Source organism: Symphodus melops (assembly GCF_947650265.1).
Source record: "Symphodus melops genome assembly, chromosome: 5".
Taxonomy (NCBI): domain Eukaryota; kingdom Metazoa; phylum Chordata; class Actinopteri; order Labriformes; family Labridae; genus Symphodus; species Symphodus melops.
In genome coordinates this window covers 11411597-11482185 of record NC_136695.1, presented here as the reverse complement: position 1 = coordinate 11482185, position 70589 = coordinate 11411597, and the positions used below count along the sequence as shown (strand labels likewise).

Here is a 70589-nt window from a genome sequence, read left to right as displayed (position 1 = left end):
CACACACACACATTCACTCACTGACACAGTTGTAATGTGTTCCAACGGGAGAGCTTTCGAGAGCCCCAATGATGCAAAAATGGGGAAATCTCATTCATTCGGAGGTCTCATTGCCTGGCATGGCTTTTTTGGAAGTGCGGGAAGCTGAAGTATTGAGTCATTCTAGTCTGCGGGTCAGCATGGTTTCAGACTGCTGGAAAAGAATTATGTCGGAAGGGGCCAGTGTATTCTCAGCTGGGGGAGCAGGGATTCCCTCTGACAAGACCTGAGACTTATTTTCATTTGAGGGAAAGGGGGGTTGTGTGAAGGTGACGATGTGTGAGATTATATTGTCCAGATGTATTTACACATATAGCAACAATTGAAAGAATTGAATGAGCCATTATATTTGGCAACAAACCTTTCTTGACATATGTGCACACATGTGTGTAACCATAGCCGTCTATGTTTGTTTGTGCACATGTGTGCATTTCTCGGAATGCCCGTGTGTTTGTCTTTGGCAGCGTCGCGGTTCCTGATCTTCTTTTTACTGGACGATGATTACCAGCACAGATTGTTTCCCAGAAGCTAAAGCAGCTACGTAGATAGCGTTGAGGCTGTGACACAAGGGAGCAGCTGAGTAACACTGCCTCCTGCTGCCAGAGCTGACAAGCTAACAAACCATGAAGGCATGCAGGCTTAAAAAACCATCTATCTTTCCTTGTGGGGGAATGCGTCATAATCTCCAAACCTATCATGCATATGCGTTCACTAGAAAGTTAATTATTATTTTACACAATGCTCTGGTGATTATCAAACACGCTGTCAAATGTGGACGATCTTTCTCCAGCTTGTCTCAGTGCATGACATCTTGCACTTGTAATATGACAGCAGGATAAAAGAAGAAGAACTGACAGCGGGATAATAAAAAGAGAAAGTGGGTTCATTTTTGGTCAGTAGTGGAGACACGAAGCATGGTTGGTAAAAGTTGTAAATAAATACACTCAATCCTTCAAGCTTGGTGGTATTCCAAGGTAGATGTCAACATAGCTTCTGCTAAACATTGATGTCGTTTGACATCCGGGTGATTGCCCGGCTTGGAAACTGGAGGGCATGTGCAGAACGCTCAAGCTATTTTTTTTTTTCTGGTTGAAGTGTAAACATGTCAAAGTAAATCAATCCCCAACCCAATTATCTAGGTGTGTTAGTCAGATTTGATGGGATTTTAGTCCGTTTAACAATCAATCAATCAATCTTCATTGGTATAGCACAGTTCAAAACAAATTATTATGTTATCTCATGAAACTTTCCAAAAGAGCAGGTAAAATACCTCTACTTTTTGTTTTATTATTGTACTATTTATTTTAAAATACAGTTTTAGAGACACTTGTGGCCTAGTGGATAGTTTGCTGTCCACATATACAGATGTTGTAGTCCTCCAAGCTTTCAGCCAGGATCCAAATCCGACCTGTGTTTACTTTCCTTCATGTCATTTAACACCCTCTCACACCAGAGCCAACCCGGAAGTATCCAGTCAGTGGTTCCTATGAATTTTTGCATTGATTATGGATCATTGCAGAAAATAAGCTCTGTGGCAAACACGTTTCTGATGCATAGACATTTTGTTCAGCAGGACCATTTATATGAAGTTTGAAGCATTAGTGCAGCTGAGAGAAGAAAAACAATCATTAAGCTTCATCGATCTAATCAGTGGTTTATTAACCTAATATTTGCAAAAGCACTGAAAAACATGACTAGAGGCTGTAAAGTGGACTAGTGAGAGAGTTCCCGGCGTGTTGACGCTTAATGTCACAACCACAGTAGTCTCATTTAGCCACTTGTTAGAAACCACCCTTTTAAGTTCATGTAAAACTTTACAATTAACAAGTAGGGGTCTTAGCTAACGTAATTTATCTTGTCTAACAAAATGTCAACATGTCGTAAGCTTGTGGGGTCTAACCTCAAACCCATTCAAAATCCCCATTGACTTTTAGAGTTAGGAACCCATGGCGCTAAATGCTCACTCACTTCCTGGTTTTAGGACTCATTTCTTTGCCAATCTATAAACAACTGTGTCCACTGTCCTGTCCCTCCAATTAAGGCACATAATGCCCAAATATAAATCTTTAAAAAAGTCCAGTCGTAGTCGGTCAAAGACAATAAATTGACTTTTTATAACTGGTTTCATATGCACTAACAGTATGGAAAGGTCAATGACTTTTCTGCTATTGATCATAACATTTCATCCCGCCATTTTTCCTGTACTCTGCTAATACGTTGTACACAGCACTGCAGGAGCTATGTTCTAAACAGAGCTGGCCTTAATCGCACAGTATTTAAAATCCTCTGCTAAGGGGCTCTCAATCAAAACAATAATGAAAGATGACGTTGAAGCTTGCAAGGTATAAACCAACTCTGTCTTTAATAGACTTATACACATCTTGGAACATAAATGTAATTTCTCAAAAGAAACAGTGTATCCTTTGATAATGTCTTTCATCAATTGAACAAGCTACATGCTGTATAATCAGTGATCATTCTGTACACACATGACTTCAACTGCAACCATGCCCTTTAAGAAAACAACACTGTATAGGCACTGGTGCAAATTCTCGGAACACATTTCTCAAGTCTCGCTGTTGTGTCAATAAAAAACGCCCATCTCTAGATAGGTGGAAACCCCATCTTGTCTTTTGAAAGTCAATGCAGCCCAGGCTAATCCTGGATAATACTCACTTGCTTGCACAGGACAGGGAGAGAGTATCCTGCTTTTTTGTCTGAAAAGTGCACTGCTCATCCCTGAATGTTTTATTAATTACACAACATTCACACATGCAGTACAATCCACGTCAGAATCTTGATTTTCAGACACTGGTTTGGACAGATCTGGAGTTCCTGATTCATCACATTTTGAGTCACTCTGCAAGGAAATATGACAGTCTTTTAACTGAAAATGCTGATTTCTACTGTGGTTAGCGAATATGACTGTCAAATTGGCAGCTAGGACCAAGGAACAACTTTAAAAATTGAATCCCAGTACCCTGCAGTCACTGAAAACAAAGTGGTTATTTGTAAAGTGAGACTATTACTTACTGAAATTGTGTTTTTATTACAAACCATGCAAGTTATCAGCATGAGCATCAGCCAGTTTTCCTACTTCACTATGTTTCCTGGAGAGGGATCCCTCATTACATGATTATACTATTTGGTTTCAGTGTAGAGGGTAAAAAAAAACTGCAGCATCAGGGTATTCCTCGTGATTGGGATCACTTTCTGAGGTTGGGAACACCGCTGGAGGATTCAAGTGAAAACATACCACTAGATCAGGTTTCCAGAGACTGGGGATACGCTTAAGGCTGCATGCATGAAGGGTATGACTTCAGATGGATCCACAGCGGGACGTCAAGCTCTCTCCCAGAGGAGCTGCATTTTATTATGTCTACTTTCATCTCTATTGGGATTTAATGGCCGAAAATGGACTGGAATAAAGGGGTAAACTACTTCTCCTCCTGTGTTGATGTGTGACAATGCCGTTTGAATTGAGCCACTTTTGAAACATTCAGAAATTACGCCTTTTTCGTCCACATGTACACAATGTTCTTTTGTGATGTACTTTACACATGTTTTTACATACACGTGTGGTTGCAGTTTAACCTTTTAATGGCCTTAAGAAGCAGAACACAGCCAGCTGTAAACCTGACGTCTGCCACTCCCATCAGTGCACAGGTGATGTGAGGGAGGTGAAGGTCAAGCAGCGGCCTCCAACACTTGAGGGTGGCACTATGCGGCTTACTCAACATGTGATACATTCTTTGCCAAGTCTTATCACAGCCAGATGGGAGTGAGTTAAAGAAGAGGGCTAACTAATATTACAGAGTGAGTCACAGCATTCTAGTAATGCTGTTGTTGTGTGCCAGGTGTTAAACAGTGTTTCTAACAGAACATCTAGAGGGAGACATCTGAGGGAAAAAGAAAAAAAAACAACATTTACAGCTAAAAAAAGACTGAGTAGCTGAGTAGTTGCAACTACTGTAAAACACATACTGGCATGTCACAACAGCTAAAAAGAAAAACACACAATCTAACTTCTAATGGCAAGTGCCTCTGGAAGACACTTTGCTTGACATTACACACTGTGAATCTTCTGACGACATGTGTAAAACTCCTGCAGGAACTTCATTTTTTTTTCATTTGGTGGCCAACGAACTGCCGACGTTGGCTAAAGGCATTAAAAATAACTGTTTAGCAATAATTAGCCTTCTGCTGTCTCATTTGCTCTGGTTGTCACGACAGCAGCTGAAGCCAAATGCAGACCAGACTGATAGGTGTAAAAGATTTGTTTTCAAATATGCAGGGGCAGGTGTCCAGGGCTGGGGGGTGAGGCAGTGAGCAGGCTAGTTGGTGGCTGGCTTGGTAGTGTGCGGTCGATGATCCGTGAATGGTTCAATGATAGGGCAAAGACGGAGTGTTGGAGCAGGGTTCTTGTAGGTGAAGATGATTGCAGGCAGGTGTGTTGATTGACGGATCCAGTGCAGGTGAGCCGAGTGACAAAGACAGAGTGGAAGGGGGGGAAGGGAAAACAAAATGCACCAAGCACTCAGCACTCCCACAAACTTCTCAGAAATAAAATAAAAACACATCTCATGCAAACAAGGGTCAAGGAGCAGGTACTGTGACATCTTTAAAATACATGAGTTTACATTTTTCATTCTATTTCATAGTTCACAATAAAAAGGTTTATAAGTAGTGACATTATAGGTACTATAGAACTTGAATTGATTATCTACATTTTTAAAATATCAACCTAATATTATAGAAAAGGTAAACACAATTAAGGGGTAACAAGGCATTACCTTTGCCCATATATCTAAATGCCTGCAGAAAACTATCAGGTATCCCACCCACATATTGACCTTGTAACATTTAACCCCCCTCCCATAGTCACACCAATAAAAAAACAAAAAAAATCCCTTGCAACTGGACAGCTGCCATGGTTTCCAAGCAACAGACACAAAAACAGCAGGAAACAGAAGAAGGGATCCCATCACAAGGGCTTTGAAAAAGGAAGGCTTGAACCAAATAGGAAAAGGAAGAAAAAAGAAGGAAGAAGACATGTTTGGTCCTTCAGCGGCCCCCCCCCCACACACACACACACACACACACGCATACATAAATAACCAGCAGTGTTATACAGTATTTCAAACCCTCAGTCCAAGAGCATGTCGAACAATCTTGGACTACAGTGTGACTTCTGCAGCACTGTAAGCCAGGATCAAGCTATTATTAATCTTTTTATGAGATGTCAATACCAACACCAAGGTCAGGTCACAGAGTCAAAGTAATAACAGAGTGAGCGACCTGCATTCGACCATTGAAGCAGCAGCAGCATTACTTGGTACTACCTGATATCTTCAGTTAATTCAGATCCTTATGTTCAGTGTCATAAATTAAACACATCTATAGTTCATGTCAAACTTGTACTCAAGTGTTTTAGAGTGCAGAATGTTAAACTTATGGAGATGGTCTTGTTTAAACTTGCTCCGTTAACTCACTCTGACAGCCCTACTTGTCTGATGGGACGATTTAAGATGGGCTGCTAAAAGTTGCTATGTACATTGTGAAACAATGTGTAGACAGTTTATAAGTACTAATTAGACAGAAACAAAAAGTAGACACGCACAGCACAACAGAATAGGATGGCTGACCATGCAGATGGCAGAAAAAGAGATGCAAATACATTATTAATCAAAACTATACTATTTGTTTATTTACAATATTGCAAATTCATTCATTCTACATATTACACAAACCCTATCAATCAATCTTTATATGTATAGTCCTGTCCAAATGTCAGAGCATGTAAAAGACCTTACTCATTGCTATTATAAAGATCTACTGTTTATACCCTATGTATATTGCACATGAATCATGTTTTACAATTAGTGCTGTCAGCATTAGTTAACCACAATTAGTTAAGTTCTGAAATGAATGCGTTCATTAATTTTTTCATCTCGAATAATCGTTTGCTATTTTTTCCCTACAGGGGCACCATGGATAAACCCCTCCATAGTCACAGTGATTGAAAAGAACAATACCGCAGCATCTTTGAATGTCTAATTTTACTATATAAATAATTTCTTAACGACTTTTGACTTGATTAGTCAAAAGTAATTTGCACCTCGTGAAATCAAACATTTCACTTTTTTTTACTTTTCTTTATAGCTGGTTTTACTTTAGTTCCTAATCTGTTACAAATTCCTTTTGCCATGCTTAATATATTATTTTAACCCTTGATCTACCAAAAGATACAAAGTTCCTTTCGAAATAAAGGAAGGATTGAATTCAAATGGCAACTACAAACATTTTAAATAAATGAAACACATCTTAAGATTTTCAAGCATTTAAAAATGCAACTCATCACAATAAACTATTTAAATGTAGTGATTAATTGCAATTAAATGCTGTGAATGTTTAACAGCCCTATTTACAACACAAGGTGCGTGTAATCAAAAGGCCAGATGCAGTATGTAATTTTGAAGGTCAGTAACTACTCAGAAATTATTTTTTTCTTGCAGATTCAAAATTTTAAAAATCCCAACTTTGTTTCACGTAACAATAATAAAAGGACATAACTGACACATCTTCCTGGCTAGTGCTGACTTAGAAAGTGAACATTTTAATATTTACGTAATTAAGTGACTACTTTAGAGCAATATAAAAGCTCAGCATGTTGGGAGCAAACATATGAACGAAACTCAAGAGATACAGAGTTGTTTCAAAACTGAAAGGTTGGCTGGTTGCGTTACAGAAAAGTCAATGACTCATATAAACACCTTGTTTTCCCCCTCCTTGTGACATTGGCTCTTTTGCAAAAAGTTTCAAACTGTCTCACAGAAATATGTAAAATGGTCACTCATTACATACTGTATGTTCATCTGTTGAAGAAGTAGAAATCATTTTCCCAAATTTGGTTTATATAGTGAAACTGCTTCTGTTTGGAAAGGCTGACACATCTAACTGTCTGTTGTGTGGTTCAGAAAAAAATCTGGGTTTGGGTTGACTTGGTATAGTACTTACACCAGCAAAGTTTTGCATGCAATGATGATACAGTGTGTGAATTATATAAACTGGATATAATGTAATTTAACTTACACTTGGCTACCTGGTGTCAGTTACATGTTTCAAAATGTTTATGTTAATATGATGTGCAGGGGACTCAAACACCAGAGAGAAAGCAGTGTTTTTTTGTGATCGAGCATCTCCCCTCACCACAGAATGAAGGTGACCATAACATACTATCACGATTATTCTCTTTTAACACAAACATATGACGTTCTGAAGGACTTGTGTGTTAACCAAATGGACCCTAATGGACTTAACATTGCCATTGTTTGTGGTGCTCATCAATTTCTAGCTTGACTTCTCACAGGTTGAATTATACATATAAAAAAGGAGGAAATATAGTCTGTCATATATCGTGATGCCTATTGCAGACTGAAGGAAGCCACTTCTACCCTTCACTTTGTTTGCACACATTAATAAAGGTATAAAGTAACATGTTAAATGGAGAGCTGTGATTTAATACTTCACATGCAGGAAAGTGCTTTCTGTTTTCTTTAAAATCTAATAAACCTCACGAAAGCTTCTGTCATCTTCTAGTTAAATAAAGCAGAAATGGAAACAGTGACCGCCTGTGACAAATCACCTCTCACTAGTTATTCAACAAAATGATTCAAGACGCAGGGAGATTGAGCTCAGATTTGTGAGTGACCCTTTCGCAGAACCAGGACCCTGGCTGTGCTGGGCTGCAGAAATGTGTTTGAATGTAGAGCAGCCAAGCTGGAGAGCCCAGGCAGTAAAAATGGCCTTGGCATATATGCTTAGGTTTAAATCACTGTAATGGACAAGATGTGACAGTCATAGGCCAGAAAAATGAAACCATCCGCCCTCATAATCCCATAACCATTACTGGGATTGAAACAAAACTGACTGGATACACATTTGGATAGAGGGGGGAAAAAACAAAGCTTATATCAGACTGTTTAAAACTGACATTATGGCCCCTCTCAGATGTCTTGCCTGAGTAATTATCTGTGTTAGACTTGATGTGGGAAAATTGTCTCATAGGTCATATGTCTTTGACCTACAGAAACCATTATTGGCCACAGGTTTTGAATTAGCTACACATGTGGGTAAGATACAGTACCCATGGCGGAGCTCTTATCACATCTCACACTGTCAGCAAAACCAGTAGTAGGGGAAAAACAACACTGACAGGGAGCAGTAATAGGTCATTAGTTACAAAAACAATGTGCAGATTTTTCTACCCTGTGGAGCTGTTTTTAAACGAGACAAAAACACACTGAAGACAGCATGATTATATTCTTACGGTTTACTTTTCTCCAGGAGCTACTTCTGCCTTGTTTTTAGGTTTTAGTATTATGGCTGTAAGTTTTTCCCCATTTTTAAACCTATTTCTACCATCTTATTGTAATTTTTAATGTTTTTTAGAGCCAACCAATGAGACCTGAAACCTGATAAACAAATCAGAAAACTTAATGTACACAACTTTGACAAAGTACCATCCTCACACACTGTTCCTTTTTTTTTATTTTTCTAACAGCACAGAATCTTAGTCAATGGACGTGTGACGATGACAGTACGGCTCCTTTGGCTTACAATCCAGACATGAACGCCAGTTCCTGTTCGTTAGAGGAATCTCTGAAAAAACCCCCTTAGCTAAACTTACAGCGGGGTCCAGACATGCCTAAGATAGCTCCAAGCAGTTCTCCATTGTGAGCAGCGAAGTATGCACTTCCATGCGTCTGAACACTAACAAAGAAAAGGAGAAGTGGGGAAGTGTGTGTGTGTGTGTGTGTGTGTGTGTGTGTGTGTGTGTGTGTGTGTGTGTGTGTGTGTGTGTGTGTGTGTGTGTGTGTGTGTGTGTGTGTGTGTGTGCCACACTCATGCCAATGGACAGAACTGGCCACACATTTACGTTCATTAACCGCAGACTTCTTCATTCACTCATTTCAGGGTACAGTCCAAAACGATGACTAATAAACTTGTATCAACAGAGTGCTTACAAATGAGTGTTTACAGCTATTTTAAAGCTGTCTTATGGCTCACAGAAAAAAACATAGAAAATAGATAATAATAGTGTAGAGATCTCAAGATGCCAGTGTGCACATTTCCCCGGATATGTCAAACATGAATTATATGTTGTAAAAAGAGGGGATTAACCATGCAGCTTTGAGGGTTTGGAGCCTTAAATGTGATGTATTGCAGAGATTCTCCTGCAGTTAGCTACACTTCTTTTGGTTTACATGTCTTGTTAGTGTCCAAATAAATATCTGCCTCCAGCTCTTTTTTCCTACTGGTAGCATTCCCGATGTCTAGACAAACAAATATGACAGGACTAAGCCCACAGCTCAGAGAGCTTTAGATGTAATTACTAATACCTGTCAAAGTTTGATCGATATTTGATGTTTAAATCGTCTAAGGAGAGTTCCGCGCAAACGTTTCTGACCATGCAAAGATGTAGCCTAAATCCTTGGCCAAACCACTGGTAGTAAACATCATAGAAACTGGCAGCTTGACGACTGAAAAAACATTCTAGCCATTCATTATATCATCACCATAGTCAGGAAAGATTTCCAGTCCCTAGAAAGTAATGCATCACACTCTAGAGATTTCCACGAATAACAGAAAACAGGAGGAGAAGCTGAAGTAAACAAGTGAGTTAGCGCTTCGAAATTGAACCGCCTTTTGATATACATGTTTTTAATTAAGATTCATGTTTGTATTAGAAATAGCCTTTCTATTTGGACTGAAAACACAAAAATAAGAGGGAAAAACTACATCATCATCAAAATGTGTGTAATTGTAAAAGCAGCATGCCTCTGTTTACAAGACACACACTGCAAGTCGACGATCTTTTTTTCGTCTTCTGCAAAACACACGGGCAAGGAGCAGGCCGCCCATAAATCTGAGCACAAGACAAGAGTCTCTAATGCTCTCCGCAGACATGTTGTGGCTGCTCAGTACGTGCTGTGTCACAGGGCCAAATGTAGTAGCACTATAAATCTTTATCGAACATTTCCAAAAGAGGATGTAAAGTGAATGCATTTTTTTTTGTTCAGGATGCTACACTCAAAACCCATTCAGATGTTAATCTTTAATAACAATTTAAAGAAAGCCAATGTTTTGAACAAAGTGAGATTTGAGTCAAATGTCAGCTTTGGTGCTGTCAAAGAAGCTAACAGTTGATGGTGGCATGAGGACACAGAATGTTGGTCTGAAGAGGAACTTGGACATTTTGAAGAAATTTAAAATCACTGAAAGAAATACACAAAGCTCTACTAAATGACACGCACAGTGCTCTTGTGAGAGAGCTCTACTATGGTGATTTTCGAAGACCGAAAATAGATACAATTAACATACAGAAAATATTGTGAATCAAACATTAAGTGAGTTAATCTTTTCTCCTGCACTGCTGTTTAGGACCCACTGTGGATGTGGAATTCTTAAAGTCTTGCTTTGGCTTTTTCTACAGTCTCAAAATGTTTTTTTTTTCTTCTTTAAAACTGGATTTTACGTAAAGTTTAGACTTTTAATGAAAAAAAAAAGCACAGGTAGAGGAGGTAACATTACTTTAGATACCTCTTTGAAAGCATTTCAGGGTCAGGTTTTTCGATGACACATGCTCAATGACCTGATGGCTGTAATGTCTGTCACTCTAGAGGGTCTGACTCTTGTTGACTTACACTGTAGCTAATGATACTTTCCTCTGTAGCACAGAATCCATCAAAGATAAGCCGTTAGACTGCCAATGACACACACCACATAGTTTGAAAGTTGTGCTACGTCTAGTGAGAGCCCGTCCCACTTACAGCGCCAATCAGATGTTTGGCTACTTTTTTCCTACCGCTGGTTGGTATCATAATTCCTCTCCTAAAGTATGTGATGGTGCTTTTTCATCTCTGGGCTCACTCGTGCACATCAGCCAAGCCGCAGCTGACGCCACAGAGCTACCGTGGGCAAAGAAAACAGAGCGTACTGTTACTTTCCCCCCTGTGCTGTCTGCTTACGCCACAGCCGGTCTGCCCCCCCCCAAAAAAAAAGCAGTCTGCTTCTGATTATGTGTGATCATCCTCCAGCCTGCCAGCCACATTTCAGACTCACGGGAGTCCTCTTTTTCTCTCAAATCTGGCGCCTGTTCAAGAATTACACTGCTGTTTGTCTAGATGTAGTTAATTGCACTTGTGGCAGCTACTGACACGATTGTTGCCCTGCTTGTTGTTTGGAGATGTATTATTATTAATAATGTATGTGTCTTAATCATATTTGTCATATTTGCAAGAGCAAAAATATATTGAAGGGTTCTCCTCACATGACCCTTCTTTAACCTCATTAGGTATCTTAATGACATGAATAAATAAACACACTCACGGTGCTCTTCAATTTAAATGGTCCTGTTATCACTTTAGATGCAGGATACCAGCATGTAAAGGCCTACATTTGTAAATGGACTTGAGCTTATATCGCTTTTCTATTCTTCTGACTATGCAAAGTGCTTTTAAACCGCAGGTCCCACCTACCCATTCACACACTGATGGCAAAGGTTGATATGTAAAGTGACCATAAGATATAACTAATCCCATGCATACATATGCGCACACCCCTGACGAAACAGTGAGAGCAACTCGGGTTCAGTGTCTTGCCCAGGGACATGTTATTGCAGGAGCTGGGAACCTTCCAGTTGAAAGACAACTGACTACCAATTGAGCTACAGCTGCCCATATTCTATATGGCTCCAGCCATCTCTGCCTATCTGATATCAGCCAACAGCAGCATGTGTTTTCACCTCTCTGTGTCAGATTATGATTATGAATATCCCAATCTCAAATAATAGGAACTATTACTTTAATAAATGATAATAAGGAAACATCCTAAAAAGTAAACTCCCATCTTTTCCTTAAAAATTCAACAAAGTATACAGAATTTGCACCCGCAGATTCACTGGGGAGAGAATTAAAACAAAGATGAGGGAAAGGGAGATGAAGAACATGTGGTGTTTGTGACATCAGAGGTTCAGGATAGTTACTGTGGGGCAATCTGCAAAACCATATTTCCCTCAGAGATGAGGAAAACACATTTGGAAATGATATATGATAGCTTTGGAGTTTTGATTTCAATCATAGGGATATGCTGAATATTTGAATAATGGTACTGATTATATAATAACACAATTACCAACATTATCAGTAAATGTACTGCAACATGATACTTTGCTGTTTGCAGCAGACCCCAAACTTCAACCCCTTCAGCAAAGGAGAAGACAAGTCTCAGGGTTGTATGCATACTAATAGTAATCATACTAAAACACAATTTATTACAGAAAAAACGTGTTTTATTACACCAAGATCACCTTGCAGAACATGTGTGTAATTATTTACTGAGGAGAAGGTGAAAGTTAGATAGAATACTCTGCTAAAGCAAATATGGAATATGTTTTAACGTCATTTAGTCAGAAATGTTTCTGTTTAGTGATTCGAAGGTGGAGTCCATGTTCCATAAATTAAGAAATTGACCGGAACATAATATTTACAATAGCACAGGGTAGCCAGTAAAAATATCAATTTTCAAATTCATAACATTTGCTCATCTATTGTTTTTTTTTCATTCACTTAAATGTTTATTTTACCTGTATATCCAAACTGATAATATCAAAAAAATATATGGTTCAGTCCATACAGTTGTGATGAGCAGTATTAGTTGCAATATTTTGTTAATGATTTTAGGGTTATGTGACTGACTTATTTAGTGATATAAAAATACATTTAAATCATCCATTTGGCGCCCTCCCCATGCTCCTCTTTTTTCCTTTCGCTCTCTTACAAACACTCAGACACACACGCGCCTAAGCGCGCGCGCACGCATACTCCCCAATCACGCCTCCCTCCTCCATCGCTGGGATCCCAGGGTGGAAGACATCGCATCAGGCGGTCCAGGAGGTTGCAGGAGCCGGCCGCGTCATCCCTGGATGGGCGGCGCACCGACGAGAGTACGGAGGGTGTTTTCCTGATTTAAAAGCACGAGAGCCGGCCCCTCTGACACACCGCGCTGCGTCATCGACCTGGGGACACTCTAGAAAACCTTCAGTCGGCTGAGGAGAGCCAAACTCACCTCACCCACGGTCCCCTTCGCAGCACTTACTGCACCGGTCTCTTTAAATCATTGAGACACGAATTATCCCTGCTCACTTGAGTTGTACACTCGCTTTTCTACGAAGTATGCTTTTATTTGATGCTGTATGAAGTGATCTATCGCTTGCAAAACTATCATAGGCGCTTCTTACTACAGTCCCAGAGAAAGTTGCGCATCGCTTGTTGAATGCAGGATACCTACTGCCTCAGTGTCAATTCCAAGTTCAGCTTTGGAGCAACAGCCGGTAAGGAGCGGGGACTCCAGTGTGTCACCTCTCTCAGCGCCGATATGAAGTCTGCAGAGGAAGGTAAAACTATATATGTATATTATATTACCACCAGCGCTCCCTGTGCATATCCTGTCTTATTCTTTGACACGAAGACATGTTTTCACAGCTGCAAAGTGCAACGACCTTGTACCCTTCTTTATTTTAGCATTTACTACAGATTATTTGAAAGCAGAAATTCTGCCATTCTGAGGAACTACAGTGTTATTATGTATTTATTTACCTTAGCTTAAACACTAAATGATTGTGTCTACCTACAGATACAGACTTTTCAACCGATGATGTGGTGACGTTTTTTTTCTCATTTTGATTGGAAGTTGTTAAAAAGTTAAAACTATAAACTCAGAGGGAATAGCTCTAAATGTATATAGTTGTTACTGTTGCCACTATATGTCAGACTCCTTTTGTTTGATATTTGCCTTTCATAAGGATGACATTAGCACTCACACTGAGCATTATATGCACACACTACATCCACACTGTTAGGTGTCTCCAGTTGCCTTTGCATGTGCTTTGCATCATCATGTAAATACATTATTGCTGTCACTTGCACAAAGTTCAGACAAACCTTTATGAAGATACATGTATTTATACGTTTTACAAGCCAAGACATTGTCTATTCCTATCATGTAAAATGCACGTCTGATCAGCGGTCAGTGGTCAACCAAGTAAAAGCATGCTCAGGGGTTGCATGAGAACCTGTGACACATTTTGAGATGACTGCATGGATACATTGATTTGCAAGGATGACTGACTTAACCAGGCCTTGCTGAAAAGACAGTCAAGTTTATTTCGAAAGTTTGATTCAGCATTTTTTGGAAATAATTTGATCCATTTCAAACCATAGTTGGGTCTGTCTTGTCTTGAACCACTAGTGCTGATGTCACTGGCTTTTTTGTGGATTTGAGGTATTTCATTTTGTCTTTGAGGTTTCAGAAGGACGGGTGCAGACTGTATTATAATTCATTTCAGTCCCTCAGCTATAAGCCTTATAATTGGTAACAGATATGTATGTGTGTGAGAGGGATAAAGTTGTGTGCTCAGGGATGCCGGGTAGCTTGCTTGTCAAGGAGATGTGCTTAACCACACACAGCTTCAGCAGTATGCCAAGGGCTGCTTTATTTTCACACACACAAACATTATATATATATATATATATATATATATTAATTAATTAATTCAGAAGCATCACAAACTGATGTGAACAGACAGACAGACACACACACACACACACACACACACACACACACACTCTACTGGTGTTTTGCCACAGCCCACAGTCAGTCGTGTGTGATAAGTGGTCCCGGGGTTCTTAGTTCCAGAGGCTGCAGATACAGTAACTTCTGTGGGCGACCACCTATCTCTCCCTGAGGTCCTGTCTGTCTGAACCAAGCCTAGACCACAACTCTGTTCGTAATCCGTTCTTTAGTCACGCTGGTTTGATTGTGGAGAAAGCATGTTTTGATCGTGATAGCATTAAGGAGGAAAATAGGGGACAGCAGAAAGAGCAAGCTATAAACTGGGTGATAGTCAGTGTTTTTAAATTATCTTTGCTTACACCACATTTTGAAAGCTCTGCAAACAATTGTTGAGGTTTGGCTTTGAGTGCAAGAGTGAGTCATTTTATTTTTTCTTTCATTTGTTTCACCCCACAAATTGTCTACGATCTGGTATAATTGTGTTAGTTCAGCAGATGTGATGCATGCGACTCGAAAAAGCCAAGTTTGAAGATCGTGCAGCACACACGAGTGAAAGCCCCTTAGAGTTTGAGTGGGTGGCAGAAGAAGTCAAGTTCATCTGTGGCATGGTGTGCTAATCTTGCTCACAGTCAAAAGCTGGGGGGAAAAAAAAACAAAAAAACAGCTGCAACTCTAAGAAAAGTCAGCCAGGCCTGAAGTTTGGAGGTGTGTCACTGGGTGGAGTGGGCAGGAGATTATCATCTGTTCAGCACTTAAAGAGGATAAACCAGAAGAGAAAAGCATCAGAGGAGACTGAGCTGAAGGCGTACTCGTTTTTTTTTTTTTTCTGGTGAAAAATAGATAGAGATGAGTTTCCAGCAGGAAGAGCAAGAGTTTGATTTCAGCTATGTGTTTGAGTACAGCCAAGGCTTTCAGAATGAACCACAGAGAGGTGGGTACAGTGTTTTCTCGTTTATATTATCTGCATGTTGCACAGTTTGAAAGAAGTGATTGTCCTGGGAGATGAAAGAAGTTTTTATCCCTCTTTGAAGCAGCTGTTAATGAATATGACTAAAGCTATCTACTAACTTTAGTATTTATTCATTTATTTTTTTACAAGAATTTCTAAAAGTCCATGTTTGATTTTTTTTTTTTTTTTTTTTTTTTCTTGGATATGGTGATAAAATTATTGCACAGTGGGAGTGTCCAAGGCTTCAGTAGGTTGATGCATGTGGCATAATTTTAGAAAATAGACTCTCAGAGCTATTTTAAGACTTCCTACCCACATATTATGCATTGTGTGACAGATTAATCATTTCATGTGACGTTTATCATTGTGGTTGACAAGAATAGCGAAGCACATCCAGGGGAAGGCCTTCACTAGGTTTCAGTCTGAATGGTATTCGTCCTGTGAACACTCTAACCCTCGTAGACATTCACAACTCAACTCAGCCAGCCGCTTCTCCAAGGCTACGTGTGCCTCAGACTTCTTGAGTTCAAACAGTATTGCACTTGTCTGCTCGTGATTTCCTTCTTTGCTTGCCTGTGCTTGCCTTTTGTTGTGCACTGTGCTGCATCTGTGTGTACCGCTGCAACAAACTCTCTCTGACTTAATCACAAGCTCAGAGCAATGCGAGAGTGCTGTCAGTTTTCCACAGGGGAGGGCCTAATTCACTCAGTGAGTGATGCAATCAATCAAATAAAGCATCCATCAGCGCTGCTGGAGGAATTCCTGTAGAGTACATACGACAGCAGGGAGTGCCAAATAGAGCCTTAGATGAACTGATCAAACAAACACTGTGGCTTTGCAACTTGCAACGACACAGCTCCAACATACAGTAATTACTTGGAGATGATTGTGAATATTCTCCAGATGTTTATTGATTTATAACAAAATCAGGTCGATTTCTGCACGACATATTGGAAAGATTTGTGTCAGGATATTGAGAACGCAATGCAATTAATTTCCATCATGTAATGGTTCCGACCACTGTATTTTATCAAATACTACCATTTAATCAAAATGCACTTCTTCTTTTCAGATGCATACAGCTACACACCAAATGTCAGCTTGTCCCTGCCACTGGGCATGGTCAACCCCTGTCTAGCCACCCAGTACCACACCTTACAGTCCAGCCCGGTCATCTCAGTTTCCTCTTGCCATCAGACTGGCTACAGCCTGCAAAATGATAATCATGTAGCATCAGGTTATTACCTTCCTCATGGCTTGAGACCCAATGGGGCCCCAGCCTTGGAAAGCCCTCGCATAGAGATAACAGCCTACAGCCAATATCCCGAGGATGAGGTAGAAGAGAGCTGCAGTGAGGACCACATCATCAAACGAGGCGTTAACTCCATCGTGACGCTAACACTGCCTAATGCTGATGGTTACCGTGATCCCAGCTGCCTCAGCCCTGCCAGTAGCATCTCCTCCCGTAGCTGTAACTCAGAAGCGTCCTCTTACGAATCGGGTTTCTACAACTATGACAACTCCCCCCAGAACTCTCCTTGGCAATCTCCTTGTGTTTCTCCCAAAGGCTCGTCCTCACTCCTGTCCTGCCATCTTGCCAGTGGTCCAGCAGCTTCCCCTCACCATTCACCTTCCACCTCCCCTCAGATAGGGGCTTTAGCTGAGGAAGGATGGCCAGCACAACCTCGTGGCTCCAGGCCAAACTCCCCTTACTGCAGTGTAGGCAATGGCAGTGGCACCATGGGAAAGAGAAAGTACAGCTTCAACGGCACCCCATACCGTCAGACATCCTGCTCACCCAACCAATCGCCTACCCCATCCCCACATGGTTCCCCAAGGGTCAGCGTCACAGATGAGAACTGGCTCGCCAATACCAACCAGTACACCAATTCCGCCATCGTGGCTGCCATCAATGCTCTAACCACAGATGGAGTGGTTGAAATAGGGGAGGGAATCCCAATCAAGACAAGGAAGACCATGTTGGACCACTCACCATCCATGAGCTTGAAGATGGAGCCTGCTGGTGAGATGCTGAGTCCTGACGGGGAGCTCTGCCATGAGGACTACCCCTCCCGCATGGCCCTGAAGAAAGAAAACTACTGTGGAGGGTTCCTCGATGTGCCCCAGCACCCCTACTCCTGGTCTAAACCCAAGCCTTACCTCAGGTTGGTAAATCTAAAACAGCTATTCTGTAAAGCAATTATGCCAAAAATGATGCATGTTAAATACCTAAGGCTTCCAAGATGATCTAGTCCATCTAGTGTTAAACCAACCCTTTACAGTTGCAAATTATGAAGACAATAACACCTGAAACAATGAGACTGACCTAATATTTATGTTAGATTTATTGTTTCAATGGCCTTATCAGTAGAATTAAATCCAAGTTACATGCTCTGTACTTCCTACATAGTTCTCTTTAAAGATCAAAACTGTTTCACAAATCATATTTCACTGGAATGAGTTGCCCAACCTATGTTTGAATGTTTCTATAGTAACCAGCACACAAACATGACTGTGGATACAGTCACACGTACACAAATAAAGCAATTCACTCAACTATAAAATTGATTTCTGACTTTCAAGCGAGGTAAGCCGTTTTCAATTTCAATTGTGTCCCTCATGGCATTATTTTCCAAAGCCAATAACACACTTTCCTGTCGGAAATCAAGTGTTTGATTAAGATAGTGAGTTACAGGAAGTAACGGTGACAGGCCTGACTGAAGGGGAAGCCGTCTGTGGGTTAATCAGCCGGCTCGCTGCTCTGGCCTGTCGCGCCATCAGCCCATCTCTTTTTGTGAAGCTAGCCTGATGTCATGCACTGACTGGGCAGATAAAGCCCTTTGGGGGGAAATCAGTTCGTTTTGGGTCAACAAACAGCCCGCAAGCTCCACAAAGATGCCAGAGATTGGTTTCAGTTGAGCCACCCTTCAGGTCAGCGGTTTGCAGTGACCAGGCATCCGGTGTCGAGAAATATTGTCTTGCACATGTTTGTTTTGGTTTAGATATCTCCACGGTGTTCACGTGGGAAGCTCTGACTCTCCATCTCAAGAACAATGATGTGAGGGCAAGGCAGCTGGAGGTCTCCCACAAGAGAAATTGATCTCATGCTCTAAGACAGGGTGTGCTGCTGACCTTATTTGGTTGTATAACTCCATTGTACTTCATTCCATTGTGTCTGTCCTTTAGAATTGTACTGCTATCAATTTGAAATGGATAATTATTGTATCAAAGGACAGACTGATTGCCATTTTGTGTAATTTGCGCTTGCCCTAGAAATGTCTGTCTTCCTGCTGTCACTTTCTTTACTCCGTGTCTGTTTCCACCTGTCACACGATAATACAAAACACACTGGTTCCTGCCACATTCGTCTTTCATTTATTTATCGTAGGAAGGGCCGCCAATTATTGCACAGGATGAAGGAATTACACGTCAGTGTATGACTTCAATTGATTAGACTCAAGACGATGATGACATGAAGAAAGATCAGGCCAGTTGGATTACACTAAAGAGTCCTTGTTTGAAGTTGATGTAAAGCATGTCAAGAACTTTTGGATTCAGATGTCATTGACGGTGATGGAAACTGGAAACATTTAAACTTATTAGCTCTTACTTTAGACAATCACAAAGTTTAAGAATTATAAGAGGACACAGAGAAACATGAAACATTATAAAGCTTTTCAAGGTAACGTTTATTATAATTGGTTTTATAAATTTATTTCGGAAAGAATAAGCTGCCACGATATATCACAGAAAGAATGACCCATTCATGGAATGTATACAAAACGTATTGGTTATTCATAACTATGCCAAAACAGAAAGTGACAAACGTACATCTTGTGCTTTTTACTTTGACCGAACATAAATGTTGTGAATTGATATTGCAGCCCCTCTCTGCCATCTCTGGACTGGCAGCTTCCATCCTGCTCCGGCCCTTACAACCTTCAGATCGAGGTGCAGCCAAAGTCCCACCACAGAGCCCACTATGAGACTGAAGGCAGCCGAGGGGCGGTGAAGGCTCTGTCTGGAGGCCACCCTGTGGTACAGGTATGACGGCAACAGTTTGTTAGCTCGCGAAGGGTTTGTGTCTTGAGTCAGGTCTTATAGATTCACTGCACACGTCACGATTTACTACACACAACGAAGGCTTTGTGTGTTAAAACAGGATAATATTTAACTGTCATTACAGCATATGTGGTAACAAGCAGACAAGCACCTGCTGATTAATTGCACACTACCTTTTTTGTATTTTCTGTCCAACAACAAGCCAGTGCTCTGGACATGTGGCTGTTGATTTTATGACAGCATAAACTCACAAAGCAGAGTAGCATTACTTTACCATTCACCTTTACTTCATTTAATTTATCTTGACAGCCCTTTTCTTTCTTTTTTCATCAAAGCAATCTTCATGTCAATTCCTTTCAACCCATTCTCAATCTTCCTGCACAAGACAGTATGCTAAAAAAAGGAGTAATTAAACCTGTATTTAAAAATTTACATCAGTGGAAAAAAAAAAGAATAGCAAAAGCAAATTTCAAGTTAAATATTTAAAGTATACAGCTATTCTCTCAAGTTGACATCAAATGTCTTCAAGTTTTATGGTAACTTTTTCATGGCAGTGTTGTAGTGTATACACATCATAGGTACTGTAACCTGTCTCTGCACTTGTATGCAGTGTTATTATTGCTCCTTAACGCCAAGAGTCAATCTCCTGTTGCAAAATGTACCAGCAGCAGTGCATGCCGACTCAATTAGTATAGACCAGGATCACTATTGTGCTTGGCAAACACTTATGGGGCACACGTCAGCCTCGCCAGGAGTACAGCACACATCCTTTCTCTGCCACACTCTCATCACACTGCTCTGACAGCCTTGTTTACTCAAGGTGGGTATTTAGCATGTGTGTATGCTGTGTTTAAGCTTCAATTCCGAATGTCAATGTTGTCGATTAAAAATAAAACTCCGCTTCACCTGATTCGCAAAAGGAAATTCTTGATTCTTTGTTTGAGACTTGACAACAAAGCAAAGTGTTGTCGCCTCAGAATGTTTTTTTCACCGTTTTACGGATGGTGGTCCCTCCTTGTTACACCTCTAGCAGTAGAGGTTGTTTGCACCATAGCTGTTTTGTAAATAGACGTTGTCATCCAATTATACTCTGCTCCTTGTTAAAAACACTTGACAGCTGTTGGCCTTCATGGTGATATAAACAGGCACGTGCAGCTTTAAGTTTTCTCTGTAAATACAGGTAATTATTCCCTTTCATGACAACCCTTTGTATATCAACATTCGGGTGAATCAACACCTCACACCTCCACGTGAAGCTGACCAGACTTAACCTGCCATGAACAGCTGCGGCAGGTGAGACTGCTTTTGATTAAGCCTGCTCCACTTTCTGACTCACTCTGGCGGTGAAAAAGTCATGAGTAAGCATCCTGTCTCTTTGCACTGTGTTGTCCAGATTTAGATTGATGACACGGGCTATTTGCATGATTTTACACAGACACAAATTCAAAGCCAACTTTGCAAGGATGTTTTCAAGTCTGTCTGTGCCTGTGTCTATTTAGCCAATATCAGTAAGTACTAGTCATAGAGGAAATATGATGACAGCTGCTTTACCGTTACACCTCCCACCTTCTTGCATAGCTCACACTTTACTCTTACTTTTTTAGTGAGGAGTGATTTATGCCTTCCACACTGCATGTGCAGCCCACTGGGATATCTTCAGTGGTGTTTCTTCTTTATATATATATAACAGTGGAAACCACTGGAAGCATTGTAGTTGGCAGAAAGATAAATCTATAAGGATTGGAAATCATGTCTACATGCTAAAGGGGAAATACAGGAGAAGAGCATGTGTTGTATCTCCTAGGTTCAAATTTATCATAAACCTCACTGTCTCACTTTTTTTCCTCTCTCTCTGTCTTTGTTGAAGTGTTGTGAGAAATGTTGTTGTCGTAATCTTGGAGGATAGTGCATGTTGTAGTCCCCAGTGCCCTGGGGGAATGAGTGGCAAGCCCTGGATGGGTGAGGTGCAATCAAGGAGAATGAGTGAATAATGACACCGGTGTAGGAAGAAGCCTAGGAAGTGTCTCGTGTGCCTGTGTCGTCTGTTTGCCTGCGCTGGAGACTGAAGAGAGAAGGAGAGAAGGGGCAGAGGGAGTCACCAGGCAGCTGGGGCCTCGCTGCCCCAGGAGATGCTCTGTATCCTGCTGATTAGGGCCTGGGCGTCCTGGAGGTTGACTGAGCTTGATGGTGGTGGGGTTGTTTTGGTAGTGGCGGACAGGAGTCAGAATCCCGACACCCATCAGAGGCCAACTCCCCCTCTCCTCTCTCTCTCCCTGAGGGCCATGAGGATGTCACTTCTCATGAACCAGTCATCCTTCAACAATCTCCCAAACCCTCACCAGCAGGCCTCCCTCATTTAAAGCTAAGTCATCCACTACTGGGTTTTTTTTAGCTCATGGATGATCAGACAGAGGCACTATGAATGATCGTGACACGTGTGTTGGAAAGTGACTCTGCATGAATAAACAACCAGATGAAAAACATGAAGCGATACACTGTTTGGAGCTCACAATGTTCCCAGGAGAGAGTGAACGTCAAACCAGGGTGCTCAACTGCTCATGAACTGTTCCCGTCTTGTTATTCAATAACAAGCAGATGTGTTTTCTTGACAAACACACTGAAAAGTTGAGGATCTATAAGGTCTGACATCATCTGCAGCCGATCAACCACACCTCATTCAGTCCTCTTCACCACACAGGATGGAGAGACTGTGGCAGAGTTCGGTGGAGTAGTGGAGTGTCTAAACCCCAGCCGCACACTGATGAAACCCCAAGATTATGGGTTACCTCGACTCATTACCCCTCTGTTGCTCGCACCAGCTCTGCGGGCTTCAAGTTCCAAATCTCAGTCATTTATTCTGGACTTGCACTCTGTCCTTCCCTTCCCCTCCTCTGCACCAGCAGCCTGTTAACCTCCACAGAATGGTCGTCATTGTGACCACCACAACTGCTTTCCACTTTATTTACTGCACAAGACCACAGCATCATTAAAAAGATCTAGGGGTACCTTATCGGCTCCTCTCACACTGTTCCAGACTTTCCCCCTGTCTTACCACAGGTATGCCAAATCCTACAGGATGGTTTTTGAAGCCCAGAAAAAGAAATAAAAAAATGAGGTCTACCTTCACTCATAACACCCCCACGGCATTGATCGATGTTATTTTTTATTTTTTATTTTTTTCCAGGGAGCACTGAGGGAAAAGGGTATATGTTAGGATTATAGGAAAATATGAATTATTTTTTAATGGTGAATAAAGTGATGGAGGACACGACCTGGATCTGATCAAAAGTCTGGGATTTGTTGTAGATGGCGTAAAGGCTTTCAGGTTCAGCGTCAGTCAGGAAACACAAAGACATCCACTCGGCCCTCAGTAACAGCAGACAGCAACACCTGTGTAGTATTAAACTTATCGCACGGCACACAGTGCAGTCCTGCATATGGCTAGTTTGTAAAGGATAATGACTGGCCTATAGGGCCTTCCCCCTCATGCATGCACACTCTCCTTCAGTCTCTCATTAAGTCTAAAGCAGCAACAGACATGGTGTAATTTCAGCAGGATGTGGCCATCATCGCTATTAACGTGTGCGTGACTTAATACCCATCTCCCTTCCTCTGCACTTGCATGTAATGGTCATCAAATTTGCAGTATGTTTCCGCCACAGCGACATGAAAGACCTTGGCCAACATGTGCTCATTTCTTTGCATGTGCTGTTTCACCTTGGGATCCAGTGCTTGCTGGCTGTGTAATATCTTAAAAGAAACCCACTGATCAACGGCACCCTAAACTGTAGCTATTGGTCATTAAGCCTACTGCCACCTCTTGTTTGATACCCAAACGGCTTGGCATACCCTGTAGTGCTGTTAGATATTAGTCAGGGCTACGTATATTTGCCTGAAGGGTTTTTTTTTTAACTGTTAAACAGTGGTTTTACTCAATCTATGGGGTTTCCCCTCCAATAGTATTGGGCTACCACTAATTACTAGTTAATAGCAAGTGGAAAACATGGCGTAAGATTTGTGTAATTGTCGCTGGTTTGAGGCAATGACCAGACGGCCTACATACTTCTGAAAAAGAAACTAATGGGTAGTGATGATAGAGGGGGGTTTCAGCAGTCATCCGTGCCCCATCTAACTCAAATTCTCCATATTTTTTGATGATATTTCTTATGGCAGGCTGTGCTGGTAACAAAGTCATTCCTTCAGTATGGAATTTGGACCGTCATTGGTCTAGACTAGGGCTTGTGCTTGAAACGATGCCCTCAATTACATAACAGTCAAGCAGACAGTTCCAAAAAAAAAGAAAAAAAAACTTGAGCTGTTTGGTTGCTTATAAATGGGAAGATTATGTAGCTATGGAAATGCAGTAAGTTAAAGTATTTGCTGTATGCATTCAATATGCGTCACTTCAGACATCAGTGGGGCAGGAGGGTGCTTGAATAAAGTCTGGATGGAGAGACAACTTGGACGAATGTACATTTAATTGGGTAAAGCAGAGGCTGGCTGTGTGACTGTCAGCACTTGACAAAGAGAGGGGAGCGTGATAATGAGAAAAAGCCTCAATCGGCTGTTCAATCTCTCCTCCCCTTCTTCGTACCCCCATCTTCTCCACCGCCTCCAGTCGTCTTCTCCCTCTCCTATTTCGTAATTCTTAGTGCCACGTGGACCTTGAAGAGTCATGACATTTCTCCAGGCACTAAGGAAATCACTGCAGAGCGATAGCAGGCAGCACACTGCAGGCGTGTGAAGTGTATTCACATCAATTTCTTGCCAGGCCAAACTAATCTCATTTACCAGCAAATTACTTTTAAACATTGCATGTTCAAATAGTTTATTATGACTAATCAAGCCAGGTACAGGCAGCATTAAAATGTCGCTATTACAAAATAAAATGGGCAAAAATGTGTAATAAGAAGAAAACCTTTAAGTTTAAATACAGTGGAACAAGGGACTTTTGTTGAGTGAAGAAAAGAACATTTTGCAAGGGCTAACATTTTAAATAAAGATGAAATTTTTGCCTTGGTCCAAAGGCACTGGGAAATGAATTGTGGAAAGTGGGTGGGTTGGACCCTCTTTTCTCCCTTTCACAAATATCGCTCCACACCATCAGAACTGACCTAGACAATACAGCTGCTTACAATTACACAATTAATGCATCAGCTGCCATATCCACAATGTTTTACTTGCGCCTAAACTATCAAAAAGGGCCTCTGCAACAGTGGCTTGTGGTAGGAGGTGTAAATGGATCTGGCTGACACAGTGGCAGAAGTTGGCACCCTCAAACAGCTGCAAATCAAGCCTGGATCAAACTTGGTTTAGATTAGCTCAAAATAAATATACAGTACGTGTGCCAGATACAGCTGCAGTTACAGCTAGGAAAATTCATCTGGTCAAAATTAGCTGCTGCCTGGTTCAGTGACGCAGTATTAGACAAACACATAGCTGAGGTCACAGGTGTGTGTGTGAAGTCTGCGTTGCCGCCCACACTTTTACAACACTATCTCGACTTTTTGCCTCATGTTTTGCGCTTTGAGAATAAAATGAGTGAGTTTAGCACTCTGCTTATGGCACATGTTTAAGTGAGCATCGTAAGAGTTAAGCAGAAGCTAAGGGAGAGGGTCAGGGAGCACATATGGTAAAGAAATCGTGGGGGGGGGGGGGGGGGGGGGTCGCCCAGGGGAGACTGGACCGCTATCCTTAGCTTCTTGGAAGACCAGCGTCACCAAGAGGACTACCTGACCTCATTAATCACTTCCTGTCCTCTATGAGGTCACTGCTGCTTTGAGAGGGGATGCCACCGTCAGTGTATGCAACCACAAGATGAGTGAAGGGATAAAGACTACTTCTCCCTCCTGCCTCTCTAGTGGGCCTCCTTATAGCCACGTGTCTGCTGAGGTAATGCTTGGAGGTCGCGAGAAATCCATAGAAGTCTTCTGAGGCAAAAGTGACAGACGACACATCTTTGTAGTGTGGCTGCCTGTCTTTTATTAAATCATGAGGGGACGTCATGCAATTTAACGCTCCGGTGTTTCAGATTTGTACCTCATGCTCCGCCATAGTGCTCTCACGAGTCAATAACATAAGTAACTGGTAGCATGTGTGGCTATGGATAATTACCTCTGGTGACACCATAAGTAAAATATAACAAGCAGAGCGGGGTCTGTTGGTGAGATCACCGGATAGATGAAGTGGTCCCTTGGGACGCCAAGACTTCAAGAAGCTTCTGACCTCGGCCTAACTCACTGATGACTAGCATGTGTGACTAGCTCACAGGTCAAGACAGCTGCTAGAGACACTATATGGAGCTGAAAAGAAAAATAGGACAATTGGAACTGGCAATGAATGACAGTGAGCTTTACCACTCCTTTGGTATCTGTTTGATATCTGAATCAAAGAACAGACATTATTGAGACATATGGCGATATGCCCTACTTTAGACAGAATCTATTTTTAATCCACATAATTAAGACAGTGAATTGTTTAAACAGGGAAGAGAAATAATATATCCTCTGTCCTGTCCCATTTCCAAAAGACCTGTCATCAAGTCCAGACCAAAAGCATTTCATCTTTATGGTTATGATTTGGCCAGGCAACTATAAATACTGTTACCAGACCAGTTCACAAACCAAAGACTTTAGGTGTCCATGACACTGCAGCACTAATTTCCAGGGTTTATTAATGACGTATCTCTGGTCGTCCACTATCCTTTGTCTTCCTCACACCCACATCTCTGACCGCACTCACTAAGGTAATTATAAACCCATTTATCAGATTATGTCATAGGTTACATGTGGTCTGCATTTTGTTATATGACTCAGCCTGTTGGATAAACAACAGGATTTTATTCCATTTGACAAGATCATTGTTTTTTATGGAGCTTAAAGAAATTGGTTTTAAGTGATGCACGGATATGCGTTTGGGTAATTGACCAATTTGTGGGATTTTTCAGATGGCCAAGGATTGTTGAGGCCTGGTCTTGAGTAAGTGATCACTCAGTAATGACATATGTGGTCAAGTAGCTACCTAGGTGGATCGACAGAGGTCCTCATGATGAAAAGGAGTCCTCTCTCGGTTAGAACCAGATATATTTTACAGTTTTCTGACAGTCTTTGAACTTTAAGGATTTCTATTGACCATTGCAAAAACACAGGCATATTCTGGGAGGTCTAAAGTGGAAGACTCCCTTTCACCAGAAATCCACATATGGTTGGCAAATTATTCTGGTCAGAAATCACACACAAAGTATTTGTTGTTCTTCACCATAATTTGGAAATTTCATACCAGCCTGTTTTCACATTTTTGAACCATTACACACTTAGCTATATTCCCAAATACCATTACTTTAGACACTTTCAGTAATTGATACAGCGCTGCCAAGTGCAAATTGGCAGTTTCAGTTTATAATTGAAGAGTCTTTGACCAAAAAGTCAACAGTACTTTTCAAACTATGCACGGCTATGGAGTTTTTCCTCTGTTTTGAAAATATTTGATCTTTTTATTACTTGAGCAGTAGCTGCTAATGGAGGTCTTCTAGAGGAAGTGGTAGTTGTTTGAAGTGGTGGTTCTGATACAGGAGTCTCTTTCATCACAGTGGGACACAGTCTCTGAGCTTTAATGGAAATCATAATGCATGTTCATAACGACCCAAAGGTAAAGGTTGGGATTCCATCTGCATGCCAAGTTCCATGACTTTTTTTTTCTTTAATTATTACATTCAGGTGTAATGTTGGCTGATTTTGATAACTTCTTTATTGTACAGAATGTGGACATTGTGTCTAGGTAGGTTGTTGTGAATGCCAATGATGTCTCTGCTCTATGTACTGATAATTTACTTCTCCAATCCCAAAAGTTTGTCGGAATCTCATCGTTCCATCATATACCAATACCAGTAACTGGGAAATTCGCGTTAGCAAAATCGGTGACTTTTTTGGTCTTTCATCAAAGCATTCAATTTTGAGCCAGAGCCAAAATGATTGCTCTGTTTTAATAATTGATGAACAATTAATTGAATTGGAGCTGTCTCCACATCATCTATGTCTCTGTGCAGGAATGATCCCTACCCCAACAGTAGAAGAAACATAATATTTTAAGCCATCACCTATGTCTCTAACTCAAATAATCTTCACAGCCCTTGCACCATGTCAAAGCTATCATTAAAGGCCGCTTTAATTATTAGTAGCTGATGTGCATTCAGTCTTTGTTTCCTAAATGAGGGGTTGCCTGAAAGGGGGGAGTCTTAAAACCCGATGTTGCCTCTCACCTGGGTCCCTTTGTTCTCCCGCCAGCTTTATGGCTACATGGAAAGCGAGCCGCTCACCCTGCAGCTGTTCATAGGGACCGCAGACGACCGCCTCCTGCGACCACATGCCTTCTACCAGGTCCACCGCATCACTGGTAAAACTGTCTCCACTGCCAGCCATGAAGCCATGCAATCTAACACCAAAGTTCTGGAGATCCCTCTGCTGCCCGAAAACAACATGAGAGCCATGTGAGTGCTTGCAGAACTTCACAAGTCACCTATCCATCTTTCCCTTTCCACAATTTATCAATTGACCTCTACTTCAAAACCACTCACCAAAAAAAAAACAACACTTTTCTGTCTGTCTGCACCTTGTTCTCTGCCTTAGCTCTATACAAACAGAATGCTTGATGATAGGTACTGTACAGCACACACTTCGAATTAGGTCTTCAAAAATGAAATATATACTTGCTCCCCTTGAGATGCATGATTTTTGAGGAATTGAAATGAATACTGAGAGTTGACTTCATGGTTGACTTGATTCTGACCAATGAGTGCAGGTAAGGATTGACACTTAGCTTATGATTGCAAAGTTTAATCAGCAGTCCCTATTGGAGTAAAAAATATGTTTGCACAAATATAATCTACATGTCCAATAATTCCCATTACATTAGACTGAGCAAATATTTGCCAGAGTGTATTAGATAACTATTGCTAAGCCAGCAGGACTGTTGAAAGAAAACTAACTGCGCTCCAATAAGGATCAGAATTTCAGGATGCTCAATAATGCGTGTAGTTGTTGTATGCAATGAAAAACACTGTCGGTCTGCTCGAGAAATAACTTTGACTCCACTGATTATATTATTAGAAAAATACAATTGAATGAAAAAAAATCACAAAATATCCAAAAGTGGGCTTTGGTGTCTCCAATGTATTCATTTGCCTAACTAAGATACAGAGCTCTTTTTGCACAGCAGACGTTTTAGTATGTTGAAGTAGGAAGAGCACAGGTGTTACTAATAATTATAACGAGGTTGGTTTTCAGTGCAATTATCCCAGTAAGCCTTGATAATGTGCAAGTGAGCCAGCATGCCAAAAACGAGCAACCTGAAACGTAAGCAGCAAAATCCAATTCAGCAATAAATACAAGTCACACTGAGAGCATTTTTTTACTGCACTTTGACAAAATATTTACGTTGAGGATCAGTCTGTTAGCAAAAAAAGGGTGAAAGGAAAACTGCTTTGAGTCTAAGTATGATGAGCGTTCATGTGTTCTTTATGTTAGCTTTCGCCATCAATAATAGAAGCTAACTCTGTAGCTGACTCCTGCTTCCTTTGCTCCTTTTTCTACACGTTTACCACAAAACGAGTTGGATAACACTTTAAATAGAGGTTAGTAAAAAAAAGTTAGAAAACATTATTTATCCACTGGGAATATATTAAGAAAAACATGAATTCAAAATAGAAAAATTAAATAAAATTACTTTTGAAAAATAACCATTAGCAATCCAAGGGGCTGTGCTCAGCAGCAGGTTGTCGGGCTCCTTTCAGACAAGGCATCTGCTTACATAAGGATGTTACCTTTTACTGCACCATGAGTTAATTATTCTTTGTCTTGTCTTTAAAAAAACATATATTTATTTAAACATATCTATTCCTGTTCATTGTTTGAGTTCATAGGATGTAGGGGATTCCTGACTCGTGGCAGTGGCCTTCTTTTGTCAGAAATTGATGTTTTAAACATTCATACAGTCTTGTGATATTATTTTCAAAAATACCACAATATCCCATGTATTGTATCATATTTAAGGGCGACCCTCCATTAACTGGATTTAAGAGTCCCCTAAGGTGAATCTGATCTTATAACGAAATATCGAGGAGGAAGTGTTTGCTGCCTTTTTTTCCTTCTCAGCCCACGTGCTTCAGAGAGAGAGTGGAGAAAACATTGTCTTTCTCTGCAGACTATCTGAAAGGTCAAATTCAAAGAAAAGCCTTTTACTGCAATTTTCCACAAAGACGTTAAACAGTTGTTTTGATAATCCGTATCTCTGCCATCAATCACTGTGTTGGATGAAAACATTTCTGGACAGCTTAAATCTGTCTTTATATTATTATTATTGAGGAAGTTTCATCTCATAAACACAAAGTAGTCATTTATATTATGAAAGATAACATGTTTTTATAATACCTTCTACCTTATCACTAATGAAAGGCTTTAGAGGCTACTACTTAATACTTCAGTGATGTAGAGGGGTTTTATTGGTTAACATTTAGAGTATGTATTACATTGCGACACCAGTGGGAAAAATCCATTATATCTATTCTAAATATTCTTTCTAGAGATTTAACTGGCATCTCAGGTTATATAGGCCACACAAACTGACTACAACTTGTTCATAATGTCTATCATCTTGTGTTTGTTCTAAAACCTTACACATACAGCAGACTTCATGCCAGGCTGATAAGAAGTGAATAGTCAGCCTTACATATTAGTTTCCTTGTTTATTTAAGTTGTCCAAATTATAGACGTGGAGAAATGGCTCGCTGTAAAATCTGACATTTACCATGTTCCAGGAAAAGTTCCCAAAAAGTTCCCATGTAAAATAATTGAAATGCCAAACCATATCACATTTCCATTCCTTCACTTTCATAGCCACACTTTTTTTTTCTCAATCAAAGGCCACATCTGAAAATTGAAATACAAACAGACAGCTCAGTTAAGGTTCTACTGTGACATGTGGCAATGATTAACAGAGTTTTCGAAACCTTAAATGCGTGAAATGTTAGGCTTCAATGGTGTGACTGGACAGGGTTTGTTGCTCTCAGATAGCAATAAATTAACCTTGTGTATACAGACTGCCGCTGATGTGCTCAGTCCAGATGAATCCACCAGAGAACTGTTCTGTTCTGGTCTTAGACCACCATGACCTTTTAACACTGTCATTTGAAGTCAGTGCTGTTCAACTCTGTCTTTGATGACATGCTGCATTAATATGACAAACTCATGCCCCAGTGAACTTCCAATGCATGATCTGTAACACCAGTAAGGTCTTTGCTGCTGGTCTTTATGTGCAGCAACCCTTCTTCTGACCACTTCTGCAACACAGCATCATATCACCACTATCTTAGATATAAAACATCACATGTGTAATACATATTGATGTTTTTAATTTCCTGTGTTTTCCAGAATTGATTGTGCTGGGATCCTGAAGCTGCGGAACTCAGACATTGAGCTCCGTAAAGGGGAAACCGACATTGGACGTAAAAACACCCGCGTGAGATTGGTGTTCCGGGTTCACATCAACCAACCCAATGGCAGGACAGTGTCTCTGCAGGCTTCTTCTAACCCCATTGAATGCTGTAAGTTGCATTGGTTTTCTCTCTTAAGCAAAAGGTGGAGTCTAATTTTGTAATCCAATAAACTGAGCAACTATGTTATAACACGCTGGACCACATTCAATACCTCTGCACCCTGTAAGCTTTATATGATCAAAGTTACTAGCCAAAGCAATAGATGCATTGTACATGGTGCCAGAGCCATATGCTATCTATCTCGACTGGTATTTTTGTGACTGAATGCACACGTTATTGTGGTAAGACTTCCCATTAGCACAGGTTCCACAAAGGTCAGCTGCTCGCCCCAGTTTTTGGCACGGTTGAATGAACACATTGAAGGAAACTTCTGTTTCTTTGTTATCCATTTGTGTATGAATGTGATGTTATTTGCAACCCGGGAAGCCAATTAAAGTCAGATGGTGGGACGGAGCTGGCATTGTAGTTTACAATCCGAAGTGGATGTTAATCCAGTTTGATCCATCATTACTTCAAAGGTTTATCTAGTAAACTACGGTAAGTATTTGCTTTGTGCTTATTGTAAGCTGAAAAACAAAGTAAAGAAGTGTGATTATAGAACTGATAATAAATACCTTTAACTGCGTGCCCGGCTGTAAATCTCCTCATCAATCTTATTAGCTAAAGAATACTAGCTAGCCATATGTACACAAAGCAGAGAAGTGTAGTTTGCTTCAGGCTGAATAGTTGAATTAAAGAGGTTTTGAGCTTAAGAATAAGATTTTATTCACTCATCGGCCTTTTGTTTAACGTCATTCATGCAGCTGTTGGCTCAAAAGCTCAAAGTAAGGGGTCGTGTAATCATCAATATAAAGTTGATGAGTCTGTTTTACTAACCAAGAACTGCTGTTTTACTGGCTCTGTGTTGGCCTTATGCTTCTTAGAGTGGACAGTAAGCTCACTTAATGAATATGTGTGTGTGTGTGTGTTTCCCTCAAACAGCCCAGCGTTCAGCTCAGGAGCTTCCCTTAGTGGAGAAGCAAAGTGTGGATAGCTACCCTGCTACAGGAGGCAAAATGATGCTTCTCAGTGGCCTCAACTTCCAACCTGACTCCAAGGTGGTGTTTGTGGAGAAGGCCCAGGGTAAGCTGTCGTCAGCACACCACATTTACCTTCTCTTACTTTCCCCTGGTATGCGTCTCTTTCAAATGTCTCTTTCTCCCTCTCTGCCTTTGTCCTCTCCTCAGCCTCTCCTCCCGTCAAAATAGAGCGAGCCCTGCCAGAGAGCCACATGTGGTGTGCATTAAGCCACTATATTTTTAACCAAAGCGTATTTACATTTGCTAAAGTTTCCATTGCCTGTTCACCGGTGCTCGCCACAAGTTAAGGAATGAATCACAACTTGCAATGTCTCTTTCTCGCTCGCTGTCTCTTTCCCGTGAATCCTCCAGTGCTTTTGACATTTAACCCTGCCTGGTACTTTCACTGCTGTTGCCTCCTCTCCAACCCGTTCTTGCAGACAGTCACCATGGCTGAATGTCACTGACTCATAGTGAAGAAGACCATTACTTATTTTTTTAGGACAAATTTTCTGTCATGCCTTTCCTCTCTGTGTAGGAGAGAAATGCAAAAAAAAAGCTTCTAATCACATTTGCAAGAGGGATGGTTATTTCCTTTATTGAATACACCAAATCAAAGAAAAAGTCAGGCACAGTGATACAGTAGCTTTAGAGGATGTTGAAAGGCAACATCGCTGAATATGGTAATTATGAGTAACAAGTACAGAAGGTGGAATGTGTGAGAAGGCAGGGAAGGATAGTTCCCAGCTCTGATAAGACCCAATGATTAATTAGTAAAGTATTATCTTTGTTGGTGAAAGGTTTGGTAAATTAACCCCAGATTCAATATTAAAGTCATAGATTATCCCTCGATAACTTCATTTACATGAATAAACAGATCAATTTTTATATACTGGAAGTGTACTCTGAAGAAACGTAGAGGTTACTTGAAAGGCAAAGAGGGGGTTAGGAGAGACGGATGAACTTGATAATATGGGGTCTCCCTCCCCCCTGGCTTTACTTAGTCATGGAGGGGGATCCCCCTGGAGAGGAAAGCCCATTCATACACACCTCACCACCCTCTGTTATTTGAGCCTTATGACCCCCCTCTGAGTAGTTCCCTTTTTAACCCCCCCCCCTCCCCTCTCTCTCTCTTCCTCTCTGTCTACCTTGGCTTCTCTGTTTTCACCTCCTCATCCTCCTCTCTTTTTTTTTTTACCTCTCTCCTCGTTACCCGTTAAAGACATTAGCCGATGTGCAGCCCATTGCTAGCGGGATCCCCACAATCGTGCGTGCCATCGACATTTCAGTGGCTTGTTTTCCGTCTATGTGGTGTCCAGAACGAAAGAGTGGTTGTCTGTCTACTACTTAGTCTGCTTTTATGTAAACGTTAATGACCCACCACTTCCAGGGTCTCCTAAGTCAAAAAGCCCATTACCGACGGAGCCACACACTCTACACACATGCACACACAGGAACACATATATCACTCACTAATGGCAGCTATGTATGAGCTAGTATGAGCGTGGAAAAGTACTTATGTTCAAATATACTGCAAAATATTGTCTTTTGGCATTTTCATCAGAGAATCCCGCTGTTTCATGAAGGTTCTCGGTCATTTCTCTGATTATTGATTTAGACGGACAGAACTGGCATGAGGAAAAAAAAAAAAGAACCCAATAAAATTATAATTATATTACAGATTTATCCTTTCAACCTTGGTTTTATTTTCCCTTGGAAAAGTTCATGACGAGAGTCACCCATGAAATACAGATCCTTGCAGCACAATAATTACAACTCACAGATACTTTCACACTGAAAGACACACACACACACACACACACACACACACACACACACACACACACACACACACACACACACACACACACACACACACACACACACACACACACACACACACACACACACACACACACACACACACACACACACACACACACACACACACACACACACACACACACACACACACACACACACACACACACACACACACACACACACACACACACACACACACACACACACACACACACACGGCTGAGCTCTCTGTACAAGCACAGCACCAATCACTGCTTTCGCCACAGTGGTGACAGCCATTATGGTTGCTGGCATTAAAGGTCAGAATGGTGGCACACTATTCAATATCGACTTCAATAAACACCTTCCAGAAAATCCACAAACTCGTAAAGAGGAAAGGACCTTTTTTTATTGAAGGTCCCAGTCCAACTTTTTAAATGAATTGACAAAGATAAAGCTTGTATTTGACTGTTGCAAACATACATTAGAATGTTGCAGTAATACTTCTGATAATCTACACAAAAGTACGTCTTTGAAGGGCTGAGAGTAAACTTGAGGGTTACTGGAATGATGGGAAAGCTTTTAAAACCAGCATGAAAGTATTATTTCAACATATTGTAGTTTGCTTCTGTTGGTTTTTGTTGCCGCTTGAATCTCTCTCTGACTTGTTTTGATTGTCTCTCAGTCCCCCCCTGAGATGTCCTCAGCAGAGCTCATTGCTGTTGCCACTCCGGGAGATCTTAATGCACCTTGAAAAAAATAATTACTCCTTTTCAAATTCCATGTCCATCCCTAATGCTTCAATTCATCACCCACAGGATAACTGATGCAAACTAGGTGCATCTTCTTGCGTGTGCATGTGTGTTTTGCTGTTGTGTACGTGTGTGTGTGTGTTCACACAATCGCTGCTAGCCTGCGGGCCTGTTTGCGTTGTTCAGTAGGAAGTGTTTTCTGTGAGTGATACACAAGGGATTCCCTGTAGAGGGGTGAAACGGAATAGATAAGAACCTTTAGAGGGAAGGAAGAGAGAAGAGGATGAAGGGAGGAACAAAAGACTAAACTTCCTTAGAAATTCTGCCTGTGACCTGAAATACTGACATCCAATCATAGAAGTGATTGTGTCATGCCTGCCTCGATTGCAATGGGTTAAGTGGAGAAATGTCAAGTGTAGGGTCAATTTCCACAGGTGCTGGTAAAATGTTGTATTCATGTGACTTATAAATGGCTTGCATTAATCATTCAATGAATGAGTCAGCATAACCAATCTATTTTTTTTTAGCTTTATTCCAGAACTTGCAAAACAGAGATTGAATTAACCAGACTGTATTCAGATAATGATAGGTGGAACTTAAAATCCAAATTTTTATTTTTTTATTTTTGTATGTGTTCTTGGGAGGGTGGAATGCACATCACATTGCCACAGTGATTGCATAGATGAAACTTTCCATCATCGTTTGCACTGTTGTTCTTGGTCCAATTTGACTGTTATTCCATTTTGTGTGAAGGTTGTGTCAATGATTAGGTTTGCCCAAACCACTCTTTTGGCGCAGGAGCAGGAAGACATACCTGGCGCACCTATTGCAGTGTGTTCTGGCTTGCCCCGCTTTCCATGGATGGAATTAGGGCTACAGGCAGGGAAAATAGAGAGAGAGACAAACAGACAAACAGAGAGAGAGAGACAGAGCGAGTGAGAGAGAGAGAGAGAGAGAGAGAGATAGAGAGAGATGGCTGGGGAAAGCCTTTACTCTGACTCAAGGGGGGAGGTAAGGGAATTCCCTGGTGAGCTGGATAGTTTTTACATCTGGTGGGATTGGAGCGTTGCCTGGACCTCGGCAGCACCACACAGCCTGGGCTGCAGCAGGAAAAAGTCTGGTCTTTTTCTTTTCTTTAGGCTAGTTGAGCTTACAGCCAAGACTAAGAGAATTCTGAGCTCGAGTATAATCTGTAAAACTAAGAAACAAAACCCTGAGGCTACTACTCTAGTCATGCAAAATATCCTCAGCAACAGGCTGAAATATTTGGATTCAAGAAAAGCCAGCACCCCAGACTGCGATCGGAGTTCATTCACAGACTGTTTATATTTGGTTGAACACCTCTACCTTGGGCAAGTCTAAACAACAGATGAATTGGTTGATGTATTGTACCTCTAGCGTTGTGTCTAGACTGCCTTTGTCTTCCTGCATAATCTTGGATCAACATTTTGGAACTAAGGCAGTATGAGGTCAACTTTCATCACTACACCAGGGAAGAGATTTGACTAGTTGAATATATTGTCTATTAGGATGGTATAATGAGCTTAATGAATGACAATGTATGATAGCAGTATGTTAGGACGTTCTCAATAGCTTTTGGGTGTAACCTGCCTGTTGGCCATTCCCAATTCTATGGGTGTTGCTTTTGAGAATAGATGAGTCAATACCCAAGGGTAGGGAAAGGTGCCATTCTTTATTTGATAGGGAGACATAAATACACTCTTAAAGAGATTAATTTGATAAACTTAGCAAGGATTGAACACGTTTTTAGAATCTTTTAATGTGACAATGCAAGAGTAAGCTGAGAGTGTCCTGTTAAAGATAACGCCTATTTGCAAGAGAGCCAAAGATTGACATCCAGCTACTTTTTTTTTTTTTTGCAAGTGTGAGGCAACAAGCAATTGTGGCATCTTGGAATGCCTTTGCTTTGGGCACATTCATGCATCAAAGTAGTCAGCTGAATCATATCAGTATTCATAACAAAAGATGTCTAGATTGTCCTGTGGCCTCCACCCTTTCTCATGACTTGTCTGAACACGGTATTGTCAGTTTTTTAGTAGTTCAGATAAGACTGTTTTTGCTTTTGCCCTTTCAGTGAAAGGTCTTCAGAAATGGCCACCCAAGAAAACTGATTTGTCTTTATTGAAAGTTGGGATAAACTACTTATATCTCCTCCTCATGCATTACACTTAATGGTTCGTAAAGTATTGGTCTTGCTTTGATCTTCTGTCATATACCAAGCAGAGCATCTATCCTTGATGTCTTCCTTTCGAACATAAATAATGGACAATTGTAAACGTCTGGATGGTGTTCCAGTCCTCCCTCTCGGTCTTTAGATCATTTTCAGACTCAATGCCACACAGCTGGAGTCTTGATAAAAGGATAAAACCAGACTCTACTGGTCGGCATTCTCCTTAGGCTGCAACCAAAGGTCAACTCAGCTCATGCCTTTCCTGTAATACACCAATAATAACTCACTTCCTGACTATAAACCCATCTTAGATTTACTGTCAGGTCATGATTTATACAGGAACCTTTCAGTTTGAAGCAGATCCACATTTCTCCAATTTCAGCAGTCCTTAGATTGGCAGAGGTCATGAGTTTTAGAGCGGAATGCAGCTGCACCTCTTAATCAGTCATGGGGGAACCCCTTTGGCCTTTAGGCTTTGTTCCTCATTCAAAAGCAGTTCTTTTATCTGTGAAGATGTCTTAAAATTACTGAAGTAATATCAATCAAGGTATAATTACTACAGAGGCACTGAAACATAACAAAAACTTCAAATATGTAAACAGGAAGGAGACAAATATACAACTTAAGCTATTTTCTGGAAAACAGAAAAATCTGCAAAATACATCTGGGTTGTTTCACAGGACAACCTTCACCATTAGACATGTGAATCATATTTTCCATTCTCAGAAATACTACAGTGAACTCTCTTTGGTCACTGGAAGTTGTTGTGCACGACACAACACTTTATGAAAGGAAAAAATCCTTGCTGGCTGTCAGGAAGGAAAGTCAAACCTGCAAGGTCAGCGTGGGGACAGAGATGACATTACTCAGCAACTCATAGGAATCTCAAAAAAAAAAAAGATGTGATGGATATAAAAACTAAGAAGTATTCTGTTTTATTTGTATGGTTCTATAGTGAACCAATCAAAACAGACATCTTAACGACTTAATCATTGTGGAAACTGAAGTCAAAGAACATTTTGACAAATGGAAGGATTGTTTGTGTAAGAATTACATGGTCAAGAAAACTGTTGCCGTGTTTTTACTTTATACAAAGTTTAATGGAGTCAAGAATTGTATAAAGGATGACTCCTGGAAGCCTCACCCTATATTTGCTTTAATTGCCTGATGAATGTTGGTATTAGTCTTTGTGGATCTCATTTGTACAAGTGAGTCATGCAGACCAGCAGACAGATGGCTGGTTTACCTTCAAGGGCAAGCCTAAGAATGAGTGTGTTTCTACTTGTGTGTCTGCTTGAATGTGTCCATTTATCTCTCTGTGGCTTGATCTTCCTGATCAATCCCCAGACACAGCTCCTGGCCGCGCCACCTTTTGTTTTGTGTCTTCCTCATTCATCATTCAAGTAGAAGGCCACCACAAAAGGTAGAGGATACCGTGGCATTGTGTGTGCATGTGCATGTGTCTACATCTACGTGTGTGCATTGCGCGTGGGTGGAGGCTGCGTGAAGGAGGAGGTGTTGTCGGGAACAGAAGCTTTTTGCAGATGTTGCAGGGAAGAACGAGTGAGCGGAAAGGCGTGTGGTTATCAGTCGTACGGCGCTCTGAATCGCAAAAAGGTACACCAAATGTGGCCCCATCCCAACTCTGTTTTAAATTTGTAAAGTTTGATGGAGTACGGCTACGTGGGGAAGAATGAAACATTGTAAAGGTAATACGGGTAAGAGAAATGATCAAGAGGAAGGAAGAGAGAGGAAAGTGAAAGAAAAGTTTGAAAACATGTTTACTAGTGGAGGCTAGGATTGGCATCTTAGTCTAAGGTTTCCCTCTTGGAGTGTCTCCCAGTGCGGAGGCGGGTAAGATTCCCTCTTGGTTCCCCAGACGTAACATGAGGAACGCTCATCCTTGTTTGTCTCACTCTCTTTCTTTGACCTTCTCCCTGCCTGTGCACACTCTAATTGACCTTCTATACTCTTTGCCACTGCATCTGTCACAGCATTATGTCTACCTAAGTCATCTGGACATCTCAATTGCCTACGACATGCTTGGTATCATTGCTGTGCCCCATGGGAGTCCTACAAATGAAAAACCCTGCTGCTATTCCCGTGTCATCTAAAAATCAACCATCTCTGTCAGAATATTGCACATTTCTCCATATGTAACTGTTATTTCCCTCAGTTCAAAAAGAAAACCCTTATCTGATCTGTTCCCCGTCTGGTTTTCTCCTTTTCTGGGTTTTAATATTGCCATTTTGGAAAGAGATATCTACTGGAGTTCACTCCCTGAATAATAAAGTTGACCACCCGCCCCCGCTCCCACAGGTCACCCAATAATAAGCCAACCACGACTGGGATCCTCTATTCTTTAACTGTCGACATGATGTGGAAAACATAATACTTTGGGGGGGAACCTGGTTTTACATCTCCTAGAGCTCCAGAGGCTTCTGTTATCAGTTTTTTTGGAAACTGACTCTGATTATCTTATCTGATGGCTCTCTGTCCCAGAAGGAAAACACAGCGGTTCAGCAGCGACTGCACTGATGTGAAGGCACATCTGCTGCCTACCACTGTTAGCATACAGTAGCTGTGCCACATTGCCCATGCTCTTGCCTCACATGGTGTGCCACTCACACAAAGGCTGCTCTGTGTCACTTATATTTCTGTCAGCCTTAATGACTCATCTGTTCTGAAAGGGGCAGTGGTCTATGCTGATTGCTGTAGCAGAACCCAGAGCGTCTGTGAGCTAAGGTGTGGCATGAAATCACAGAGAAACCCTAAAGAATGTGAGCTGAGCTTCTGCAGACTACCAACAGCTGCAGCAGCTCACTGCTCTTTTATTGCAAGGCAGTCAGAGAACCCTCCTCACCACAACAAGCTGGAGTTGAGAAGAAAGAGAGAACGAACGCAACTGCTTTTTGTCATCCGCAAGAGAGAGTTCAGAATAGAATAAAGAGAGAAGAATCGTATCTAAACCAGATTTCAAAGAAGAAACAACACAGTAAATAACTCACGGTGGTTGCCACTGAATAAGAGAGTGGGTAATTAACCCAAGGCAACCAAGACTCATATAGCAAATTACAGTCATATCAAACCTATGGCTTGGTTCTCTCTAATATTTATAAAGCAGCTCAGATGCAGAAATGGTGCCACAGGCTTGTGGGTCAAGCGAATTGATGAAGGGACTGTTGGGTCAGGAACATCTGACGTGGGCTCATTGGAGGGAACTCTGACTCCACATTTGCTTTTTTCAAAAACATCCCAAAAACAGCCAGTACTCCTTCTCATGTGCCCGAATGCCAAGTTTATTCAACTTTGTGTTATTTGATTTATTGTGTAACTTATCATGCAACTAAAGCAAACAAAACAACTTTTGTCATTCAGCAAAATTCTGTTTTTTGTAGTCTGAAGTCTGAACGTTATATATAGTAAAACACTTCATAAAGCATAAGTAAAGGTAGATGTTCAGGTTTTGTTGCCATTTGTTTTTCATCCATGGTTACTAACATTATCTGGCCCAGCAATGACAAAAATGACATTTTGTGGTGATTTGAAAAATCATTTTAGAGTTTTGAATTTCTTTGAAAACAGATGTTGATGACTCATCTACTATGTATATATATATATATATATATATATATATATATATATATATTTGGTCTGATGAAATACTGTCTTTAGATTTATGTTGGTCCCTTATGCAAATAAATACTGTACATCCAGTTACTGATTAGAGTGCAAGACATCCAGTGATGTGGGTTTAAATAGCAATATGTCTGCTATGTCATGGGAACAGTAACTTGAAAGCAGTAATGGCTATTGAATGGTTATTAACCCTCCCAAAATACTGACTCATGTTAATTTGGAAATGTTCACACCTCATAAACTGAATGACATAGAACCTCTGACATTTTGTTCATAATGAGACCTGATAAGTTTTTAATTTCTCTGTCAATAGATGGGCATCACCTGTGGGAAACAGAAGCCAAAGTTGACAAGGACTCCGTCAAATCAGTAAGTGCACCGCGCTGACATGACTCACTGAGTGTTTCTGATGTCTTCAGTCCCAACCTCCCAAGAGACCCTCTCCTTTCCTCTCTCTGTCTCCTCCTCATCTGTCCCCTGTCATGATGTAACCTTTGCTAAATCATTGCTTAATGATGATTAGCCCATGCAATCCTGAATGGAATTTTCACAAAATCTCACCAAGTAAACAACGGTCGAAAACACATACACATACACACACACACACTTTTACCTAAACACAGTGCTCTTAGCACTGCCAGACATTTAGTTTGCAGCAAAGTGTTGGTGTGTGTTGAATTGGACTTAAACACCTCGTCTGTGCAGGGCTCATGCAGCCAAGAGTGGATTACAGCTCGGCTTTTACCTGCTGCTTTCATGAAAGCTGTAATGAGAAAATGAGCCGGTGTGCTCATTTCACTGAGGTCTGGTCACACATTAAGATTGTGTTAATATAAAGCCAAGTGAAAGAAAATAGTCAGGAGAGGGAATGAAGTGAATGTTGCTCTACGTGTCACAGAAAGCTGATGGAGCTCTGGACTTAATTAAGATTTCACTGAGGTTCATTAATTCTCCCTTTAGTGAGCACTGTAAAGGATCTGCAAAATACCTTTTTGCTTGTGTGTCACCGTGTGTTTTGACTCGCTGATGTCGTTTATCATTTGTTATTTACCCTCCGTCTACATCATTCTTTTTTAAGGTTTTGCAAAGGATGTTTTTCTCCTTGTTGTCACTGTTGTTTCACATCGGTAAGTGACTTGGTTGCATCAGGAGGATAAACATGGACTCCATGTATAATTGGCCTGTAGGGCTGGCTGATGTGCAATGGTTTATGTCCCAGATGCTGGAAAAATACTCTGCATTCAAGGCTTCGCCAGGGGTGGCGGAGTGTGTAGGCCGGGTCGATGACAGACTAATACAGCAGTGTTTTTATTGGTAGATTCAACAAACAAGAAGAAGTGAAGAGAGCACTGGCCTTCCTCTTACAGATTACCCTAAATTGCTCCACCCGGCCGCCTGACTGTTTTTATTGCAGTCCAGAGCAGGCTTACTTTCACTGGATGGAAAGGGAAAGCCATGTGCACACACAAACACACACACACTTTACACACTCAATCAGCCACCTGCATGTTTTCTTTGTTGTCATCTGGTGAGCAGACCCAGGCTGAGGATGCAGGCCTCTCACCTCCCAACCCCCATCTCACTGCATACTGTAGAGTGATGAGCAAAAAAAAAAAAAAAAACTGCTTCCTGTCAATGCACCAAATTGGTGGCCTATTTAGGTCCTCACAAGAGTGACAGCTATCCCATGAATTAGAAACACACACTCACACAAATACTCTACAACTTCTTTTGTCAGGAAGAAAGCAGTCAAAAGCTCACATCCGTCCAGGCTTGCCAAAGTCTAGCCTGAGGGGCAACAGGCAAGCTTCTCTGCAGGGATGCGTGGCTGTGCAAACAAATAAGCTGGCTACCTCTCATTCTGTTCAGGGACAACAAATAATGCCCTGGGGTTTTCCTCAGAGACAAACACAGGCACTGGACCAACCTCATGGGCTCTACTGCTGTGTATACACAGTCCAGACCAGCTCATTTACACCGGGCCTCAGACCAGCCTCTGGCAACACATTACCCAAAATACAGACAGGCTGCAAAATAAACATGAGTGTTAACTGACATGCTGGAGAAAAAAAAATAAAAAAAATCGTTCACCCACAACTTTTTGATGACTTTTGTGATTTGCATGATATATCATTCTCTTTGTTATTTATCTTTTAGAGTTCTATTGTTGTGGAGATCCCACCGTACAAGAACCAGAGAATATCCAGCCCTGTGCAGGTCAACTTCTATGTCTGCAACGGCAAGAGGAAGAGGAGCCAATGCCAGCGCTTTACCTACCTTCCTCCTAATGGTAATCATCCTTCAGTTTTCCCTATACTGTACTGATTAACAATGACAACACACACAAAAAAACCTTCTACAAGCTACACATTTTTCATCATCATACAGAGTATTTCTCCAGGTCTTGACATCAATCTATTATCGTTTACTACAGCTGTCAACATGTCATGTGAAATTTGAAGTAGTTTCAGGTTGGTGTTTTTGACACTTTTTACGCCTGGCACCACTTGGCTGCAGCCTGAAAGCAAGAGCAGAAGATGTGAGCTGTGTTTATTCTGTAGTGAGACTGCGTTCCCGAACGATGAGGTATAGTCGCTGAGTGACAGTGCCTCCGAGCGCTGTTGATGAAGAAAAGTCAATCCCTTCGCAACTCTGACTTTTACACCCCACCTGACACAATGCAACCCCTGGTTCACTACACACATCCATGCACATGCACATGAAGTCACTTACACTTGCACCAGGCAGAGCTTCACCCTGTCATTCATGTAGCAACCTGAAAACCAAGGAATACCTCTCTCTCTCTCTCTGTTTATCATGTGTCCTTGGCCTCTGTGTTTATAGATGGCTTTCACATTGGAATCTGGAGAATGTACAGCTGAGAGTTTAGAGACGTGTTCAGCCTCAAAATTAGATTGTGAGCTATTGACTTTTCACAATGGGCGCAGGTGAAATATCAGCTTTGGTATCACTTTCAACCACCCGGCCGACTACAACTATAATTTATTTTGATCTTTATGCCTACAGAGAAAATTGATGAAACATGTTTTCTCTAAAAAAAAAAAAAAAAAAACTTTTCTAACCACATGAACAGTTTAGGCTGTAAACACATTTAGAGATGCTCAAACTCTTACTTATTCCCTGCAGACATCGTCTAAGCTGTTTTAGGGGATCCAACCTGCAGCCTTCCATTAAACTAATCCCACCTCTCTCTTATTATGACCATAGAGATCCATTAAATCAAAAACAATTGTATCTTGTTTTCATTGATCAGTGTCTAATGGTTCTAATGCTGCTGGGATAGCAGACTTTGTGCTTTGAGTCCTTAGCTGTTAATAAGACGTGACATTTAGATTATCAGCATGTATTTATGGCCACAGGAGATAAGTGATTGGGATTTTGGAAGAGACTCTGAGAGAAGGTGCAGGGCAGGGGCCCTATTTGGAGATCCATGATTGTACGAGGCACAAGTGCATTATGGGTACCTGAACCAGTGGTCGGGCTGACAAACTGTTGCCATATAAAGCAAATATTCCGTCCATAAAAAAAAAGAGAGCGAGCAGGAGAAAGATAAAGAGATGTGCTATGCATCTCCAAGTCATTTCCTTGAGCATAAACACTGCTAATTAAAAGATGACTCGCCGGGTTCTCTCTTTCACTGCCAAGTAAACCACAATCACAGTGAAGACCACACAAGCAGGGCCGATATCTTCTCAAAGGAGCATAATTAACTCACAAGTGTTATAGCCAGAGAAACCATGAATCACAAGAATTAAGGTTCTATTTTGAGATTTACCATGCTTTTAAGAACACATTAAAACACACAGGGCAGCGTCTTTCTTAATACAAATGTTCAGAATTTAAAGCACACACAGAACAGATTTTTTTTTTTGGCAAAGGTTTGTAGTTACACTGGAGAAGAAACACAATAGCGACAATTTATTTCTGCTCATTGGCAGTTAAGTTGCCAAGAGTGTCACTTCGAGGTCTGTATTACAGTCTTCTGCTTCATAAAAGACTAAAATCTCAATATTTTTACATTTAAAGTCAATAAAAGTACAACTGAAATGGCAAACACCTACATAGTTTACACTTTTCCTTTTTTAGATGCTGGCTGGCATAAATACTAATCAGCATTGTGCTGATTCACAAAGGAAACCATACAAAGATTAAAATCAGTGTAAACATACTCTACAACAATGATGATTGTAATACATTCATGGTTTCAACACAGCAGCAAGGAATGAGGAAATCCTAGAGAAGCCGTTTGCTTTTGAGGGTTTCAATGTGTATGTGTCAACACTGAGAGAAACAACTAACACTGTGGCCAGGTAGTCAGGGTGGGCTGGGGAGGAGGAGGACCCCGCCCACACACACACACACACACACACGTATATGCTCACTGTTGTCAACACTTTCTTGCTTGCTTGTATGAAAAGACTCTTCCGGCCCGCCGGCCCACTTCAAGCACAGTTGTGGTCACTGACGTTGTTTAGAAAGAACATTTCTTTCACACTCTGGTGTCTGCTCGTCTATAAAAGGCAAACGCAGGCCCGAAAATAGCCTGATTGTTTGAAACAGCGGAAGGATGAAGCAAACACCCTCTGGGACACAGATGCTCGAGAAAACCACCTTTATTTTCCATTCAGATCATGTGACCATTTTTCTATCTTTGACTGATGATGAAAATGCAGTTGATGAAGGCTGATGAGTCCATTTGAAGAGTTATTTTTATGGTTGTTCCCTGAGCTCACAAAGACATCACGAGATACTGTATGTTTTCAGACATAAGAACAGACTCTTAATTTATATATTTTTCAGCATGAAATTCACACTTACACATACTGAAACCTAAACTCGGTTACATAGTTTAGATGTGTAGTTTATACAAGGTTTGAGACTCTCATAAGCATACCCTTACAACCTGAGCACAACAGAACATATAAAAAAAGCACAGAAACTATTAACACTTTTGCAGTCCAATTTAGTGATTAGACTTCTGTGAACATTGAAATGTATTTCAGAGTTTTCAGTTGAAAGAATAACCACATTAAACTGTACACATAAGTCAATATTTCCTTTTTTGCCGTGTTTCGTCACTAAATGTTCGGTAAAGCCGTCTTCAGCCATTGGATCAAGCTGACATCTGCTGTTCAGATATACCATCAGCTGCATTTGTGGTTTGTTGTCAAGCCTAACTGCTTGTCTGGGATGTTGAGATGTACTGTAGCCTACATATAGAACAAATGTCAATGTCTGGCTCCTGGAATGAGTCCTGCTTTTCCAAGTTCCCATTCAATCATTCTTGCGTGAGAGGGGACGTGACGTGGTGCTCTGCAAATAAGAAACAGTTTTATACCAACCACATGAAACAACAAATGCCAAAAAAGTGCTGGCAGTGACCTAAGCAAGAACGAAGAACTTCTCGGAACCCCTTTATTTTTACAGGCCGTTTGGAGATTCTTCTGTAATATCAAGTTCTATTCTTAACGCAAACGGTTCCCGCTCCCCCCGCTACATTGGTTTGTGGTCAAATTTGAAGAGAGGAGAGTCAGAAACATGTTCTCTGACACATATAGGAAAAGTTGATGATCCTCAAGTTGTTGTTTTTTTTCTTAATGCTTGAACAGTCACGTTTTTCCAACTGGACAAAGACTGGACTGTTTCTGTCTCGTCTTCAGCTCTGGGTTTAGTCAGCTCAACAGTGTATTGGGTGACCAGATTGCCCACACAGTGGGACATGGTGCACCAGGTACCTTTGACTTAATTAACAACCACCTGCTCCTTGTTAAATGTCACTGCATATTCATGCTGTGACAAGATGAGTTCAGCATTTCTGCTGCAAGACAATCCCTGATTATGTCCCATGGCAGCCAACAAGCCTTAGAAATGACAACTAGGTAACGTTCAGGCTGCAAGCCTTAATGCTCAACTCACAGTTCTGTATTCTTTTTTTGTTTGTCTTATTTGCTGTTGACTTTACTTTTTAAAAGTGGCCTGTAACGGACTTCTTTGTGAACTGGTCTGCACTAAAATGTGCAAATAGCCCTGGCTGATGGGCCTTCTCTTCATGACTCTACTGTCGAGATGTAAACAAGCACAGTAAACAGATAGCATCTCTTAAAAACCATGCATCTGGTAGTGTTTCAGTCCAGAAAATTGACAAAAAAAATGTAAACACATCTTGTCAGTTCGAACTACCCTATCAACTGAGATAACACAATCATATTTAGCATAGGCATGTAGATGTTTCCCTGCAATGAGGGCCAAGGTTGGTGGTGCTAGCACCACTAACATTTGCCAGACTCGGAAAACCGAATTACATTGAGCAACCACAGACAGTTTTGTATAAATTGTGATTAAGTTTGACTGTTCTCTGAGTGTTTTCTTACCAATAGAATAGTTGTTTGTAGAAATTAAAATTTCCATTTAACCAACTTGTAAATTTAGTCTCTTGGATAATCCATACTTTAAAGCACCCTTTAATTATCAGAAAAACCACTTGTAAAAAAATAAAATAAAAAAAAATTAAGGGAAGAAAGTGATTACATTCAGATCTAATGTGCACTGATGAGGATTAATTTAAACAATCCAACTTATTTTGCCAATTTAACTAGTCAGTGATATTTATTTAGCAGTTTTCCTGCATTTGTTTCTGCATCTGTTGTTTACAGTTGAATTGATTACGTGTTGAACTTGTACTCTAAGGTGATAACCTGGGTGTGTTGAACTCGTCTGTGGTACAAACCCCCCGCTTCGACCCGTCCTATCATCTAAGAACTACAGTATGGCGAGCGTCTCTTAGACAAAGTTCAATATCCCAAGGATTCTGACGTAGCTGTTCATATTGAGGTTGCATTGCAAAAGATCTGAACTGCAACTGAATAAGGACCACACATGAAAGTGGCCCAAATGTGATTTGAAAAGCAGAGATTCCATGTGACTTGTCCTGTTCAAACCGCCATAAGAACAATCTTACCTAAGTCACATACGTATGAGCAAAAAGAGAGCTTGATTTGGGTCAATTTTGCCTGCAATTTGATTGTAGCCTGGAAATTTTGCAATCCCAAAATTTCGACAAGTGTAGATGGTCACCATCAAACAATGATTTACACTTATAAATCCTATTAGCTTGGTCTTCCTAAAGAAAAAAAAAACATTAATATGTTCATAGACACACACCTATGTCCTAATTCCCATTCAACTCAGAGGAAAGGAGTACTCAGTGAAATACCCAAATCAGTCCCGATCACTTTAAGCAGAAGGAGGGGAAACTGCCAGGGTTGGAGAGAAAGTCATGTGCAGAACATCAACTGTCTGTGGGCCATAACCCACAGGTTGGGAGGAAATTAAAGCCAGATGAAGTTGGGACTTGCCTGGTGAATCTGTTTTCTTACTGCAAATGCAAAGTGGAAAGGAGACACACAGTTGGATCAGGCTGGAGGGAGACCACTGTTTATGTCTTTAGCAGAGAAGGGAGAGCCTCCAAACAATGGTAAAAGAAGAATGGCGTTTTTGTCCAACTTTGTTTTGTCCTTTTTTCCCAGTCTTACTCAAAGTAAGAAGGTGTGCATGACATATACGGTTGACAAACATACATTTCCAACTGCATGAAGTGTGCTCACAGAGGATTACAGTAGCCCATACCGTCTGGGCCTATTCATCCTGTTTTTCTAAATTTTACATTTATGTTTATAAATTAGTGAAAGGACAGTCTAGTGACATGTTGTGTTTACTGTGTTGAATGGCATCAATGAAAAGCCACAAAAAGATACAACTAGCTTTGTGTATCATTCTGGTTTTCCTTGTATAAAAGGCTATAACCAAAAAGGACTGGCAAAAAAGAAAACAGTTCAATGAATGGAATTTCTAATTTAGTTTCTTCCATGAAATTGTTTTCAGGATCAATCAACATTAGTCATCATTTAGGGTTTCGACTTCATGTAACAGGATTTCACACAGGAAAAGGTCAAATGTATTTGAACTCACAGATAACACACCAGTTCTGGATTTGAAGCTGAATAGGAAAATCAGTCTAATAGGTTTATGTCATTTCCACATGACATCTCTGACTACATGGCGCTGGGCCATCCATTGAAGTCGCCATCAAGATAAAACAGCAAGGCGGAATAGAATCACGAAGGGAAGCATTGTGGATGTTATGTGCACCATGTGGCTTGCACATTATTCCCCAGGCTGTGGAGGAAGGCCTGTGAATCATGGGACTTGTCTTACGATACTACCCCAGACACCAGGCTTGCTCCCTGAGCCCCAGATGCAGACAGCGTTGACGTAAATGTGCTCCCAGTTCTGCATTATCACTACAACACAACTCAGCTCTCAAGAGGCTACAGACGGCATTCAAGTCCTTTCAGATCCACTCCCACGAAATAAAACGTATTGAAAAAAGCCTGTTTCATATGATAAACTAATGCTTAAGAACTTAAAGTGTTTGCCTTAACTTTTGCAGAGCTTCTGTGAAAACAAACACACTTCAGACAGACTGAGCATTCATATCACCATGTGTTTGACTTTGAGTAAATGTCACATGGAGCAAGTTTAGCCAAAATCTCTTAATGGTTGGCATCAATTACTTACCACACCCATTAACACATTTTAACAATGTGTAGGAGTAAAAACACTGTGCCCATTGTCCCTCCGAATCATTTGCTATGCATCTGGGTGTCTTAACACTGTGCTATTAGTTTTGTGCTGGCACAGGACTTACATTTCATAATAACTCACAAATTTGGTTTCCTTTTATGTGGCTTCATCTCTCAATCCAGGCCATGTACAGTAGTTCCCATTCCAATGGGTTGTTGATAGGACAAGTTAAGGTAAGAAAATGCTACCTGTCAGTCAGTGCTAATCAGGAAACAGTGCAGACAGTCTGCTCTGGATCAGACACTGGAAGAGAGGAGGCAAGATGATCAAGTGGGGTCACAGCACTCTCCTGCATTAGCTGATGCCTCAAGCTCCTGAAACCACAGGCACAGCTCTACAGCCTCTTAAGGAGCCCAGGCAGCCTAATCAAAATCAAATCATCTCCTTTTTTTCACTCTCTGCCTCTATCTTTTGGTCCTGAGAGAAACAATTACTTCTACAGTGTGAAGGAAACCTCAGGGTCCTTGAGCAGCAGCAGCAGCCCAGTACTTAAAAGTAGTCTTTTATTGCATATCAGAATTGTAGGCTAGTCCAAAAGAAATAGGTCTGATTCATTATTAGAGCCAGCTGTGGCTTTCCACAATGATGACTCATCCGTTTTTCTCCCCCCCCCCTTATTCTTTAGTTTTTTTCATGGTGTGGTAAAGCGGGGTGGAGGGTGGGAGGCCTGAGGGTTTTTCTGTTAGAGGGCTCAGCCAAGTTGACAGAGCGCCCAAATCCACTGGTGGTTGTTTGTTTAGATTATTGAGGGTATTGCTGCCGCAGTTATGCCTGCTCACTGCTTCATCCAGCCTGACTCGTGCACTCATTGCGCCACGTGGATTCCCTGCATGTTTTTTAATCTCCACCTTTCTTTCTACTTTTTTCCCCCCCAGTGCCGATAATAAAGACAGAGCCCAGTGATGAATATGATTCACTGGGAACTGCAAGATTGCCAATGCATTCAAAGCCCTATTGCAGCCAACCAAGGCTCACGCCCATCATGCCTGTTGCTGATCCTGATGCCTGCTTGGTTGGTGGCTACACTCCCTGCCCGGTTCGCCATGCTGCCATGCCATCATCATCTCCCAACTCCAGCCCAACTCTGCATGACCTGTCCCCAGTGGTGTACACCAAGTGCCTCCCCAACAGCCCGACTCATGCAGCACCACCAGGCTCTATTGCAACCCCAATCCATGAGACCCCTGGCTGTCCAAGCCTTGGCCAGTCAGCTTCGCCAGACCACAATACATTTATGCTCCATTCCCAGGGCAGCCCCGACCACCTCAACAGTCCCGGGCCGCATGGTTACCATCCAGTCTATGCCAACAGCAGTCCCTCATCATCCCCGGTATCTCACCCATCCACTCCTGGTGCGACGGCAGAGAGCCCCTTCGTTCAGGCGTACAGCCCCAGTCAGGCCCAGGCAGCAAACAGCTCTCCCAGCCTGTTACCAGAGGACGCCAGCCCCCCTTCCATGGCAGTCACTGTCAAACAGGAGCCCCAGGAACTGGACCAGATGTACCTAGATGATGGTGAGTCATGAGAAACAAGGTGTATCTCCGCTCTCCGCAAGTTTCCATTTGATTATCATTCTAATAACAGCGGGCTCTCGAGATGAAAGCTTCTAATTTTAAGCTCATTGTCCAAGCCAAAAGTAGCTGTTTATGTAGCACATACCACTTTTTTAACACCTTTTGCTTATCTGCAAACCACCACACATAGCCCGCGCCCTACTAAACATCTCAGTATTTCCTGATGAAATTGTTGCTGCAGATCTACGTCATATTTGTATAATTTTAGACCTGGTGTGTGCCGTCCAACTTATGTTGTCCAACTGGCTGGCTTTACTTAAAAACAGTAAATTAACTTGATGGGATTTTGAAACAATCTGTCAAAACATTAGAGCGCTGAGGTCAGCTGGGGTGCAGCAGAACAAAAACAGTGGCACACGCATAGCCAACCAAACTGTTGATACAAGGACTAATGAAGGAAACAAAACAATGGGTAGGGGTTTCCTGAACAGAAACATTTTTCCCCCCATCTTTCTGCTGAAAGGATGGAGGTAAAGGGCTTTGATTTCCCGTCTTTTCCCAACGGAGTCAACACCATGTAGCTGTCGTCATCAAGGGAGGCTGTGGGGTCACCCGTCTCTCTCTGGCAATGATACCAGTCACACCCCAGGGACCATATGGTCGAGTTTATTGCCTTCTGTGTCCATCACACGTTATGTCTCTTAGGTCACCCAACCTGTTATCTGTTTTAGCAGAAGCTTCACTTGTTGTGATAATATATATTCATAGAACACATTAATGGCACAGTGCTAGGTTGAAATGTTAAAATCCCCCTGCACTCCCAAAGAGACTGGGGGAAAGACATCTGCACATTGAACATCTCCCTTCCTGTGCACCTTTTGTTCAGTTAACTGGTGTGTGTTTGTGTTCATGTATGAGTGTGTGTAAACTTCACCCAACACCTTTGGGAGTAGAAGGGTGATAGGCATGAGGGGACCTTGGGAGTTTTGCTGAGGAACTGTAATTGAGTTGAAATGCAGTTGTCAGCATATCTGTCAGTCCCAATGAGTCCCATTAGTTCTCAGCTCATAAACAGACAACACATAGATAGTGGGTATGTCTGTCTGTTATCAGCTCTACAAACTGGCATTCAGCTTTGTGGTGTCCTGTCTTTTCTCTCTCTACACTATGTCCGGAAAATCCAATTTGAAAAAAGACTTCTCATTTAAAATTCATTTGTTTGAATAGTTTTAGCATCAAGAAGCTTTAATTTCAGTATTGATTAAATTAAGTGAAACATTATCTTTATTTACCGTTTTGTGATGGGGTTGGCAAGGGATCCTTTTACACCTACTGTATGAAGTTATACCAAATGTACAAAGCAGTGCTGAAGGGAAATGGTGTAACCTTGTTTTTGTTACCCACTACTCCATCCACTGTCACTTTAGCAGGCTGAATCTTCCTCAACCAGGTGGCCAAATGTATTCAGCCAGTAATTACAGCTGCATTAGCGACGCTCAGGAATGTGTATTGATTGACCAAGGACAGTGAGGCAGCCCCTTGAAAAACCTCAGTGTGCTGCCGTTTTGCATCACCTAACGTCTGTGCAAGCATCTGTGGTGAGCTACTGGAGTCCCTGTAAGTGTGTGGTGGTAACAGCATACTCCAAAGGCATCTCGTGCTCCTTGGCCCGGCCCTATCCCAAACCCTTCAAATGAGCCCTGAGCTAAAATAAATAAGATCGGAAGGCGGCTTACAGGGCGTCCTGCTCCCCGTCTGCACACATTACCACTGTATGTTAGTGAGCTGAGCGCTCCATTAGAGAGGGAAGACAAGCGGATGACCTCATCGCGGCAGCGGTGATTTAACGCAAGCCATGCAGAGTAGCGTTCCTGCCTAGCAATCTGGGGCCGGTGATTTGGAGTCTGTGGGAGCACACTTGATCTTCCCCAAGAGTGGAGCGCCTCCCACGCTCGAACGCTGAGGCCTCCAGCTCCCATCAAGCCGAGGAAATGTGCCTCAATGGCCAGGCCTAGGTTTTACACAGCCCAAGAGAAATCACTCAACTTATCAACGGTGAGCTACTGTTCCGCGAGGAGCTTGGTTAGTATGGAGGGAGTCTGTGATGTAAACCCCCCCGACTCCCATTCACATGCTCTGCTTTGTAATCTGCTAAACTCTTCCCTCTGCTGTGATAGAAGCTTACTAACTACAATATGAGACGTGATGTGATTATTCTTGTATCTGCAATTAGATGAAGAATCCAGTCTGCAGCCAAATCCATTTGAATGCAGCAAATTTCTCCATCTTGTTGGTTCCCACCTGCTTCAGTCCCACTTCTCATACATCAGTATTACCATCAGATCAGCGAAATTTGCTGAAAGTTGTTGGAAGACTTGTTGCCTTGTTGAGTCACTGTCATAAACAAATAAGTGGTGTGATTCACATAAAACAACATTTTCAGACTCTAAGTAATGCTCACAGGTCTTTGTACTTTACAAGGCGTGAGTATAGCAGAGAAATTACTTCATTGTATAAGAATAGAATTTATATAAATGATGCTTTGTCACACGTCTGATGTGGTTTCTCTGGTGAGATAACACCCCCTCTTGTCTCAAACATCCAATGAGAAAGGTGTTGGTCTTTATAAGCACTCAAACAAAATATTTTCCGAGATAACCTATTGAACAACGATGGCTTGCACCGCTCTTCTGGGTCTTTTAGTTGTTTAAAAAAGGGTTTATAAAAATGGTGTGTTGCTGTGAGGCTGCTGCTGTTTGTCTTTTCTTATTAGCTGCTGCTGTGATGGGTGATATCATGATATGCAGCACACAGCAATGGGGCTAGTGCTAATCAGAGGGCCAGATTTCTACCAGCTGCCTCTCTGGGAACAGAGGGCCCTTATTCTCCAAAAATAAGAAAAACACAGAGTGCAACGCAACCTCTACTGATTTCTGACATTTGACATATGTGCTCTAATTGCCTCATGGTACAGGGTAGTTTTTCCGTCTGATTGTTTCCTCCTCCATTCAAGGTTTGTGCATTTTAAACTCATGGGCTTGTTTTCTCATACTGAAAACAGAATTGTTGTCAGACGTCCTTTCCTTTCCTCCCATTGCCAACTAAAAAAGCATTTACTTTTCTGAGGATCTCCGTCCGCCACCAAAGCTTCTGAAGGCAACGCGAGGTTTTCCTCATGGAAACTTTTACACATCCTGGCAAACTGCCTAGACCCCAGGACTCCGCAAAACCCCTAATGATGATTGAGAGCGCGTCCGCACCGTGCTGAAAACATGCTGAGTCGCTAACACTGGAGTGTGCCGCAAGGCTGGCTCTGGGATCGGAGGGGGGTAGAAGAGAGAGAGGATTGAGGAGGGTTAAGGGTGTTTGTTAAAGTGTCTAATGGGACTCACTAAAGCAGTGTTGCTCCTATATGTTTAGACAGTATGCATTTGTGTGTGTGTCTCTATGAGTTAGTGGAGCCAGGTAGAAGTGGAAGCATTGTAAGAGCCAGTGACAGCACAGGCTTTCACAACACTCCACCTCTGACCTGCTGGCCTTTTGGGAGCAGGTCAATATCCAGCTAAGAGTGCAAAGAACCAGAGGCTGTCTTGTGGTTAAGTGTAATGTCAAGAACATCGTCTCCTTCTAGACATAATGATATTGACAGGTGCAAGAAGTTGGGTGATGGCTTCTCTATTATTTATGATTTCAAAGAGGAAGCAAATTTCGATTCATTTTCTTGTTGTTGTTGATACTTTCATAATCAAGGAACCTTGTTTTCCTTTCAGTTTTTTTTTTTTTTTTTTACTTTTATAGATGTAAGAAAAAAGCTTGGGCAAAAGATGACCCGAATGTCAAGCTGACCCATCTTCTAAAAGGAGTCAGTCACACCATCGATTAAAGAAAAAATAAAAGATACATTTATGTTATTCCAACTTTCAACCAGTTCTTGTAGGGTTGGTCACCTCCTTTTACTCTGTTAAATGAGCTTCTCTTCATGTTGACACAGTTATTAATTACCCCCAGGCATTTTCTTTTGCATGAAATATTCTGAAGTAACAATGTTTTATACAAACCCATGAGGGCCAATAAGTCTCCGATAGACTGACAACAATATTGGCCAATGTATATATTGGTCAGTCTGTTATATCAATGATAGTTTGTCATATAACGTCTAAAGGGCAGTATTTTAATAAAAAAACAAAGAAAAAATCATGGAGTTTTCATAAACCCTTTCAGTTGGATGGAGGCCCTTTGGATGAGCATCAACCCATCTGTTTCCTGTCACATCCAGTTTTCCTTTATCCCATCAACCCAACTTAAAAGTCCATAGATTCCTATTTGTGATTGTTAATTTACAGCAGGCCCATTCAACTGGCGGTCCAGGGGCCAACCCTGGGCTGTGTTTGGCATCACACTGGCCCGTGGATCACTTCTATTCACAATTCGAAAATAAATACATTACAAACGGGGGGAAAACTTGTGAGTGACTGTCATTGTTGCCACAGTAAAGTGTTTAAAACAGCTGAGCGCTCCCATATAATAGAACATCTCTGGTCCTCTGCTCGCACCCTATCACAAGCTTGGAAAAAAAAAAGTCTTTGGTGCACTATACTGCTGTGGTTGGCTTGCTTGTTTGGCCCCTGGTTCTTCAGCTTTCTGTGGCTCCCTAAACAATAGAGTTGAATAGCCCTGCTACACCAAGTCACTTACATGCACTATTGTCCCAATGGCTTCCAGGTTAGCAAACACATGGTTGTAAGTGGCTACACATGATAGTGGGTCACACTATTAGTGCTTTGATTTTCCACTTTTGTGTAAAACCATTGGAAGTATAATTCGTTTTGATAAGTGCAGGAAGATGAATCTGTAAAAAAATCCAATCCATTTATTACAGACGAGCCCTAGCTTTTATGTCTTCATGTGCGAGCCAAAGGATCTCGTCTGGTTTCAGTCGCTCCTTCATAATACCCACAGTCACTGAAAAAGAATGTGTCTGCTGAAAAACTGCTGCTAAATTATCTAAACAAATTGGCTTTCCTTTGTGTCTGGGATCTGATACACGCACATATGTAGATCCAAGACTCTGATTCTGATTTGTTATGGGTTCTGTGTTTGTTTTCTTCAGTTTACAGAAATTCGATGAACATACCATACAGTCAAAACATTTTTTTCAGGCTTTGTAAAACTAGACACTATGTGGGTTTTGTATTTAAATCAATCAATCTTTATTTGTATAGTGCCAATTCATAACTTAAATGACTGGATTAACGACAAAAATAGACTTCAGTGCAGCATACCATTAAATATCGTACGGTGAAGCCACAAGGACATGCTTCCTTTTCCAGACGAGTCTATTCATTAAAGCCACCTCCCCTCAGTTCACTGTACGTCATGTATTTCTTATAGTTTCTCCTGATGCAGCAGTTTGCCGGCTCGGTTTATGTGGCTCACATTCTGAGGTTTAGGAAACACGCGTTGAAAAGCCACCGAGCCGCACAGATCACAGCGGGTCAGGACGGAGACAGGGCCCGTGGCTTGGCTGGAATCTTCCTGTGTACATCTGTGATTATAGAGCCACCACCTCACGCAGACACTCTAATTACTGAATCATTATGCCATATGTCAGAGGTGTTGACTGCTCTGACAGGGTGATCTTGAGCTCTAATAGCCTGATCACTAAGAGAGATTTGAAGTAGGTGCCTTTGTGATAGTTTGTCTAAGGTCTTTGCGGAAAGTGCCGGATTAAGGTTCTTTTGTGTCTTTCAGAGGTGATTGGATGGCTTTTATTTTTGTGTTTTAGTGTCAAAAGAACTGTAATCAGACTGCGTCTGTGATCACTGCAAACGCTTCACCACTGCCGTGAAATATGGTTCCTCCATGGAGATAACTGATGTTTCTGAAAACACCACAAACACTGCAGAGTAACAGAAACCATAAATCTGAATTGAATCGAGGATATTTCCTGCTGGCACTGAAAACAGCAGCACATGGAAAAGTCATAGAGTCCGGCCACATACAAAACACCAAATAAGCAGCACGTATTATTTGCAGGAAGAGTCGTTTTCTCTTTTTGGACCCTCAACAGGGACATTTAGGGGTCAAGGAAATCCTTTCTGGTGTTTTGGGTGCTTTGCTGAAGAACACCTCAGCAGTCACAGACAGTTACGTGTGGTTCAAATAATATAACAACACTGAGACAAGCTGTTGTTGTAGTGTTTTCGGTTAAAAAAAGAAGAAAAAAAAAAGGGATGTAAATAACAGTGTCATCAGTAAACAGGAGCAGGTCTCTGTCCCAGAGCACTTTATAACAGCTCCCCATCTGAAATATGTTAGTGCTGTGAAATAGTATCCTGTAGTGACGGATGTCAACAGAGAAGTCTGATCCAGCCGGGTGGGATGGGGAATGTCTTTGGGTTTTGGAACTCCTGGCCGAGTCTGCCGTCTCCTCCATGTGCAGATATCTCTGAAAGAACGGGGCGGGAGTGTTGGCCATTAAGAGAGAGCGATTGGGAGAGAGAGTAAAGACTGAAAGTACAAGAGGGAGTGAAATGCAGCTACAGATAGAAACTTTGAAATAGAGAGAGTCCTAGTAGAATCTGTCACGAGACTATTAACCTCATGCAGATGTCCTCTTCTCAAGTGTCATCGTCCACTGGCAACATAAAATGCCACTGTCAAACTAGTGAATCTGTCTATCACACTTAAAATCAAGTCCTTCTCAATCCATTCTTTTTCAAAAGCTTTCATGAAAAGAGCATCTGTCTTCATTTTAATTTCCGTATCTGTGGTCAAAGCTTATTGGCCTAAATAGGAGGGACGGCCACAAGTCATAAGACTCATTTTTTGTATTTTGTGATTTTGGAGTCAGGAGATTCTCATCACGTCCTCACATCCAGGAATGTTCAGCGAGCATGAGAAAAATCAGGTCAGCCATAGAAATGAAAGAGACACAGATAGACTTAGAGAAAAAGAGGAAAATCTGAGGTGGAAGAAAGTAGCATGCAATCTTGGTGATTTTCCCTGGCCGCTTCTCCCGCTGCCCCTGTCCTCTTCACGTACACACACACACACACACACACACACACACACACACACACACACACACACACACACACACACACACACACACACACACACACACTAACAGGAACACACTGTGCTTCTTTTGCAACTTTAACCGTTAAAAATCGAACATTAAAAGTCAAAAGGAAGAAAAACACTGGCAAAGTTAAAGATCATGCTTTCTTCCGCTCCCACCAGCGGCCACTCACAGTGCAGAGACTAGCCAAGCAGTGAGTGAGTTTACTTCAGGGGAGAGGGAGTGATCAAAACAACTGAACTGTAAGTGTCCTACTGTTGACATACAACCCCATCTGAGTTCGAAACCTCAACGGGTCCCCCGACTTTCGCTATTGTACTCAACTGAGCTCAAATCCTCTCCAAACAAAAAGCTCTCTAACCCTTACTAAGCCTTTTTTATATAGAGAGAAGCAATGCTGAAAGGAAGCACAAACCTCCTTTTAAGAAAAACACAATCACTATTTAGAAATCCTACGCATTATCACAGTATTCTGTTGTCACTGCATATACTGTACGGAGGCCACTGTCGCCCCTTGTTTCATTGTCTTAATAGAAAAACAAAGTCTGTAGAATATTTAAAAAGCTAATAAGAGAAACGTATAGTTTTATGCTCACTGTATTTAAAAGGGGGTTGTAATGCATATTTAATACAGCCTGCACCTCTACATGCTTTTTATTCACATTCCTCTCTTACTTTAATAAAACAAACAATTCTTCTGCTCGTGCTGTAAATCAGCCATGTCCAATGTTCAGGGAACTGAACTTGGAAACGTCGTCTCCTAAGTGCTGCTTGAATGAGAATGTCACATACGTTTTAATTAAAGCAGTAAGATTTACTGCATCATGGAGTAAAATAGCAGGCTCCCGTTTCTGTTAAGGTAGTTAAGTTGCAAGTTCACTCCCAGCGTCTGTAAAATATGTGTTGATTTGAAACATTAAAACAGAAGCAGGTGTAAATGTGGTTTAGTGATTTACAGTTGACAGCGAACATCTCCTCATGTATTTTTCACTCAGCCTGGGTCGTCTGAAAACAATCCTCTCTCCAGATGGATGAAAAAGTTTGTCTGTCTCTGAAAATCAAAGCGAGAAAGGTCGAGGGTGTTGGAAAGGCGATAAGTGGAACATCTTGCCAAGAGCGCCCGTGAACTTCCTCTGCCCGGCCTACCTGAATAAGTCCACGATGTGACCTGAGGCGACCTCCTTCTCACTGTCTTTGAATCCTCACAGGTGCTGAAGATTTAGAGTAGTAAGGCAGCTCTCAGGTTCAAAGACAGAGATTTAATCTGACTGTACTTTGCTTCAGTGCAGAGTCAGATTGCTGAAGCTCAGCAGGGCTCTCAAAGAGTGAGGCTATATTCTTAAGCACAGCAGCTTTCGCTACCTTTATGGCGTTTTAGTGCCTTTTCTGTAAGGCCTCTCTTTATCTCTCTGACAGACTGAATAAGTTGAGTTTTGTTCCAAATATGCAAAACAAAGAAAAAGAGAAAAAAAATCAGAACAAAAATCAGAAATAAAAAGAAAGAACAGATAAAAACAAACGAAAAAAAACCCAGACAGGTTAACTTGAGGCCAGGGTCTGCAGATGCACACTGACAAGCAGTCATGCACATTTAAAAACAGGAAGGAGCCTCACTGAGCTTTCTCTCTGTGATGGATGGTGAACAATAAAGCTCGCACTGAGGTAAGCCTTTTTGGACACGGAGAAGTCGATGTCTCAGCGCATGTATAAAGAAAACACTTCTGAATCCCACGTAACAACTGACAGGCAACAGGTGATTTAAAGAAGCACAATACAAATGCAGCCATAAATCGCATTATACGCAGGTGCACAGCCAAATTCTCCCTCAGACGACCGTGACCCACCAAACTATGATTGTTTCAATATGCTACAGTTTTTTTGGGGGGGGGGTTTTCTACTTTGTGCCATTTTAAAAATCCATTGAAATCTCCAGCCGCCTGCCTCTGCCGGAGCATACGTTTCTAATTCTGAATCAATCACACAGTTTATCAGATGTCTGAGTTATTTTACCATAAACCCACTGGTAATGAGGCGTACAAAGAGTTTGAACGCGCCTCCATTCATATCTCCATCTCAAAGATGTGTGCGTTTCACTCACTTTGCTGTGTTGTCAGGCTTTAGTGTTTGCTTTATGATGTTACGCTGTACTGGTTGCGTGAAACTGAAGCTTTTTCTTTCTCACAGACTCGAGTCAACAACACACACTTTATGTCAAAAGCTTTTACTTTTATGTTTGCTTTGATAAAGTCTTTGCTGTGGCATTTTACCACGTCACCACATTTTTCAGCTAACTCTATACTTTAGAAGTCAACGGTTTAATCCAAATTTTAAAAAAAGGTCTCTTTTTAGCTGCTTAGCTTTTGAGCCTCCACTCTGCACTTGTTGCCATTGCTTGTCAAGTCAACAGTGTGGGCAGGACTGTGGCATCCTTTTCCTGTTGACAAAGTCACATTTTATGCTAATGTGCAAGAGGCCACGTGGGTTCTTAGATTACGAGAACAAAGGTTCAAACTCCAGGGATGTCAGGGGTAACATGACTATTTGTAAAATTCTGGATGTTTTCACCTCTTTTAGCTGGCAATCATCATTAAAATCAAACAGAAACAATGTTCAAAGAGTCCCCAATAATAAGTCATTTATTTTTTTTCTGCAGAAACCATTGTGCACAATGTGTAAAGTTATCTAATTAAAAATGTGCACAGAATTTCTACCAGCTCATAGCTCCAATAAATGCATGAATCATAATCTTGACACTTAACATAGTGCAAGTACAGGCCAATATTATTCAGAAAGTAAATTGTTTTCTTCTTTTTTTTTCTGTTATTGTTTGTGATGCAGTCTGAAAGGACTACGTAACGTTTCAGACAAGTTAGTGATGAGGTCACAGGAGAGCTCCAACCATGTAAACACCTCCCTCATCCTCCCAGGACACCCGCGGGCCTCCTGGGCACGGGAGGAAATGAGAGCAGGAGGGAGGAGGAGGCAGAGAGGGAAGTGGCAAGCTCACAAAGGGAGACATAGTGAGGTGAGATAGGGAGAGGCCGAGCACACCATGCAAGATCAAAGCCTGAGGTTATGCCCCGCTGCAGCCAAAATAAGCACATCAGTGGTGGGGCTTTCAGTAAAAGTTGTTGTCTTTAGATTTCTAATTTGGGACACTGCTGTTTTATTGTTCTCCAGCCCACATCACAGAATTTTCTAGTTTATTCGTCTATTTATGTTCACGTGATTTTTAATCTGAGCCAGGCAGACACCTAAATTCTCCCGGGTTAGGTCATCGTCGCGTTGGCAACGTGTCAGATTCAGCTGACGACACAGAGGTCATAAAGCATGTGCTCTGAAAAAAAATGAGGCCGATCTGAAGCTCACAGATGGAGATTAGCGCACAGCTCCACTCTGTCTCCCTCGCATGAGGCACAGGGAGTATGTCATTTCTCAAGGCTGCTCCAGCTCTCTTATTCAGCCGAGCCAGGAGGCCTCGTCTAAAAACAGCAGCAGACGTATTGATTGGAAACCTTTTATAGCGACATTGCACTATGAAAACAATTATCCTATTTTTACTCATGGTCTTTGACAATTTCTTCATTTTTTTGGATGAGGATGTGTAATTTTAAAAGTTATATATAAATAGTATTTAGACTTTGAAGTTGGGGTTTCTTCATGTCATTATGTCCAGATTAAATGCTGTTTATTTTAGCCTGTATACTATCCAATCAAAACTTGAGCATTAAGGTAGGGCAGTAGGTATGATGCCTGAGAGGCAAAGCCCAGGGCAAGTAAACACTGCACTATCCCATTCATGGCTGCAGGTAAATCTTCAGCGATTACAGCAGAGTAATATTTAAAAGAGTCTCACATGTGGGTGTTTTCTACGTCAAAAAACACTTTTTTTATGACGTCATTGTTTACTGAAGTGTGTCGAGATAGTTTGCGGTGGCTTGAGACACACTTGTGTTTTTTTTTAAGATATGGACTAAATGCTGCAGGAAAGTAGTCAACCTCAGCTCGAAGGGTAAACTCAGACCCTTTTTAGTTTAAACAAACCGTCTCTCTGCTGCCCTGTCTCTGTCACGTTTGCGTGGAGACTGAGTGGTTCCACATGGGACGGCCTGAAGCTTCACACAGCAAACTAGCTGTGGGGATGAAATATGCGCTCCGTACACATCATCACTTCATTAGGCCCAGAGGGATCCCTGCGATGGATTAGAAGCTGTCTACCTGCACGGCTCGGATGAATTTATGAAGCACTTTATCATGATGAAGCATTAGTGGAACACTTTGGCTCTTTCCATGTGTGTTTATCTGTGGGAATGATGAGTGTGTCACTCTCTTTTTTTGCTCATCCTTTATCCAGTCGGCATGTCATTAATGTGTGTGTTCTGATCTTTGACCACCACCACCGCCGCCTCTATTTTTGACGCTGCTGGTAACCAGGGTAAGATAAGTGACTTTGTCCAAGCCTCTCCATCCAGCCGTACGTGGGAGGCAGCAAATTGTCCATTAAGTGTTTCTGCTGAGGCCGAGAGAAGATTTGATATAGTGGGGAAACAAAAGTAATATGTAGCAGGAAATTCAATTGTCTCTCTCCAGCAAGTTTGAGCAGTTGTTTGGCTTCCAAATCAAATCCCTTTCACATGAAGCAGTTCATGAGGTTTAACTCTGCTCTTAGAGCACTGATTTGATACCAGTGTTTATCAGAGTTATTCAGAAAAAAAAAAAAAAAAAAGCTATGACTCAAACTTACATCCTTGAATGCTACCGAGAGTCCGTGTGCCACAATAGAAGGAAGCAACCTCCTATTTCACAGACCTGATGTACTACAGGCAAGCATCGGAAACATCCCCCCTTCACCAGGGTCCTTGAGCCAAACACAGCTGCTGTTTATTCAACTAGTGAAAGTGAGATTTGTTCAGGAAGGTGCCCTCTGCTCATTTTGCATCTAAAGACTGAGAGGTGAGAACAGAAGTCCCTGGCAGGAAGCCTCCGATACAACCTTGAGTTCAGAGGTGGTGTTGTTGATAGTCAGCTGAGGGAAGCCTGGGGAAAGTGAAGTCATTCTCTGCCAGGTCATTGCCAGTCAGGCCTGATTTGGCTGCAGGAGATTGTGTTACGACAGCAGGAACCTCAGAGCCTGGAGGCTCCGTGTCTCACCAGACCATAGGGCATCCTCTGTTCTCTGAGGAAGCCTGGTTGTTATTGAACCCCAATGCACAGCGCTCGCCTCTAACAATGCTAACTAAATCCCCAGCGCAGGTCAGGTTCACTCTAAAGTCATACAGAGTGGCCAAATGAAGTTATACAGCGAACACCCAAGCTTCAATTACTGAACTAAAAGAGGGATAACTCACAGCACCATGACTTATACACATCCATTTTAAACGCCATACTAGAATATTTTCAGCAGGTGCTGTGCACTTAATCATTTTTATGTGGCGTTTTTTCAGACCTTTGGTCACATCTTCGTGCTGTGCTTGGCTAAAGGGAAAACAATGCTAACGAATAAGAACAACACACTCTCAGGAAACTGGTTAACTGGAAACATTAAGTTAGCTGCTCCTTGCTGCAGTCAGGAGAATTTGTGTTCACTTATTTATTATAAAACAAGCCACAAACAAATGGGCTACTCCTCTCAGCACATGGTGGAGACCAATAACAGAGCTCATAGAAGAGGTAAATATTTGACTGAGATTTGACAGAAAAATGGCAGTGGCTTAGATTAGACTCATCTAAGAAACCTAGATGATTTTTATCATCTGGTGGATTTGTAAATATGCATGTCGAGTATTTGCCAACTACATCAGGCAATCTATTCATTGGGGTTATGACAAAGCCACAAGATCAAGATAAATGTTTCTGCATATTTGGGATTATGGATGCATTCTGTCTCCGAAAGTTCAGAAAACATGAAACGAAAGGCAAAGGCTGACAGAGAGCCCTTTCATAACACAAAAGGCTGGAGTCAAACCGAGACTGTCCAGCACCCCAAGTTGTACACTGTGTGACAAACAGTCAAAATCTAATACCAACAAAGCTCTTAGTTGGTGTTTATATAGAGCCACAGACAACTTGCAAAAACACAGAGAGAACCACTCACTACCTCTGAAGGTGAGATAATGAGTCAGCACAGAGCACTGGACACTCAGAGTATATAAAAGCTCCCCACACCTGAGCTCAATCAAAGCCAATCAGAGCCACACACACACCTGACTGCAGTGAGTTGATTCTCTCACTGAGCAGAAAGAGTGACTGCCCTCACAGATGTGTGCAGATTTGTCCATTTTCAGGCTCACCTTGCTCAACCTTTACAGCACCTACTGTTCTACGTTTGGATGGTTTAGACTCAGTATAAAAGACTGACAGACTTTCCACTGTAATAATCTGGCTCATAGTTTCATACCCTTCTGTCCTTCAGTGTGTTGGTGTGTGTGATTCCTGGTAAAGATGTTACTCCAACAGGCTCTTCTGAGCTTCCATTATATTCTGTCAGTGGTACCTGTAGCAACATGCCCACACCTAGCAGCCTCTTGTGGGTTTTTTTGTTTTTTTTTAAAGCTGTGCTATTTTTGGTGTCACAGCCCGCTGAGCCTTCTGCTATGGTTGGCTTCAGGCAACCTGTCACACATGAGCTAGCTGTTACCCACCTGTGTGTAGTTAATTTAATAACTAAAATGGTGCAGGTTATGAGAGTTGACCTGCAGTGTCTACACCGGAGAGTTATTCCACCTGTTGCAGCAGGTTAAAGAAAACTAGTTTCCATTGCAGGTGATTCAGGCAGACTTCTAGTTACAAGGTCAGCACCCAGCATCATGTCATAATGCAATCTGAATTTAATCAAAAATCAGCCAAGGTACACTGTCACAAAGAAGCTGAATTGTTCCTTGAACTGCTCAGCACAGTTTGCGTCTCAGTCAAACACACATATTTCTGTGTCACTCTCACACCTGCCTGAAATAGATTTCCCAGCCACATGGCCCTGAGCAGAAATCATGACAGGTCCTGGCTGCGGTTTACCGACTGCACTGGCACTACAGTGAATAAAGGATGTCACTCTGTTTAACTTCGACTAGCAAGCGTGTGTGTGTTTTCTTTTTCTTTCTTTCAGCAGGGGAATATTGGGAGTGCAGTTTTCCGCTGTTTTTTGTTTATTCATGAGAGGGTGTCCTCCCAGTTAGTGCGTTCCATTATTAACCTGGACAACTGAGAAAAGAAAAAAACAAAATCAGTTTCCACAGAGAGTCCATTTATGTACATATCCAACTATAAAGATATTGTTTGGCATCATCATTGAATAACATAACAAAGACTTGTTTATTTTATTTTTTTACAATAGCATTAAAGTGGAAACTGCCATTCTCTCGTGTTCCTTTAAAACACCAACAACTTGTTTTATTAGGCCTAGTGTACAGAGGAGGTCCTGTGCTATACCCCTGACTCTACATATGATGCAATAAGATAGATTTTTGGAGCCAAATTCCACTCTGAACAAAATGTTCCCCAGCATGACTGACTGTGTTTCCTTGTTCTGCATATTTGTGGTTATCTAGTCACTTCATGGAAGGTATGGGCAGTCTCAAAAATGGAGAAGAAAAATCAAGCACTGGCAGAAATACAACACCTCATCTTCGTTCTGTTATTTAAATGAAATCAAACTTTATTGAAACTGACTTCATGAACCAGACAGTTGTGTATGAAAGGAAACTATATGCGCTCGATGACGCGTTGCCAAAATGATGGTTTAAAAGAAAATGTGCGTGTATTCTTCCATCATCCTTACCTGTGTGTTGTTGTGTATTATACCCGTTTCATCACCTTTCAATGAAAATGTCTTCCTTTTCCAAGAAGTTGTTGCACGTAAATAGTTGCACGAGCTACCCCATTTAAACATCTATAAATAGCAGCTTGGTGTTGCCTTGCGGTGTAACAGTTGGCCACATCCTGTTTCTGAGATTCTCACGTAGCCGGCAGAGTACCCAGATGAAAAACACAGGGGCCAGTGTTACACCTTTTCTTCTCTTTATTACCGCTGTCTTCAGGATGGAACATTTTCAGCATGCCGATGGAAATTATTAAAACAGCAAAACAACACTGCAGTTAATATGTGGGCGATGGAGACGTCTTTTTCTTTTCTTTTTTTAATGTGACTGAAAGGAAGCCAGCGCCTTCCTCTGAGAAAAATACATTTGTGGCTTTTTGCCACAGAGCTCTTGGGTTTTCCCTTCCCTTCTTCAGAATTACCTGGAGCTTTTTTTTATTTTTATTTCCTTTCTTTTTTCTCTGTATTCTCACCTCTGCTGAGAAGAGCAGCAATGTTTAATTTTGATTGTTTAATTGTTGCATGTGCTTGCACTTCCTTTTCGCTCAGCGATGGCAGAGCTAAAAATAAGCACAGCATGTAAATACCTGTTTGGCCTGGGGCGGGATAGAGTTGAAAACAGCCAAGTGTGTTGGCACAGGTTGGATTTTTCCAATGGGAGTTCCTCCTGTTTAAGAAGGTGAGCCCCAACTGATATCTGTGTGTGTGTGTGTGTGTGTGTGTGTGTGTGTGTGTGTGTGTGCACGTGTGTGTGTGTGTATGAATAGGTGGCTGTATATGGAAAGCAGGGCATTCAATTCAAGGTTTGTGGCCTACCTATTTAAAAAAGTGCAATCTGTCACTCATTACTTATTCATTTATTTGTGACTTTATTTTATGCCCATGCTCGATAACAATTGAACAAACTGCCCTGAGCTATTTTTTGGATTAGTTCAGCTGTGCACAGATCTGACCAGTGCACATTGTTTTACAAGAAAAACTTGTAAAAACTTTTTTCATATTTGATTTGCTCGAAAGAAACCCACTATGATATTCCAAAAAAAAGACTGAAGACATTATACTGTTTTGTATTTAAAAAGGACGTTGTCTTGTTTTTGTCTGGTTCTGTGCGAATGCCTCACCAAACGGTATCTAGTGATAACAACCTGTAGGCCTCACAGTGGGTGGACTTCCTGTCTCGGCTCCTTAACGCTGATGGTGGTTTTACCGGAGTCTCTCTCTCTCTCTCTCTCTCTCACTCTGTCTACACCAGCCCTCTTTATCACAGCCTGCTCAATAACTGAGGAGCTTCTTGTTTGCGTCGAGCCACAGGGCTCAGGGTCCGCGCCATCTTCACAGTCACTTCCCTCTGTTTTGCCAAAGAACACAGAGCAGATAAAAGCTGGGGAATGATCTGTGTCTGCCCGACTGTGGGAAAGGCGCGGGCACAGGAACTGGTGCAGGAAAGACAAGATGGTGACTCAAAAACAGAGATGTGTGCATGGGCAGATATGAGGCTAGAAATGACAATGATATGTTTGGATTGCAGCTACTGATAGAACTTTTCAACTTCACCGCATGTATGCTAAGAATTCAATGTAGTATTGCAGCATGTGACAGTAAAGGTGGACTATGGAGGTTTGATGGTAGAATTTGAAAGTTGGAGAAGTGAGACAATTCCATGCTGTATTTTTCTGAAATGAATACACAAACTTTACTCAAAGAAAAAAAAAGGGTCCCTTGACACTGTTTAGAGCTAAAAAAGATACCTGGAGAGTTCCAGTTTTACTGTGGTGGGCACACCATCATAACTTCTCGTCGAGCATTTTATCTTCAAACAGTGTTACAGGGACTACATTTTCCTCTGAGGAATGTCAATTTATAGATGTTTGAACATGCACCACAGCATCTGTACGACATTGTTCAGCTTTAATTGTTGCTCTATTCAAGAAGTAGGAGTTTATATCTGACTCTTGACACATCTGACACCACAGAAGTCGGTCAAGATCATCTCTGGAAACATCAAGTAATCGGGTCTTCGTTGTCTTTGGTCAGAAGGGAGGAATCAGGTTCAAAATCGGCCCCGATCTTGCAGTGTGTGCCCCGCTTCGATTGAAAAAAATCTGATAATACAATTAGCATAAAGCCTAAAAAATCTAAATCATTAAACTCTACATCCAAATCAGAAAGGTTTAAAAAAAGTAAAACTCACTTTAATAAATTAGCTTTTCCATCCAAACGTTCTACTAATTTTGAAAACATTTAAGGAAAACTAGCAACAGACAATTTGTCTAGCTCAAAATCAGGTTAATAGAAACTAATCACCGATATACTACAGTAAATCAGCTGTTGAGAGTTAATCAATCTTCATGTGTCAAATGTGCGACACCCAGCTGGAGCTCTGGGTCCACTTACAGTACTCCGGTTCAAGCTTTAGCGTGAGAAGGGAGTTGAACCGACTCCCTTCCAGCACGCCGCCTCTCTCCGTCAAACCTAATAGTGTTATAATGAAGTGAAATGTTATTCATCGTGACTAGTTAATAATAATCGGGGACCTCTCTTTTCTTTCCACAGTTAACGAGATCATCAGGAACGACCTCTCCAGCATTTCCGTGCACACACACGCATAGACGTCCAGAAGTCTTCTGCCACAGCACACACCCCACGGCAGCGGCATCAACAAAAAGAGGGACAAACTAAAACAGAAACAAGGAGATCCAGATGATGAAGAATAAAGTTTGGACCAGGATCCACACACACACACACACACCCCCCCTACCACCTCCCTCAATTCCAACCACTTCTGCCACACGATCCTCTGAGAATCACAAGGACAATCACTGGCAAAGCTCCGTTTGAATCAACAGATGAATGTTCTATTTACACAAAGGGAAGTGATTTCAGGGGCAGAGTACACAACGACACTTGCCTTAAAGTCACAGCAGATGTTCTTTAGCGGACCAACAGCTCAATGAGACTGAATTCCTCCTATTGTAGACAAATGACAATCTTCTTATCGCGTGTGATCTGTATGTTAATGCATGGACGAGCTGACAGGACAAGAGGTGTCACGTGTCATCACTTTGGTCTATTTGTTTGTGCAGTGAGTCCGCGACAACCGAATAGGTGCCTTACAGCAGTGATATTGACGGCAAACAACAGCAGCAGTGGCACAAATGCAAAAGGTTCACTGTAGCGTGGATGTTTTTTCTATGACCGTTTTGTATCATTTCAACAATTTGTTTACAGGGAAACAGGATAAAAGGCTGGAATACATGTCGCCATTATGTGAATAGATTAGAATTGTATTTTATTTCTCCTGCGCCTTCTATATTATCTCATCGTTCATTTATACTGAATGTTATTGTATATTCTTTTGTATAAACATATATTTGGATATGTACTTATGTACGCCTTATGCTTTATGATGCTGTTTACTTTTTTTCCATTAGCTTTCCTTATTTGAAATCGTCTTCCCCTGATATGATTTGTACCAATTCTATTTCTCTTCGATATACTTTTCACCTTAGTGCCTTTTTTTTTTTTCTTCTATCACCGTTTGCTTGTCTTCCACCTAAACCATGACTTTTAAACGCAAAGACAATCAGAGAAGTATAAAGAACATATCTTATAAACAGTTCCTGGTTTGGGGAGCTTAAAAGGCAGGTATCAACATTTTCTTCTTTTCCCAGCTATAGAATAGTTCAACAATGGTATGCTTACCTGCTGAATAGAAATGAGAATACTAATGGGAGAGATGTGTTTGTCTGTTACTTCTTGCACTGCAGGTCTATATGTAAATAGGCGGGAGGGATAATGTTAGAAACACCACACAGGCTCAGCTGGACTCATTTATGGGAGATTCTGCTGAGGAGGAGTTGGCAGGACTGTTACGTACTGGGGCAATAATTGATCTGAGTAAACCAAAGGATTTTAACTTTGGTGAAATTATTGTCCAAATTTCCTTTTTTTTCTGTCATAGTTTTAAGTGTAGAACAGCTTATAAAAAAAACATAATGCACTTTACAGAGCAGCTTTTCTTGCCTCCAAACCAAATACTGCAGAATGATTCATGAACTCACCTACTTCCACTCCTCTCTTACTCAGCATCAGTCTTTTCGGTCTTTATGGAGCATGCACATCGTACTAATGTTTGGGATCATTTAGCTGACAGTAGCTCTCACTATAGCTTCCTATTTAGTTTTTCAACAAGTAGTATAATAGCATGACTAAACTGTATGAATAACGTTTCTATTTTGTGCCTTAATCTCTTTCTTGGCCACAAAATCATTGCAACTCTAAACATGCTTTTCTGTGTCGGAAAAAAAAAGGTGAACCATATTTCTCTTTAATATGAAATATTTATGAAAAATTAAATGTGTTTTAATTGCATTTAATGTGTTCTCTACAATGAATAAATAAATGGCATACTGGTGACCATAAACTACATCTCATTTTTGCTTTCACTTTGCTGATTCGTGGCCCTTCACGTTGACTTTTTAATTAAAGGTCACATAGCATGCAAAGTTTACTTTATCATGTTTTCTAACACTACTGTGTCCCTAGTCTGTCTACAACCCCCCCCCCCCCCAATTATAAGAAAAGTCCATTATCTCCGTTGTTTACCTGCTCCACTTTTCTGAAAAGATTTGCTCTAACAGGCTGTTTGGAGACTCTCCCTTTATGACATCACAAATGGCAGTTACCCCTCCCTCAGGTGTTCTGCACTCTGAGTCTTCTTAACATAAACAATCGGGCATGGTGCAAGAAAGCCCAAGCTCCCCAAGCCCTTCCAGAGAGTGGCGTGGCCAGACACAGCTCACTGGCATTTAAAGCTACAGACAGAAAGGGCCTGTTCAG

General features: G+C 41.4%; 1 protein-coding gene across 1 annotated transcript; it reads left to right on the top strand.

Annotated features, from left to right (window-relative positions):
- Positions 1-13073: 13073 nt before the first annotated feature.
- LOC306824689 (nuclear factor of activated T-cells, cytoplasmic 1-like) lies at positions 13074-70147 on the top strand. The gene is made up of 10 exons (XM_079344925.1): positions 13074-13495; positions 16695-17787; positions 19507-19666; positions 27967-28169; positions 31108-31280; positions 32214-32354; positions 40989-41044; positions 42833-42965; positions 50215-50853; positions 68304-70147. The coding sequence occupies exons 1-10, from the start codon at positions 13375-13377 to the stop codon at positions 68357-68359; spliced, it is 2775 nt and encodes a 924-aa protein (XP_079201051.1). The 5' UTR covers positions 13074-13374; the 3' UTR covers positions 68360-70147.
- Positions 70148-70589: the final 442 nt, after the last annotated feature.

Coding starts and splice junctions, on each gene's coding strand:
- LOC306824689 (XM_079344925.1), top strand. CDS start 13,375: ATGCAGGATACCTACTGCCTCAGTGTCAATTCCAAGTTCAGCTTTGGA. Junction 32,355..40,988: donor GTTTGTGGAGAAGGCCCAGG/GTAAGCTGTCGT, acceptor CTCTGTCAATAG/ATGGGCATCACCTGTGGGAA. Junction 41,045..42,832: donor ACAAGGACTCCGTCAAATCA/GTAAGTGCACCG, acceptor TTTATCTTTTAG/AGTTCTATTGTTGTGGAGAT.